The sequence below is a fragment of the Hemitrygon akajei genome, chromosome 2 (assembly GCF_048418815.1).
Source record: "Hemitrygon akajei chromosome 2, sHemAka1.3, whole genome shotgun sequence".
Classification (NCBI taxonomy): Eukaryota; Metazoa; Chordata; class Chondrichthyes; order Myliobatiformes; family Dasyatidae; genus Hemitrygon; species Hemitrygon akajei.
Genome location: NC_133125.1, coordinates 182,062,737 through 182,134,825, shown reverse-complemented (window position 1 = coordinate 182,134,825; position 72,089 = coordinate 182,062,737). Strand labels below are relative to the sequence as shown.

Genomic DNA, 72,089 nt, shown 5'->3' with positions numbered 1-72,089 from the left:
TATAACATAAACTACACCGCTCGGGGTACAGCAGCTGAGGGATATTGCTGAGGATATTACATACACTACACCGCTCGGGGTACAGCAGCTGGGGGATATTGCTGAGGATATAACATACACTACACCGCTCGGGGTACAGCAGCTGAGGGATATTGCTGAGGATATAACATACACTACACCGCTCGGGGTACAGCAGCTGAGGGATATTGCTGAGGATATAACATACACTACACCGGTCAGGGTACAGCAGCTGAGGGATATAACATACACTACACCGCTCGGGGTACAGCAGCTGAGGGATATTGCTGAGGATATAACATACACTACACCGCTCGGGGTACAGCAGCTGAGGGATATAACATACACTACACCGCTCGGGGTACAGCAGCTGAGGGATATAACATACACTACACCGCTCGGGGTACAGCTGCTGAGGAACATTGCTGAGGATATAACATACACTACACCGCTCGGGGTACAGCAGCTGAGGGATAATGCTGAGGATATAACATACACTACACTGCTCGGGGTACAGCAGCTGAGGGACATTGCTGAGGATATAACGTACACTACACCGCTCGGGGTACAGCAGCTGAGGGATATAACATAGACTACACCGCTCGGGGTACAGCAGCAGAGGGATATTGCTGAGGATATAACATACACTACACCGCTCGAGGTACAGCAGCTGAGGGATATAACATACACTACACCGCTCGGGGTACAGCAGCTGAGGGATATTGCTGAGGATATAACATACACTACACCGCTCGGGGTACAGCAGCTGAGGGATATAACATACACTACACCGCTCGGGGTACAGCAGCTGAGGGATATTACTGAGGATATAACATACACTACACCGCTCGGGGTACAGCAGCTGAGGGATATTACTGAGGATATAACATACACTACACCGCTCGGGGTACAGCAGCTGAGGGATATAACATACACTACACCGCTCGGGGTACAGCAGCTGAGTGATATTGCTGAGGATATAACATACACTACACCGCTCGGGGTACAGCAGCTGAGGGATATTGCTGAGGATATAACATACACTACACCGCTCGGGGTACAGCAGCTGAGGGATATTGCTGAGGATATAACATACACTACTCCGCTCGGGGTACAGCAGCTGAGGGATATTGCTGAGGATATAACATACACTACACTGCTCGGGGTACAGCAGCTGAGGGATATTGCTGAGGATATAACATACACTACACTGCTCGGGGTACAGCAGCTGAGGGATATTGCTGAGGATATAACATACACTACACCGCTCGGGGTACAGCAGCTGAGGGATATAACATACACTACACCGCTCGGGGTACAGCAGCTGAGGGATATAACATACACTACACCGCTCGGGGTACAGCAGCTGAGGGATATTGCTGAGGATATAACATACACTACACCGCTCGGGGTACAGCAGCTGAGGGAAATAACATACACTACACCGCTCGGGGTACAGCAGCTGAGGGATAATGCTGAGGATATAACATACACTACACCGCTCGGGGTACAGCAGCTGAGGGATATTGCTGAGGATATAACATACACTACACCGCTCGGGGTACAGCAGCTGAGTGATATTGCTGAGGATATAACATACACTACACCGCTCGGGGTACAGCAGCTGAGGGATATTGCTGAGGATATAACATACACTACACCGCTCGGGGTACAGCAGCTGAGGGATATAACATAAACTACACCGCTCGGGGTACAGCAGCTGAGGGATATTGCTGAGGATATTACATACACTACACCGCTCGGGGTACAGCAGCTGAGGGATATTGCTTAGGATATAACATACACTACACCGCTCGGGGTACAGCAGCTGAGGGATATAACATACACTACACCGCTCGGGGTACAGCAGCTGAGGAACATTGCTGAGGATATAACATACACTACACCGCTCGGGGTACAGCAGCTGAGGGATAATGCTGAGGATATAACATACACTACACTGCTCGGGGTACAGCAGCTGAGGGATATTGCTGAGGATATAACATACACTACACCGCTCGGGGTACAGCAGCTGAGGGATATAACATACACTACACCGCTCGGGGTACAGCAGCTGAGGGATATAACATACACTACACCGCTCGGGGTACAGCAGCTGAGTGATATTGCTGAGGATATAACATACACTACACCGCTCGGGGTACAGCAGCTGAGGGATATTGCTGAGGATATAACATACACTACACCGCTCGGGGTACAGCAGCTGAGGGATATAACATAAACTACACCGCTCGGGGTACAGCAGCTGAGGGATATTGCTGAGGATATTACATACACTACACCGCTCGGGGTACAGCAGCTGGGGGATATTGCTTAGGATATAACATACACTACACCGCTCGGGGTACAGCAGCTGAGGGATATAACATACACTACACCGCTCGGGGTACAGCTGCTGAGGAACATTGCTGAGGATATAACATACACTACACCGCTCGGGGTACAGCAGCTGAGGGATAATGCTAAGGATATAACATACACTACACTGCTCGGGGTACAGCAGCTGAGGGACATTGCTGAGGATATAACGTACACTACACCGCTCGGGGTACAGCAGCTGAGGGATATAACATACACTACACCGCTCGGGGTACAGCAGCTGAGGGACATTGCTGAGGATATAACATACACTACACCGCTCGGGGTACGGCAGCTGAGGGATATTGCTGAGGATATAACATACACTACACCGCTCGAGTTACAGCAGCTGAGGGATATAACATACACTACACCACTCGGGGTACAGCAGCTGAGGGATATTGCTGAGGATATAACATACACTACACCGCTCGGGGTACAGCAGCTGAGGGATATTGCTGAGGGATATAACATACACTACACCGCTAGGGGTACAGCAGCTGAGGGATATTGCTGAGGATATAACATACACTACACCGCTCGGGGTACAGCAGCTGAGGGATATTGCTGAGGATATAACATACACTACACCGCTCGGGGTACAGCAGCTGAGTGATATTGCTGAGGATATAACATACACTACACCGCTCGGGGTACAGCAGCTGAGGGATATAACATACACTACACCGCTCGGGGTACAGCAGCTGAGGGATATTGCTGAGGATATAACATACACTACACCACTCGGGGTACAGCAGCTGAGGGATATTGCTGAGGATATAACATACACTACACCGCTCGGGGTACAGCAGCTGAGGGACATTGCTGAGGATATAACATACACTACACCGCTCGGGGTACAGCAGCTGAGGGATAATGCTGAGGATATAACATACACTACACCGCTCGGGGTACAGCAGCTGAGGGATATAACATACACTACATCGCTCGGGTTACAGCAGCTGAGGGATATAACATACACTACACCGCTCGGGGTACAGCAGCTGAGGGATATAACATACACTACACCGCTCGGGGTACAGCAGCTGAGGGATATTGCTGAGGATATTACATACACTACACCGCTCGGGGTACAGCAGCTGAGGGATATTGCTGAGGATATAACATACACTACACCGCTCGGGGTACAGCAGCTGAGGGATATAACATACACTACACCGCTCGGGGTACAGCAGCTGAGGGACATTGCTGAGGATATAATATACACTACACCGCTCGGGGTACAGCAGCTGAGGGATATTGCTGAGGATATAACATACACTACACCACTCGGGGTACAGCAGCTGAGGGATATTGCTGAGGATATAACATACACTACTCCGCTCGGGGTACAGCAGCTGAGGGATATTGCTGAGGATATAACATACACTACACAGCTCGGGGTACAGCAGCTGAGGGATATTGCTGAGGATATAACATACACTACACCGCTCGGGGAACAGCAGCTGAGGGACATTGCTGAGGATATAACATACACTACACCGCTTGGGGTACAGCAGCTGAGGGATATTGCTGAGGATATAACATACACTACACCACTCGGGGTACAGCAGCTGAGGGATATAACACACACTACACCGCTCGGGGTACAGCAGCTAGGGGATATTGCTGAGGATATAACATACACTACACCGCTCGGGTTACAGCAGCTGAGGGATATAACATACACTACACCGCTCGGGGTACAGCAGCTGAGGGATATTGCTGAGGATATAACATACACTACACCGCTCGGGGTACAGCAGCTGAGGGATATTGCTGAGGATAGAACATACACTACACCGCTCGGGGTACAGCAGCTGAGGGATATTGCTGAGGGATATAACATACACTACACCGCTCGGGGTACAGCAGCTGAGGGATATAACATACACTACACCGCTCGGGGTATAGCAGCTGAGGGATATTGCTGAGGATATAACATACACTACACCGCTCGGGGTACAGCAGCTGAGGGATATTGCTGAGGGATATAACATACACTACACCGCTCGGGGTACAGCAGCTGAGGGATATAACATACACTACACCGCTCGGGGTACAGCAGCTGAGGGATATTGCTGAGGATATAACATACACTACACCGCTCGGGGTACAGCAGCTGAGGGATATTGCTGAGGATATAACATACACTACACCGCTCGGGGTACAGCAGCTGAGGGATATTGCTGAGGATATAACATACACTACACCACTCGGGGTACAGCAGCTGTGGGATATAACATACACTACACCGCTCGGGGTACAGCAGCTGAGGGATATTGCTGAGGATATAACATACACTACACCGCTCGGGGTACAGCAGCTGAGTGATATTGCTGAGGATATAACACCGCTCGGGGTACAGCAGCTGAGGGATATAACATACACTACACCGCTTGGGGTACAGCAGCTGAGGGATATTGCTGAGGATATTACATACACTACACCGGTCGGGGTACAGCAGCTGAGGGATATTGCTGAGGATATAACATACACTACACCGCTCGGGGTACAGCAGCTGAGGGATATTGCTGAGGATATAACATACACTACACCGCTCGGGGTACAGCAGCTGAGGGATATTGCTGAGGATATAACATACACTACACCGCTCAGGGTACAGCAGCTGAGGGATATAACATACACTACACCGCTCGGGGTACAGCAGCTGAGGGATATTGCTGAGGATATAACATACACTACACCGCTCGGGGTACAGCAGCTGAGGGATATAACATACACTACACCGCTCGGGGTACATCAGCTGAGGGATATTGCTGAGGATATAACATACACTACACCGCTCAGGGTACAGCAGCTGAGGGATATAACATACACTACACCGCTCGGGGTACAGCAGCTGAGGGATATTGCTGAGGATATAACATACACTACACCGCTCGGGGTACAGCATCTGAGGGATATAACATACACTACACCGCTCGGGGTACAGCAGCTGAGGGACATTGCTGAGGATATAACATACACTACACCGCTCGGGGTACAGCAGCTGAGGGATATTGCTGAGGATATAACATACACTACACCGCTCGGGGTACAGCAGCTGAGGGATATTGCTGAGGATATAACATGCACTACTCCGCTCGGGGTACAGCAGCTGAGGGATATTGCTGAGGATATAACATACACTACACTGCTCGGGGTACAGCAGCTGAGGGATATTGCTGAGGATATAACATACACTACACTGCTCGGGGTACAGCAGCTGAGGGATATTGCTGAGGATATAACATACACTACACCGCTCGGGGTACAGCAGCTGAGGGATATAACATACACTACACCGCTCGGGGTACAGCAGCTGAGGGATATAACATACACTACACCGCTCGGGGTACAGCAGCTGAGGGATATTGCTGAGGATATAACATACACTACACCGCTCGGGGTACAGCAGCTGAGGGATATAACATACACTACACCGCTCGGGGAACAGCAGCTGAGGGATAATGCTGAGGATATAACATACACTACACCGCTCGGGGTACAGCAGCTGAGGGATATAACATACACTACACCGCTCGGGTTACAGCAGCTGAGGGATATAACATACACTACACCGCTCGGGGTACAGCAGCTGAGTGATATTGCTGAGGATATAACATACACTACACCGCTCGGGGTACAGCAGCTGAGGGATATTGCTGAGGATATAACATACACTACACCGCTCGGGGTACAGCAGCTGAGGGATATAACATAAACTACACCGCTCGGGGTACAGCAGCTGAGGGATATTGCTGAGGATATTACATACACTACACCGCTCGGGGTACAGCAGCTGGGGGATATTGCTGAGGATATAACATACACTACACCGCTCGGGGTACAGCAGCTGAGGGATATTGCTGAGGATATAACATACACTACACCGCTCGGGGTACAGCAGCTGAGGGATATTGCTGAGGATATAACATACACTACACCGCTCAGGGTACAGCAGCTGAGGGATATAACATACACTACACCGCTCGGGGTACAGCAGCTGAGGGATATTGCTGAGGATATAACATACACTACACCGCTCGGGGTACAGCAGCTGAGGGATATAACATACACTACACCGCTCGGGGTACAGCAGCTGAGGGATATAACATACACTACACCGCTCGGGGTACAGCTGCTGAGGAACATTGCTGAGGATATAACATACACTACACCGCTCGGGGTACAGCAGCTGAGGGATAATGCTGAGGATATAACATACACTACACTGCTCGGGGTACAGCAGCTGAGGGACATTGCTGAGGATATAACGTACACTACACCGCTCGGGGTACAGCAGCTGAGGGATATAACATAGACTACACCGCTCGGGGTACAGCAGCAGAGGGATATTGCTGAGGATATAACATACACTACACCGCTCGGGGTACAGCAGCTGAGGGATATAACATACACTACACCGCTCGGGGTACAGCAGCTGAGGGATATTGCTGAGGATATAACATACACTACACCGCTCGGGGTACAGCAGCTGAGGGATATAACATACACTACACCGCTCGGGGTACAGCAGCTGAGGGATATTACTGAGGATATAACATACACTACACCGCTCGGGGTACAGCAGCTGAGGGATATTACTGAGGATATAACATACACTACACCGCTCGGGGTACAGCAGCTGAGGGATATAACATACACTACACCGCTCGGGGTACAGCAGCTGAGTGATATTGCTGAGGATATAACATACACTACACCGCTCGGGGTACAGCAGCTGAGGGATATTGCTGAGGATATAACATACACTACACCGCTCGGGGTACAGCAGCTGAGGGATATTGCTGAGGATATAACATACACTACTCCGCTCGGGGTACAGCAGCTGAGGGATATTGCTGAGGATATAACATACACTACACTGCTCGGGGTACAGCAGCTGAGGGATATTGCTGAGGATATAACATACACTACACTGCTCGGGGTACAGCAGCTGAGGGATATTGCTGAGGATATAACATACACTACACCGCTCGGGGTACAGCAGCTGAGGGATATAACATACACTACACCGCTCGGGGTACAGCAGCTGAGGGATATAACATACACTACACCGCTCGGGGTACAGCAGCTGAGGGATATTGCTGAGGATATAACATACACTACACCGCTCGGGGTACAGCAGCTGAGGGAAATAACATACACTACACCGCTCGGGGTACAGCAGCTGAGGGATAATGCTGAGGATATAACATACACTACACCGCTCGGGGTACAGCAGCTGAGGGATATTGCTGAGGATATAACATACACTACACCGCTCGGGGTACAGCAGCTGAGTGATATTGCTGAGGATATAACATACACTACACCGCTCGGGGTACAGCAGCTGAGGGATATTGCTGAGGATATAACATACACTACACCGCTCGGGGTACAGCAGCTGAGGGATATAACATAAACTACACCGCTCGGGGTACAGCAGCTGAGGGATATTGCTGAGGATATTACATACACTACACCGCTCGGGGTACAGCAGCTGAGGGATATTGCTTAGGATATAACATACACTACACCGCTCGGGGTACAGCAGCTGAGGGATATAACATACACTACACCGCTCGGGGTACAGCAGCTGAGGAACATTGCTGAGGATATAACATACACTACACCGCTCGGGGTACAGCAGCTGAGGGATAATGCTGAGGATATAACATACACTACACTGCTCGGGGTACAGCAGCTGAGGGACATTGCTGAGGATATAACATACACTACACCGCTCGGGGTACAGCAGCTGAGGGATATTGCTGAGGATATAACATACACTACACCGCTCGGGGTACAGCAGCTGAGGGATATAACATACACTACACCGCTCGGGGTACAGCAGCTGAGGGATATAACATACACTACACCGCTCGGGGTACAGCAGCTGAGTGATATTGCTGAGGATATAACATACACTACACCGCTCGGGGTACAGCAGCTGAGGGATATTGCTGAGGATATAACATACACTACACCGCTCGGGGTACAGCAGCTGAGGGATATAACATAAACTACACCGCTCGGGGTACAGCAGCTGAGGGATATTGCTGAGGATATTACATACACTACACCGCTCGGGGTACAGCAGCTGGGGGATATTGCTTAGGATATAACATACACTACACCGCTCGGGGTACAGCAGCTGAGGGATATAACATACACTACACCGCTCGGGGTACAGCTGCTGAGGAACATTGCTGAGGATATAACATACACTACACCGCTCGGGGTACAGCAGCTGAGGGATAATGCTGAGGATATAACATACACTACACTGCTCGGGGTACAGCAGCTGAGGGACATTGCTGAGGATATAACGTACACTACACCGCTCGGGGTACAGCAGCTGAGGGATATAACATACACTACACCGCTCGGGGTACAGCAGCTGAGGGATATTGCTGAGGATATAACATACACTACACCGCTCGGGGTACAGCAGCTGAGGGATATAACATACACTACACCGCTCGGGGTACAGCAGCTGAGGGATATTGCTGAGGATATAACATACACTACACCGCTCGGGGTACAGCAGCTGAGGGATATAACATACACTACACCGCTCGGGGTACAGCAGCTGAGGGATATTACTGAGGATATAACATACACTACACCGCTCGGGGTACAGCAGCTGAGGGATATTACTGAGGATATAACATACACTACACCGCTCGGGGTACAGCAGCTGAGGGATATAACATACACTACACCGCTCGGGGTACAGCAGCTGAGTGATATTGCTGAGGATATAACATACACTACACCGCTCGGGGTACAGCAGCTGAGGGATATTGCTGAGGATATAACATACACTACACCGCTCGGGGTACAGCAGCTGAGGGATATTGCTGAGGATATAACATACACTACACCGCTCGGGGTACAGCAGCTGAGGGATATTGCTGAGGATATAACATACACTACACCGCTCGGGGTACAGCAGCTGAGGGATATTGCTGAGGATATAACATACACTACACCGCTCGGGGTACAGCAGCTGAGGGATATTGCTTAGGATATAACATACACTACACCGCTCGGGGTACAGCAGCTGAGGGATATAACATACACTACACCGCTCGGGGTACAGCAGCTGAGGAACATTGCTGAGGATATAACATACACTACACCGCTCGGGGTACAGCAGCTGAGGGATAATGCTGAGGATATAACATACACTACACTGCTCGGGGTACAGCAGCTGAGGGACATTGCTGAGGATATAACATACACTACACCGCTCGGGGTACAGCAGCTGAGGGATATAACATACACTACACTGCTCGGGGTACAGCAGCTGAGGGATATAACATACACTACACCGCTCGGGGTACAGCAGCTGAGGGATATTGCTGAGGATATAACATACACTACACCGCTCGGGGTACAGCAGCTGAGGGATATAACATACACTACACTGCTCGGGGTACAGCAGCTGAGGGATATTGCTGAGGATATAACATACACTACACCGCTCGGGGTACAGCAGCTGAGGGATATAACATACACTACACCGCTCGGGGTACAGCAGCTGAGGGATATAACATACACTACACCGCTCGGGGTACAGCAGCTGAGTGATATTGCTGAGGATATAACATACACAACACCGCTCGGGGTACAGCAGCTGAGGGATATTGCTGAGGATATAACATACACTACACCGCTCGGGGTACAGCAGCTGAGGGATATAACATAAACTACACCGCCCTGGGGTACAGCAGCTGAGGGATATTGCTGAGGATATTACATACACTACACCGCTCGGGGTACAGCAGCTGGGGGATATTGCTTAGGATATAACATACACTACACCGCTCGGGGTACAGCAGCTGAGGGATATAACATACACTACACCGCTCGGGGTACAGCTGCTGAGGAACATTGCTGAGGATATAACATACACTACACCGCTCGGGGTACAGCAGCTGAGGGATAATGCTGAGGATATAACATACACTACACTGCTCGGGGTACAGCAGCTGAGGGACATTGCTGAGGATATAACGTACACTACACCGCTCGGGGTACAGCAGCTGAGGGATATAACATACACTACACCGCTCGGGGTACAGCAGCTGAGGGATATTGCTGAGGATATAACATACACTACACCGCTCGGGGTACAGCAGCTGAGGGATATAACATACACTACACCGCTCGGGGTACAGCAGCTGAGGGATATTGCTGAGGATATAACATACACTACACCGCTCGGGGTACAGCAGCTGAGGGATATAACATACACTACACCGCTCGGGGTACAGCAGCTGAGGGATATTACTGAGGATATAACATACACTACACCGCTCGGGGTACAGCAGCTGAGGGATTTTACTGAGGATATAACATACACTACACCGCTCGGGGTACAGCAGCTGAGGGATATAACATACACTACACCGCTCGGGGTACAGCAGCTGAGTGATATTGCTGAGGATATAACATACACTACACCGCTCGGGGTACAGCAGCTGAGGGATATTGCTGAGGATATAACATACACTACACCGCTCGGGGTACAGCAGCTGAGGGATATTGCTGAGGATATAACATACACTACACCGCTCGGGGTACAGCAGCTGCGGATATTGCTGAGGATATAACATACACTACACCGCTCGGGGTACAGCAGCTGAGGGATATTGCTGAGGATATAACATACACTACACCGCTCGGGGTCCAGCAGCTGAGTGATATTGCTGAGGATATAACATACACTACACCGCTCGGGGTACAGCAGCTGAGGGATATTGCTGAGGATATAACATACACTACACCGCTCGGGGTATAGCAGCTGAGGGATATTACTGAGGATATAACATACACTACACCGCTCGGGGTACAGCAGCTGAGGGATATAACATACACTACACCGCTCGGGGTACAGCAGCTGAGTGATATTGCTGAGGATATAACATACACTACACCGCTCGGGGTACAGCAGCTGAGTGATATTGCTGTGGATATAACATACACTACACCGCTCGGGGTACAGCAGCTGAGGGATATTGCTGAGGATATAACATACACTACACCACTCGGGGTACAGCTGCTGAGGGAAATTGCTGAGGATATAACATACACTACACCGCTCGGGGTACAGCAGCTGAGGGATATTGCTGAGGATATTACATACACTACACCGCTCGGGGTACAGCAGCTGAGGGATATAACATACACTACACCGCTCGGGGTACAGCTGCTGAGAAACATTGCTGAGGATATAACATACACTACACCGCTCGGGGTACAGCAGCTGAGGGATAATGCTGAGGATATAACATACACTACACTGCTCGGGGTACAGCAGCTGAGGGACATTGCTGAGGATATAACGTACACTACACCGCTCGGGGTACAGCAGCTGAGGGATATAACATACACTACACCGCTCGGGGTACAGCAGCTGAGGGATATTGCTGAGGATATCACATACACTACACCGCTCGGGGTACAGCAGCTGAGGGATATAACATACACTACACCGCTCGGGGTACAGCAGCTGAGGGATATTGCTGAGGATATAACATACACTACACCGCTCGGGGTACAGCAGCTGAGGGATATAACATACACTACACAGCTCGGGGTACAGCAGCTGACGGATATTACTGAGGATATAACATACACTACACCGCTCGGGGTACAGCAGCTGAGGGATATTACTGAGGATATAACATACACTACACCGCTCGGGGTACAGCAGCTGAGGGATATAACATACACTACACCGCTCGGGGTACAGCAGCTGAGTGATATTGCTGAGGATATAACATACACTACACCGCTCGGGGTACAGCAGCTGAGGGATATTGCTGAGGATATAACATACACTACACCGCTCGGGGTACAGCAGCTGAGTGATATTGCTGAGGATATAACATACACTACACCGCTCGGGGTACAGCAGCTGAGGGATATTGCTGAGGATATAACATACACTACACCACTCGGGGTACAGCAGCTGAGGGATATTGCTGAGGATATAACATACACTAAACCACTCGGGGTACAGCAGCTGAGTGATATTGCTGAGGATATAACATACACTACACCGCTCGGGGTATAGCAGCTGAGGGATATTACTGAGGATATAACATACACTACACCGCTCGGGGTACAGCAGCTGAGGGATATAACATACACTACACCGCTCGGGGTACAGCAGCTGAGTGATATTGCTGAGGATATAACATACACTACACCGCTCGGGGTACAGCAGCTGAGTGATATTGCCGTCGATATAACATACACTACACCGCTCGGGGTACAGCAGCTGAGGGATATTGCTGAGGATATAATATACACTACACCACTCGGGGTACAGCAGCTGAGGGATATTGCTGAGGATATAACATACACTACACCGCTCGGGGTACAGCAGCTGAGGGATATTGCTGAGGATATAACATACACTACACCGCTCGGGGTACAGCAGCTGAGGGATATTGCTGAGGATATAACATACACTACACCGCTCGGGGTACTGCAGCTGAGGGATATAACATACACTACACCGCTCGGGGTACAGCAGCTGAGGGATAATGCTGAGGATATAACATACACTACACCGCTCGGGGTACAGCAGCTGAGGGATATAACATACACTACACAGCTCGGGTTACAGCAGCTGAGGGATATAACATACACTACACCGCTCGGGGTACAGCAGCTGAGTGATATTGCTGAGGATATAACATACACTACACCGCTCGGGGTACAGCAGCTGAGGGATATTGCTGAGGATATAACATACACTACACCGCTCGGGGTACAGCAGCTGAGGGATATAACATAAACTACACCGCTCGGGGTACAGCAGCTGAGGGATATTGCTGAGGATATTACATACACTACACCGCTCGGGGTACAGCAGCTGAGGGATATTGCTTAGGATATAACATACACTACACCGCTCGGGGTACAGCAGCTGAGGGATATAACATACACTACACCGCTCGGGGTACAGCAGCTGAGGAACATTGCTGAGGATATAACATACACTACACCGCTCGGGGTACAGCAGCTGAGGGATAATGCTGAGGATATAACATACACTACACTGCTCGGGGTACAGCAGCTGAGGGACATTGCTGAGGATATAACATACACTACACCGCTCGGGGTACTGCAGCTGAGGGATATAACATACACTACACTGCTCGGGGTACAGCAGCTGAGGGATATTGCTGAGGATATAACATACACTACACCGCTCGGGGTACAGCAGCTGAGGGATATAACATACACTACACCGCTCGGGGTACAGCAGCTGAGGGATATAACATACACTACACCGCTCGGGGTACAGCAGCTGAGGGATATTACTGAGGATATAACATACACTACACCGCTCGGGGTGCAGCAGCTGAGGGATATTACTGAGGATATAACATACAGTACACCGCTCGGGGTACAGCAGCTGAGGGATATAACATACACTACACCGCTCGGGGTACAGCAGCTGAGTGATATTGCTGAGGATATAACATACACTACACCGCTCGGGGTACAGCAGCTGAGGGATATTGCTGAGGATATAACATACACTACACCGCTCGGGGTACAGCAGCTGAGGGATATTGCTGAGGATATAACATACACTACACCGCTTGGGGTATAGCAGCTGAGGGATATTACTGAGGATATAACATACACTACACCGCTCGGGGTACAGCAGCTGAGGGATATAACATACACTACACCGCTCGGGGTACAGCAGCTGAGTGCTATTGCTGAGGATATAACATACACTACACCGCTCGGGGTACAGCAGCTGAGTGATATTGCTGTGGATATAACATACACTACACCGCTCAGGGTACAGCTGCTGAGGGATATTGCTGAGGATATAACATACACTACACCACTCGGGGTACAGCAGCTGAGGGATATTGCTGAGGATATAACATACACTACACCGCTCGGGGTACAGCAGCTGAGGGATATTGCTGAGGATATAACATACACTACACCACTCGGGGTACAGCAGCTGAGGGATATTGCTGAGGATATAACATACACTACACCGCTCGGGGTACAGAAGCTGAAGGATATTGCTGAGGATATAACATACACTACACCGCTCGGGGTACAGCAGCTGAGGGATATTGCTGAGGATATAACATACACTACACCGCTCGGGGTACAGCAGCTGAAGGATATTGCTGAGGATATAACATACACTACACCGCTCGGGGTACAGCAGCTGAAGGATATTGCTGAGGATATAACATACACTACACCGCTCGGGGTACAGCAGCTGAGGGATATAACATACACTACACCGCTCGGGGTACAGCAGCTGAGGGATATTGCTGAGGATATAACATACACTACACCGCTCGGGGTACAGCAGCTGAAGGATATTGCTGAGGATATAACATACACTACACCACTCGGGGTAGAGCAGCTGAGGGATATTGCTGAGGATATAACATACACTACACCGCTCGGGGTACAGCAGCTGAAGGATATTGCTGAGGATATAACATACACTACACCGCTCGGGGTACAGCAGCTGAAGGATATTGCTGAGGATATAACATACACTACACCGCTCGGGGTACAGCTGCTGAAGGATATTGCTGAGGATATAACATACACTACACCGCTCGGGGTACAGCAGCTGAGTGATATTGCTGAGGATATAACATACACTACACCGCTCGGGGTACAGCAGCTGAGTGATATTGCTGTCGATATAACATACACTACACCGCTCGGGGTACAGCAGCTGAGGGATATTGCTGAGGATATAATATACACTACACCACTCGGGGTACAGCAGCTGAGGGATATTGCTGAGGATATAACATACACTACACCGCTCGGGGTACAGCAGCTGAGGGATATTGCTGAGGATATAACATACACTACACCGCTCGGGGTACAGCAGCTGAGGGATATTGCTGAGGATATAACATACACTACACCGCTCGGGGTACTGCATCTGAGGGATATAACATACACTACACCGCTCGGGGTACAGCAGCTGAGGGATAATGCTGAGGATATAACATACACTACACCGCTCGGGGTACAGCAGCTGAGGGATATAACATACACTACACAGCTCGGGTTACAGCAGCTGAGGGATATAACATACACTACACCGCTCGGGGTACAGCAGCTGAGTGATATTGCTGAGGATATAACATACACTACACCGCTCGGGGTACAGCAGCTGAGGGATATTGCTGAGGATATAACATACACTACACCGCTCGGGGTACAGCAGCTGAGTGATATTGCTGAGGATATAACATACACTACACCGCTCGGGGTACAGCAGCTGAGTGATATTGCTGTCGATATAACATACACTACACCGCTCGGGGTACAGCAGCTGAGGGATATTGCTGAGGATATAATATACACTACACCACTCGGGGTACAGCAGCTGAGGGATATTGCTGAGGATATAACATACACTACACCGCTCGGGGTACAGCAGCTGAGGGATATTGCTGAGGATATAACATACACTACACCGCTCGGGGTACAGCAGCTGAGGGATATTGCTGAGGATATAACATACACTACACCGCTCGGGGTACTGCATCTGAGGGATATAACATACACTACACCGCTCGGGGTACAGCAGCTGAGGGATAATGCTGAGGATATAACATACACTACACCGCTCGGGGTACAGCAGCTGAGGGATATAACATACACTACACAGCTCGGGTTACAGCAGCTGAGGGATATAACATACACTACACCGCTCGGGGTACAGCAGCTGAGTGATATTGCTGAGGATATAACATACACTACACCGCTCGGGGTACAGCAGCTGAGGGATATTGCTGAGGATATAACATACACTACACCGCTCGGGGTACAGCAGCTGAGGGATATAACATAAACTACACCGCTCGGGGTACAGCAGCTGAGGGATATTGCTGAGGATATTACATACACTACACCGCTCGGGGTACAGCAGCTGAGGGATATTGCTTAGGATATAACATACACTACACCGCTCGGGGTACAGCAGCTGAGGGATATAACATACACTACACCGCTCGGGGTACAGCAGCTGAGGAACATTGCTGAGGATATAACATACACTACACCGCTCGGGGTACAGCAGCTGAGGGATAATGCTGAGGATATAACATACACTACACTGCTCGGGGTACAGCAGCTGAGGGACATTGCTGAGGATATAACATACACTACACCGCTCGGGGTACTGCAGCTGAGGGATATAACATACACTACACTGCTCGGGGTACAGCAGCTGAGGGATATTGCTGAGGATATAACATACACTACACCGCTCGGGGTACAGCAGCTGAGGGATATAACATACACTACACCGCTCGGGGTACAGCAGCTGAGGGATATAACATACACTACACCGCTCGGGGTACAGCAGCTGAGGGATATTACTGAGGATATAACATACACTACACCGCTCGGGGTACAGCAGCTGAGGGATATTACTGAGGATATAACATACAGTACACCGCTCGGGGTACAGCAGCTGAGGGATATAACATACACTACACCGCTCGGGGTACAGCAGCTGAGTGATATTGCTGAGGATATAACATACACTACACCGCTCGGGGTACAGCAGCTGAGGGATATTGCTGAGGATATAACATACACTACACCGCTCGGGGTACAGCAGCTGAGGGATATTGCTGAGGATATAACATACACTACACCGCTCGGGGTACTGCAGCTGAGGGATATAACATACACTACACTGCTCGGGGTACAGCAGCTGAGGGATATTGCTGAGGATATAACATACACTACACCGCTCGGGGTACAGCAGCTGAGGGATATAACATACACTACACCGCTCGGGGTACAGCAGCTGAGGGATATAACATACACTACACCGCTCGGGGTACAGCAGCTGAGGGATATTACTGAGGATATAACATACACTACACCGCTCGGGGTACAGCAGCTGAGGGATATTACTGAGGATATAACATACAGTACACCGCTCGGGGTACAGCAGCTGAGGGATATAACATACACTACACCGCTCGGGGTACAGCAGCTGAGTGATATTGCTGAGGATATAACATACACTACACCGCTCGGGGTACAGCAGCTGAGGGATATAACATACACTACACCGCTCGGGGTACAGCAGCTGAGTGATATTGCTGAGGATATAACATACACTACACCGCTCGGGGTACAGCAGCTGAGTGATATTGCTGAGGATATAACATACACTACACCGCTCGGGGTACAGCAGCTGAGTGATATTGCTGTGGATATAACATACACTACACCGCTCAGGGTACAGCTGCTGAGGGATATTGCTGAGGATATAACATACACTACACCACTCGGGGTACAGCAGCTGAGGGATATTGCTGAGGATATAACATACACTACACCGCTCGGGGTACAGCAGCTGAGGGATATTGCTGAGGATATAACATACACTACACCGCTCGGGGTATAGCAGCTGAGGGATATTACTGAGGATATAACATACACTACACCGCTCGGGGTACAGCAGCTGAGGGATATAACATACACTACACCGCTCGGGGTACAGCAGCTGAGTGCTATTGCTGAGGATATAACATACACTACACCGCTCGGGGTACAGCAGCTGAGTGATATTGCTGTGGATATAACATACACTACACCGCTCAGGGTACAGCTGCTGAGGGATATTGCTGAGGATATAACATACACTACACCACTCGGGGTACAGCAGCTGAGGGATATTGCTGAGGATATAACATACACTACACCGCTCGGGGTACAGCAGCTGAGGGATATTGCTGAGGATATAACATACACTACACCACTCGGGGTACAGCAGCTGAGGGATATTGCTGAGGATATAACATACACTACACCGCTCGGGGTACAGAAGCTGAAGGATATTGCTGAGGATATAACATACACTACACCGCTCGGGGTACAGCAGCTGAGGGATATTGCTGAGGATATAACATACACTACACCGCTCGGGGTACAGCAGCTGAAGGATATTGCTGAGGATATAACATACACTACACCGCTCGGGGTACAGCAGCTGAAGGATATTGCTGAGGATATAACATACACTACACCGCTCGGGGTACAGCAGCTGAGGGATATAACATACACTACACCGCTCGGGGTACAGCAGCTGAGGGATATTGCTGAGGATATAACATACACTACACCGCTCGGGGTACAGCAGCTGAGGGATAATGCTGAGGATATAACATACACTACACTGCTCGGGGTACAGCAGCTGAGGGACATTGCTGAGGATATAACATACACTACACCGCTCGGGGTACTGCAGCTGAGGGATATAACATACACTACACTGCTCGGGGTACAGCAGCTGAGGGATATTGCTGAGGATATAACATACACTACACCGCTCGGGGTACAGCAGCTGAGGGATATAACATACACTACACCGCTCGGGGTACAGCAGCTGAGGGATATAACATACACTACGCCGCTCGGGGTACAGCAGCTGAGGGATATTACTGAGGATATAACATACACTACACCGCTCGGGGTACAGCAGCTGAGGGATATTACTGAGGATATAACATACAGTACACCGCTCGGGGTACAGCAGCTGAGGGATATAACATACACTACACCGCTCGGGGTACAGCAGCTGAGTGATATTGCTGAGGATATAACATACACTACACCGCTCGGGGTACAGCAGCTGAGGGATATTGCTGAGGATATAACATACACTACACCGCTCGGGGTACAGCAGCTGAGGGATATTGCTGAGGATATAACATACACTACACCGCTCGGGGTACTGCAGCTGAGGGATATAACATACACTACACTGCTCGGGGTACAGCAGCTGAGGGATATTGCTGAGGATATAACATACACTACACCGCTCGGGGTACAGCAGCTGAGGGATATAACATACACTACACCGCTCGGGGTACAGCAGCTGAGGGATATAACATACACTACACCGCTCGGGGTACAGCAGCTGAGGGATATTACTGAGGATATAACATACACTACACCGCTCGGGGTACAGCAGCTGAGGGATATTACTGAGGATATAACATACAGTACACCGCTCGGGGTACAGCAGCTGAGGGATATAACATACACTAGACCGCTCGGGGTACAGCAGCTGAGTGATATTGCTGAGGATATAACATACACTACACCGCTCGGGGTACAGCAGCTGAGGGATATAACATACACTACACCGCTCGGGGTACAGCAGCTGAGTGATATTGCTGAGGATATAACATACACTACACCGCTCGGGGTACAGCAGCTGAGTGATATTGCTGAGGATATAACATACACTACACCGCTCGGGGTACAGCAGCTGAGTGATATTGCTGTGGATATAACATACACTACACCGCTCAGGGTACAGCTGCTGAGGGATATTGCTGAGGATATAACATACACTACACCACTCGGGGTACAGCAGCTGAGGGATATTGCTGAGGATATAACATACACTACACCGCTCGGGGTACAGCAGCTGAGGGATATTGCTGAGGATATAACATACACTACACCGCTCGGGGTATAGCAGCTGAGGGATATTACTGAGGATATAACATACACTACACCGCTCGGGGTACAGCAGCTGAGGGATATAACATACACTACACCGCTCGGGGTACAGCAGCTGAGTGCTATTGCTGAGGATATAACATACACTACACCACTCGGGGTACAGCAGCTGAGTGATATTGCTGTGGATATAACATACACTACACCGCTCAGGGTACAGCTGCTGAGGGATATTGCTGAGGATATAACATACACTACACCACTCGGGGTACAGCAGCTGAGGGATATTGCTGAGGATATAACATACACTACACCGCTCGGGGTACAGCAGCTGAGGGATATTGCTGAGGATATAACATACACTACACCACTCGGGGTACAGCAGCTGAGGGATATTGCTGAGGATATAACATACACTACACCGCTCGGGGTACAGAAGCTGAAGGATATTGCTGAGGATATAACATACACTACACCGCTCGGGGTACAGCAGCTGAGGGATATTGCTGAGGATATAACATACACTACACCGCTCGGGGTACAGCAGCTGAAGGATATTGCTGAGGATATAACATACACTACACCGCTCGGGGTACAGCAGCTGAAGGATATAACATACACTACACCGCTCGGGGTACAGCAGCTGAGGGATATAACATACACTACACCGCTCGGGGTACAGCAGCTGAGGGATATTGCTGAGGATATAACATACACTACACCGCTCGGGGTACAGCAGCTGAAGGATATTGCTGAGGATATAACATACACTACACCACTCGGGGTAGAGCAGCTGAGGGATATTGCTGAGGATATAACATACACTACACCGCTCGGGGTACAGCAGCTGAGGGATATTGCTGAGGATATAACATACACTACACCGCTCGGGGTACAGCAGCTGAGGGATATTGCTGAGGATATAACATACACTACACCGCTCGGGGTATAGCAGCTGAGGGATATTACTGAGGATATAACATACACTACACCGCTCGGGGTACAGCAGCTGAGGGATATAACATACACTACACCGCTCGGGGTACAGCAGCTGAGTGCTATTGCTGAGGATATAACATACACTACACCGCTCGGGGTACAGCAGCTGAGTGATATTGCTGTGGATATAACATACACTACACCGCTCAGGGTACAGCTGCTGAGGGATATTGCTGAGGATATAACATAAACTACACCACTCGGGGTACAGCAGCTGAGGGATATTGCTGAGGATATAACATACACTACACCGCTCGGGGTACAGCAGTTGAGGGATATTGCTGAGGATATAACATACACTACACCACTCGGGGTACAGCAGCTGAGGGATATTGCTGAGGATATAACATACACTACACCGCTCGGGGTACAGAAGCTGAAGGATATTGCTGAGGATATAACATACACTACACCGCTCGGGGTACAGCAGCTGAGGGATATTGCTGAGGATATAACATACACTACACCGCTCGGGGTACAGCAGCTGAAGGATATTGCTGAGGATATAACATACACTACACCGCTCGGGGTACAGCAGCTGAAGGATATTGCTGAGGATATAACATACACTACACCGCTCGGGGTACAGCAGCTGAGGGATATAACATACACTACACCGCTCGGGGTACAGCAGCTGAGGGATATTGCTGAGGATATAACATACACTACACCGCTCGGGGTACAGCAGCTGAGGGATAATGCTGAGGATATAACATACACTACACTGCTCGGGGTACAGCAGCTGAGGGACATTGCTGAGGATATAACATACACTACACCGCTCGGGGTACTGCAGCTGAGGGATATAACATACACTACACTGCTCGGGGTACAGCAGCTGAGGGATATTGCTGAGGATATAACATACACTACACCGCTCGGGGTACAGCAGCTGAGGGATATAACATACACTACACCGCTCGGGGTACAGCAGCTGAGGGATATAACATACACTACACCGCTCGGGGTACAGCAGCTGAGGGATATTACTGAGGATATAACATACACTACACCGCTCGGGGTACAGCAGCTGAGGGATATTACTGAGGATATAACATACAGTACACCGCTCGGGGTACAGCAGCTGAGGGATATAACATACACTACACCGCTCGGGGTACAGCAGCTGAGTGATATTGCTGAGGATATAACATACACTACACCGCTCGGGGTACAGCAGCTGAGGGATATTGCTGAGGATATAACATACACTACACCGCTCGGGGTACAGCAGCTGAGGGATATTGCTGAGGATATAACATACACTACACCGCTCGGGGTACTGCAGCTGAGGGATATAACATACACTACACCGCTCGGGGTACTGCAGCTGAGGGATATAACATACACTACACTGCTCGGGGTACAGCAGCTGAGGGATATTGCTGAGGATATAACATACACTACACCGCTCGGGGTACAGCAGCTGAGGGATATAACATACACTACACCGCTCGGGGTACAGCAGCTGAGGGATATAACATACACTACACCGCTCGGGGTACAGCAGCTGAGGGATATTACTGAGGATATAACATACACTACACCGCTCGGGGTACAGCAGCTGAGGGATATTACTGAGGATATAACATACAGTACACCGCTCGGGGTACAGCAGCTGAGGGATATAACATACACTACACCGCTCGGGGTACAGCAGCTGAGTGATATTGCTGAGGATATAACATACACTACACCGCTCGGGGTACAGCAGCTGAGGGATATAACATACACTACACCGCTCGGGGTACAGCAGCTGAGTGATATTGCTGAGGATATAACATACACTACACCGCTCGGGGTACAGCAGCTGAGTGATATTGCTGAGGATATAACATACACTACACCGCTCGGGGTACAGCAGCTGAGTGATATTGCTGTGGATATGACATACACTACACCGCTCAGGGTACAGCTGCTGAGGGATATTGCTGAGGATATAACATACACTACACCACTCGGGGTACAGCAGCTGAGGGATATTGCTGAGGATATAACATACACTACACCGCTCGGGGTACAGCAGCTGAGGGATATTGCTGAGGATATAACATACACTACACCGCTCGGGGTATAGCAGCTGAGGGATATTACTGAGGATATAACATACACTACACCGCTCGGGGTACAGCTGCTGAGGGATATAACATACACTACACCGCTCGGGGTACAGCAGCTGAGTGCTATTGCTGAGGATATAACATACACTACACCGCTCGGGGTACAGCAGCTGAGTGATATTGCTGTGGATATAAAATACACTACACCGCTCAGGGTACAGCTGCTGAGGGATATTGCTGAGGATATAACATACACTACACCACTCGGGGTACAGCAGCTGAGGGATATTGCTGAGGATATAACATACACTACACCGCTCGGGGTACAGCAGCTGAGGGATATTGCTGAGGATATAACATACACTACACCACTCGGGGTACAGCAGCTGAGGGATATTGCTGAGGATATAACATACACTACACCGCTCGGGGTACAGAAGCTGAAGGATATTGCTGAGGATATAACATACACTACACCGCTCGGGGTACAGCAGCTGAGGGATATTGCTGAGGATATAACATACACTACACCGCTCGGGGTACAGCAGCTGAAGGATATTGCTGAGGATATAACATACACTACACCGCTCGGGGTACAGCAGCTGAAGGATATTGCTGAGGATATAACATACACTACACCGCTCGGGGTACAGCAGCTGAGGGATATAACATACACTACACCGCTCGGGGTACAGCAGCTGAGGGATATTGCTGAGGATATAACATACACTACACCGCTCGGGGTACAGCAGCTGAAGGATATTGCTGAGGATATAGCATACACTACACCACTCGGGGTAGAGCAGCTGAGGGATATTGCTGAGGATATAACATACACTACACCGCTCGGGGTACAGCAGCTGAAGGATATTGCTGAGGATATAACATACACTACACCGCTCGGGGTACAGCAGCTGAAGGATATTGCTGAGGATATAACATACACTACACCGCTCGGGGTACAGCTGCTGAAGGATATTGCTGAGGATATAACATACACTACACCGCTCGGGGTACAGCAGCTGAGTGATATTGCTGAGGATATAACATACACTACACCGCTCGGGGTACACAGCTGAGTGATATTGCTGTCGATATAACATACACTACACCGCTCGGGGTACAGCAGCTGAGGGATATTGCTGAGGATATAATATACACTACACCACTCGGGGTACAGCAGCTGAGGGATATTGCTGAGGATATAACATACACTACACCGCTTGGGGTACAGCAGCTGAGGGATATTGCTGAGGATATAACATACACTACACCGCTCGGGGTACAGCAGCTGAGGGATATTGCTGAGGATATAACATACACTACACCGCTCGGGGTACTGCAGCTGAGGGATATAACATACACTACACCGCTCGGGGTACAGCAGCTGAGGGATAATGCTGAGGATATAACATACACTACACCGCTCGGGGTACAGCAGCTGAGGGATATAACATACACTACACAGCTCGGGTTACAGCAGCTGAGGGATATAACATACACTACACCGCTCGGGGTACAGCAGCTGAGTGATATTGCTGAGGATATAACATACACTACACCGCTTGGGGTACAGCAGCTGAGGGATATTGCTGAGGATATAACATACACTACACCGCTCGGGGTACAGCAGCTGAGGGATATAACATAAACTACACCGCTCGGGGTACAGCAGCTGAGGGATATTGCTGAGGATATTACATACACTACACCGCTCGGGGTACAGCAGCTGAGGGATATTGCTTAGGATATAACATACACTACACCGCTCGGGGTACAGCAGCTGAGGGATATTACATACACTACACCGCTCGGGGTACAGCAGCTGAGGAACATTGCTGAGGATATAACATACACTACACCGCTCGGGGTACAGCAGCTGAGGGATAATGCTGAGGATATAACATACACTACACTGCTCGGGGTACAGCAGCTGAGGGACATTGCTGAGGATATAACATACACTACACCGCTCGGGGTACTGCAGCTGAGGGATATAACATACACTACACTGCTCGGGGTACAGCAGCTGAGGGATATTGCTGAGGATATAACATACACTACACCGCTCGGGGTACAGCAGCTGAGGGATATAACATACACTATACCGCTCGGGGTACAGCAGCTGAGTGATATTGCTGAGGATATAACATACACTACACCGCTCGGGGTACACAGCTGAGTGATATTGCTGTCGATATAACATACACTACACCGCTCGGGGTACAGCAGCTGAGGGATATTGCTGAGGATATAATATACACTACACCACTCGGGGTACAGCAGCTGAGGGATATTGCTGAGGATATAACATACACTACACCGCTCGGGGTACAGCAGCTGAGGGATATTGCTGAGGATATAACATACACTACACCGCTCGGGGTACAGCAGCTGAGGGATATTGCTGAGGATATAACATACACTACACCGCTCGGGGTACTGCAGCTGAGGGATATAACATACACTACACCGCTCGGGGTACAGCAGCTGAGGGATAATGCTGAGGATATAACATACACTACACCGCTCGGGGTACAGCAGCTGAGGGATATAACATACACTACACAGCTCGGGTTACAGCAGCTGAGGGATATAACATACACTACACCGCTCGGGGTACAGCAGCTGAGTGATATTGCTGAGGATATAACATACACTACACCGCTTGGGGTACAGCAGCTGAGGGATATTGCTGAGGATATAACATACACTACACCGCTCGGGGTACAGCAGCTGAGGGATATAACATAAACTACACCGCTCGGGGTACAGCAGCTGAGGGATATTGCTGAGGATATTACATACACTACACCGCTCGGGGTACAGCAGCTGAGGGATATTGCTTAGGATATAACATACACTACACCGCTCGGGGTACAGCAGCTGAGGGATATAACATACACTACACCGCTCGGGGTACAGCAGCTGAGGAACATTGCTGAGGATATAACATACACTACACCGCTCGGGGTACAGCAGCTGAGGGATAATGCTGAGGATATAACATACACTACACTGCTCGGGGTACAGCAGCTGAGGGACATTGCTGAGGATATAACATACACTACAACGCTCGGGGTACTGCAGCTGAGGGATATAACATACACTACACTGCTCGGGGTACAGCAGCTGAGGGATATTGCTGAGGATATAACATACACTACACCGCTCGGGGTACAGCAGCTGAGGGATATAACATACACTATACCGCTCGGGGTACAGCAGCTGAGGGATATAACATACACTACACCGCTCGGGGTACAGCAGCTGAGGGATATTACTGAGGATATAACATACACTACACCGCTCGGGGTACAGCAGCTGAGGGATATTACTGAGGATATAACATACAGTACACCGCTCGGGGTACAGCAGCTGAGGGATATAACATACACTACACCGCTCGGGGTACAGCAGCTGAGTGATATTGCTGAGGATATAACATACACTACACCGCTCGGGGTACAACAGCTGAGGGATATTGCTGAGGATATAACATACACTACACCGCTCGGGGTACAGCAGCTGAGGGATATTGCTGAGGATATAACATACACTACACCGCTCGGGGTATAGCAGCTGAGGGATATTACTGAGGATATAACATACACTACACCGCTCGGGGTACAGCAGCTGAGGGATATAACATACACTACACCGCTCGGGGTACAGCAGCTGAGGGATATTGCTGAGGATATAACATACACTACACCGCTCGGGGTACAGCAGCTGAGTGATATTGCTGTGGATATAACATACACTACACCGCTCAGGGTACAGCTGCTGAGGGATATTGCTGAGGATATAACATACACTACACCACTCGGGGTACAGCAGCTGAGGGATATTGCTGAGGATATAACATACACTACACCACTCGGGGTAGAGCAGCTGAGGGATATAACATACACTACACCGCTCGGGGTACAGCAGCTGAGGGATATAACATACACTACACCGCTCGGGGTACAGCAGCTGAGGGATATTACTGAGGATATAACATACACTACACCGCTCGGGGTACAGCAGCTGAGGGATATTACTGAGGATATAACATACAGTACACCGCTCGGGGTACAGCAGCTGAGGGATATAACATACACTACACCGCTCGGGGTACAGAAGCTGAAGGATATTGCTGAGGATATAACATACACTACACCACTCGGGGTACAGCAGCTGAGGGATATTGCTGAGGATATAACATACACTACACCTCTCGGGGTACAGCTGCTGAAGGATATTGCTGAGGATATAACATACACTACACCGCTCGGGGTACAGCAGCTGAGGGATATTGCTGAGGATATAACATACACTACACCGCTCGGGGTACAGCAGCTGAGGGATATAACATACACTACACCGCTCGGGGTACAGCTGCTGAGGGATATTACTGAGGGTATAACATACACTACACCGCTCGGGGTACAGCTGCTGAGGGATATTGTTGAGGATATAACATACACTACACCGCTCGGGGTACAGCAGCTGAGGGATATTGCTGAGGATATAACATACACTACTCCGCTCGGGGTACAGCAGCTGAGGGATATTGCTGAGGATATTACATACACTACACCGCTCGGGGTACAGCAGCTGAGGGATATTGCTGAGGATATTACATACACTACACCGCTCGGTGTACAGCAGCTGAGGGATATTGCTGAGGATATAATATACACTACACCGCTCGGGGTACAGCTGCTGAGGGATATTACTGAGGATATAACATACACTACACCGCTCGGGGTACAGCTGCTGAGGGATATTGCTGAGGATATAACATACACTACACCGCTCGGGGTACAGCAGCTGAGGGATATAACATACACTACACCGCTCGGGGTACAGCTGCTGAGGGATATTACTGAGGATATAACATACACTACACCGCTCGGGGTACAGCAGCTGAGGGATATTGCTGAGGATATAACATACACCTCACCGCTCGGGGTACAGCAGCTGAGGGATATAACATACACTACACCGCTCGGGGTACAGCAGCTGAGGGATATAACATACACTACACCGCTCGGGGTACAACAGCTGAGGGATATTGCTGAGGATATAACATACACTACACCGCTCGGGTACAGCAGCTGAGGGATATTGCTGAGGATTTAACATACACTACACCGCTCGGGGTACAGCTGCTGAGGGATATAACATACACTACACCGCTCGGGGTACAGCAGCTGAGGGATATTGGGAAAGATTTCAGGACATTTATCAGAATCAGAATGAGAATCAGGTTTATTATTACTAGCATGTGACGTAAAATTTGTAAAGTTAGCAGCCGTAGTTCAATGCAATACATAATCCAGCAGAGAGAGAAAAAATAATACATAATAATAAAAAAATCACATAAATCATTTATGTATATTGAATAGATTATTTAAAAATGTGCAAAATCAGAAATACTGTACATTAAAAAAGTGAGGTAGTGTCCAAAGCTCCAATGCCCATTTAGGAATGGGATGACAGATGGGAAGAGGCTGTTCCTGAATCACTGAATGTGTGCCTTCAGGCTTCTGTATCTCTTACCTGATGGTAACAGTGAGAAAATGTTATGGCCTGGGTGCTGGGGGTCTTTAATAATGGATGCTGCCTTTCTGAGACACTGCTCCCTAAAGATGTCCTGGGTACTTTGTAGGCTAGTACCCAAGATGGAGTTGACTAGATTTACAACCTTCTGCAGCTTCTTTTGGTCCTGTGCAGTAACCCCTCCATACCAGACAGTGATGCAGCCTGTCAAAATGCTCTCCACAGTACAACTATAGAAGGTTTTGAGTGTATTTGTTGACATGCCAAATCTCTTCAACTCCTAATAAAGTAGAGCCGCTGTCTTGCCTTCTTTAAGCCTACATTGATATGTTGGGACCAGGTTAGATCCTCAGAGATCTTGACATCTAGGAACTTGAATCTGCTCACTCTCTCCACTTCTGATCCCTCTATGAGGATTGGTATGTTTTCCCTTGTCTTACCCTTCCTGAAGTCCACAATCAACCCTTTCATCTTACTGATGTTGAGTGCCAGGTTGTTGCTCTGGCACCACTCTACTAGTTGGCATATCTCACTCCTGTACACCCTCTTGTCACCATCTGAGATTCTACCAACAATGGATGTATCATCAGCAAATTTATAGATGGTATTTGAGCTGTGCCAAGCAAAACAGTCATGTGTACACAGAGAGTAGAGCAGTGGGCTAAGCACACACCCCTGAGGTGCACCAGTGTTGATCATCAGTGAAGAGGATATGCTATCACCAATCCGCACAGACTCTACGGATCCCTGGGGATGATCCTAGGGAACTGTTCCATGAAGTTAGTTACCAGAAAGCAATACCTGGTCTCAGTAATGCCGAGGAAAGGTGATTGATTATAACGTGCTTGCATCTGAACATACACTCCACTTTGCCAGAAACACTGTGACATGCTGGGGGAACAAATAAGGAGTTAAATAATGTGGTTCTGACTGTTCTGGGTAATAACAACGGGGACCCAATAGATGAGTGTGTATATGATCCCAGAGGAAAGGAGAACACACACTGCATTTGCGTCCTCTCTGTGGATGGTGTCCCGAGGGGTGTATGGATCAACATTAGATCGAGATCATTTCATACCAGAACCACAAACAGATGGATAAGTACATTAGTGTCTCATATCACCAACAAATCTAGAAAGATGTTGGAACTGTTTGATCCCAGTGACCCTACACATACTGAGGCACGAGTACTGAGGAAAATGAATGGAGCATGGGAGAAGGAAGTACAGGAGTTCGATGTTAACTTTGGGAATAATTCAGAGGCAGCTAAAGTGTTTTCACTTCAAGAAAATACACAGGGTATCGTGTGGGGAAATGCAGATCAGGGTAGAAGCCAGCAGAGAGATTGTAAAAGAGAAGTAACACAGTGCTGGATTTCCCCCGTACCCAATTGGGGAAGTTGTTGTTGGGGGCAGGATAATGCTGAAATCTGCTGTTTAGCTGAGGTAATGTGGGTCATTATGCCCGGAACCCCACAGCGGACAGTTCATTTGATCAGAATCCCAACAATAATCAGTGATTGGTGTTACTGAAGGGTCAGAATATGTTGGAATTTTGGTTAATGTGGGGATTTCATGCTTTAGACTTGTTGAATGTTGTTTACCTGTGCATGATGAATAACTTTCAACATTTCTTTGTTTACAGTCTTAGAGTAACACAGTTCCTCAATATTGTTGGATTGTAACTCAATATATTTGGTAATGATTTAACCCTCAGGGAAAGAAGATTTTCAGAAATGTTTTAATCTAGGAATGATTTGCATGTTTTAATTATGTGTAGTGTGGCCACGTGTGAATTCACTTGTGAGGGAGGGAGAGTGAGAGAAAGAGTGAGCAAGTGTGTGTGTGTGTGTGTGTGTGTGTGTGTGTGTGTGTGTGTGTGTGTGTGTGTGTGTGTGTGTGTGTGTGTGTGTGTGTGTGTGTGTGTGTGTGTGTGATGGACAGATGGAGGAGTAGGAGAGGGGAACCAGTCGGGGTGGTGTGTGTGTGTGTGTGTGTGTGTGTGTGTGATGGACAGATGGAGGAGTGGGAGAGAGGAACCAGTCGGGGTGGTGTGTGTGTGTGTGTGTGTGTGTGTGTGTGTGTGTGTGTGTGTGTGTGTGTGTGTGTGTGTGTGTGTGTGTGTGTGTGTGTGTGTGTGTGTGTGTGTGTGTGTGTGTGTGTGTGTGTGTGAGAGAGAGAATGCAAAGGCTGTTTTTGAAGAGGCTGTGCCTCTAAGAGTTTGCATCAATGTGTTAATGTGACAGGGGCACCCACCCAGCAGTTTTTCCCCCTTTCCTCTTTGGTCCTTTGAAAAATGTGTGAAAACTTTTCATGGAGAGGATTAACTGCTGATTTGCAGTTACTGGCAAAGATTCACAGGGATGAACAGTACAAACATGGATTCTGGATATGAGATGCCCATATTTCAGAGGGAAATGGGCATTCAGGAAAACTGTTTACGAGTGGACAGTTAAATCTGGAACTAGAATTTAACATCTTGGAAAGACTGGAATATTTGGGGAGCAATTCTACAAACAAGAGAATATTTGCAGACGCCAGAAATCAAAGCAACACACACAAAATGCTGGAGGAACTCAGCAGGTCAGGCAGCATCTATGGGAAAGAGTACAGTCGATGTTTCGGGCAGAGACCCTACTTCAGGACTGGAAAAAAGAGATGAGAAGTGTCAGAGTAAGAAGGTGAGGGGAGGGGAGGAAGAAATACAAGGTACTGTAGCAGGTGATGGGTGAAACAGGGAGGGGGGAAGGGTGATGTAAAGAGCTGGAAAGTCGATTGGTGAAAGAGATAAAGGGCTGGAGAAGGGAGAATCTGATGAGAGGATGGAAGAAAGAGAATAGGGGAGGAGCCCCAGAGGAAGGTGATGGGGAGGTAAGGGGATCAGATGAGAGAGGGAAATGGGAATGGGGAATGGGGAATGGTGATTGGTGAAGGAGGGAGGGGAGCAGTTACTGTAAGTTTGGGAAATTGATGTTCATGCCATAAGTTTGGTTAGGAAGGTTTTCAAAGCCTGCAGAGGGATCTGGACCAGCTGGAAAAATGGGCCGAAAAATGGCAGATGGAGTTTAATACAGACAAGTGTGAGGTATTGCACTTTGGAAGGACAAACCAAGGTAGAACATACAAGGTAAATGGTAGGACGTTGAGAAGTGCAGTAGAACAGAGGGATCTGGGAATACAGATACAAAATTCCCTAAAAGTGGTGACACAGGTAGATAGGCTCGTAAAGAGAGCTTTTTGTACATTGGCCTTTATAAATCAAAGTATTGAGTATAAGAGTTGGAATGTTGTGGTGAGGTTGTATAAGGCATTGGTGAGGCTGAATTTGGAGTATTGTGTGCAGTTTTGGTCACCAAAATACAGGAAGGATATGAATAAAGTTGAAAGAGTGCAGAGAAGGTTTACAAGGATGTTCCCAGGACTTGAGAAACTGAGTTACAGTGAAGTGGAGATTTGATAGAGGTGTATAAACTAATGATGGGTATAGATAGAGTGAATGCAAGCAGGCTTTTTCCACTGAGGCTAGGGGAGAAAAAAACAGAGGACATGGGTTAAGGGTGAAGGGGGAAAGGTTTAAAGGGAATATTGGGGGGCTTCTTCACGCAGAGAGTGATGGGAGTGTGGAATGAGCTGCCAGATGAAGTTGTAAATGGGGGCTCACTTTCAACATTTAAGAAATTTAGGGGGAGCTGTGGCACTTGTTCCATTTGCAAGGATAAGTGCTGGGAGGGAGCTCAGTGGGGAGGGATGAACGGGTGGAAAGCCCCCACCCATTCTGTGCTCTGTTACGGTATATATTTGCAGAAGAAAAGAGGAAATAATCTGGAGCAATAAAGGTGAAATTGAATAAATATAGAAATAATCATAAAATATTGATTACCGGTTATATTTTGGGCCATTTTGCTGATAAGGAGGTGTTTAGTTGCTATTCTTAGACCAGGAAAACAATAAAATAATTAAAATTCTTGTTTAGACCCTAAGAGCATAAAACATAGGAGCAGAATTAGGCTATTTGGCCATCAAGTCGGCTCTGCCAATTCATCCCGGCTGATCCATTTTGCTCTCAACCCCATTCTCCTGCCTTCTCCCCATAATCTTTTACGCCCTGAGAAATTAAGACCCGATCCATATCTGCTTTAAATACACCCAATGACCTGGCCTCCTGTGGCAACAAACTCCACAGATTCCCCACCCTCTGGCTAAAGGAATTCCTCATCTCCATTCTCAATGTTTGTCTTTTTATTCTGAGTCTGTGCCTTCTGCTCCTAGATTCCCTCTGACTCCTAGATAGGAAACATCCTCTCCACATCCACTCTATCTCTGCCTTATTTACCACAAGTGGAAACATTTTTATTTATGTTTTAACAACTGTATCTATGAAAGTTGCAGCAAGGCAAGGGTTAAGATGAGGTGCTGACAGAACAGTGTGCAGACATTGTACAGTTACTGAGCTGAACATGGTTCCCCAAGCAAAACTCAATCCCTGAGAGCCCAGCTCCTCTTTGCTCAGCTTCTTTGCCACACTGGGACCCAAGGCCACCGGGCATACCAAGACAAGATAAGAATGTAAACGAAGGCACACTAGCAATTGGACAGTGATTTTACTAATTCTAATGCATGATTGGCCTTTAACTCATACATTTTTACTGGATATTAGTACCTGAAATATGTATTATGATTGGAACTTAAATATGCAAGTAATGTGATTCAGAAGTACATTAACTTATTATTGGATCAATATCTGTATAAAACTCGTCAATTTTGAGCTGAAACTTCAGAACAGTTCAATGACCCTGACTGAGCTCTTCTCCTTGTGCAATAAAGTGTGATTGACAAACGAGTGCAAGTTGTAAAATAACTGTCCAATAGCCCGTGTGTGGATGTCCAAATGAATTTGACATGGGATGTGTAATCATACAATCGTTCATTATTGTCTGCTCCTCAATGTGGAAATTACATGCTATTTGTAAATCAATGAGATATTTTGTCATTCTATTTATTTCCTGTTTCACTGTCAGACATGAAGATTTCATTGGAATTGATTTTTCTTTTTGATAAAATAAATGCAATGTTTCACACAGATCCAATCAAAACATTGCACAGTTGTAACAAGACCACCCTACTTTTGTACTCCTTCCTTCTTATGTTAAAGGTAGCATTATGTTTGCTTTTCTAGTTGTTGTATTTGAAAATTCACTTTGTCTTTTGTTTCTGAGGGTGTCTGATCTCCCTCATCCTGAATATTCATTAGCCTCACTCAATTTTAAATTCCAATGTGGCTGTTCTTCGACCATATTCCAATTACTATATGGTCCTCACTCTGTAACCATTCTTTATCCTGTCTTAGGATTCTTTTGTCTTCTTGCAGTTTATTTTCCAACCTAATTCCTTTTATTGTGGTCATTCATACAACTCTAACCAAGACTAACTGGAAACACAAGAGATTCAGCAGTTGCTGGAAATCCAGAGCACACATAGAAAACACTGGAGGAACTCAACAGGTCAGGCAGCATCTCCAGACATAAGCAGTCAATGTTGGGGTGAAATCGTTCTTCAGGACTAATTGTGCCCCTTTACTCATTTTTCATCCAGCAAAACTATAAAATGATGAATTATATCGTTTCCCTGTTTTTGCACAGTAACAAATCTTCTGTCTATGCTAATACATTTTTCTCAATTGGATGAGTTTATGGTGTGTGATTTTTCCTTAATGGGGTCTCCATCACCTCTGGAGATAATGAGAAGAGGCCATGTTCCAGGTGGTGAGGATCCTTAATGATGGGTGTCACCCTCTTGAGACACTGCCGTTGGAAGTTGTCCTCGGTGGTGGGGAGGGCTGTGTCCGTGATGGATCTGATTGAGTCTATAACTCTCTGCAGTCTCTTTCTGCTCATTCCCACTCATTCTTCCCATGCCTTCCCTGACATTCATAAGTTCGTGGCTGGCATTTTACCTTCGTACCACTCTCCTGCACTAATCCCATCATTCTCTTCATATTTAAAATCTTTCTCTTTCTTTTTTGAATGGATTATACTCAATGATTGTCAGAAACGAGCCACGCTCCCGAATAATGGCTTCAAGACAAATTCAAGGAAACAAAGTTTATTAACAGTTCTGCAGAGCTGGGCCCCTTCAGAGAAGGGAAACCTGAACCTTACAGGGCAGCAGGTTTTATCCTTCTTCCTTACCACCCTTCCTCCCTGACTCGGGAGGTACATAGTCTTATCCCATTCCATATTTGGAGTTGTTTTTTTACACGTTTCTGTAACACAATAGTCCATATCTCAGGACTTCAATGATTCCACAAACAGTTAATTTTGTCAAGGCTTCTGCATTCATAATTAGATCACACTTGTTTACAGACTTTAACCCAGACATAACTAAATCACAGTTGTCCCTAGACATAATTAAATCACATTTGTCCTTTGACTTTAACCCGGACCTGTCAGAAATGCACATCTTAATTTTGAATCTTACAATATCTTACAATACCACCCTTTTTCTTTTTAAGATGTGCGTTTCAGCTAGCATTTCTCTCACTCCCAGGGGGCCCACTTTCTTCTTTAATAGCATAAGTTTTAGCTCGTTTGTCCCATGATGGGGTATCGCTACTGCCTGGAGCTGGAATATACTGCGCCTGATCAGTGTTCGTATACAAGGAATCAAACACGGCAAAAGTAAGAGAATCATTAGACCCCCGCCTGCTACTAGGAGAGCGGTGCGCCACCAACTACCTCCCAGTAGCCCGTCTAGCCAACTCATGTTCCCCAGGGATCTCCAGGTTTGTACTGGCACGTGGGCCAGTTTCCGAATTTTGTCGGATATTTTTAACACGGCCTTTCCACTGTCGTCTATCTTAAGGCAACAGTTTGTAAGATTGAACTTCCCACATACCCCGCCTTCAGAGGCCAATAGGTAATCCACAGCCAGCCTGTTCTGGTATATTGCTGTTCGCATCTGACTCTGCTGTTTTGCCAACAGCTCCAATGCCAGTGCTGTTTGATTGGTTATCACTTCCACCACCGCCTGCAGTCTAATAATTCGGTTTAACATGTAGACAGGAGTGCGATACCCCCACGACCCATCCTGGGCCCAGGTCGCTGGCCCATAGTATTCAATGATGCGAGCCGGTGGCCACTCATCACCCCACTCGCCCACCTTTATCTCCCGTGTTTCTCTCCTTAATGAATCAAACAGCTTAATTCCCAGCTTCCGGTCACCCTCCTGAGGCAGGAGGAAGAACTCCGGTCTTATGAGACCCAGGAAGCAAACACCCGCCCAGTCCCACGGTAGTTTGGTATACGCCTGATTACCGCAGATCCAGAATAACCCCTCCAGGGCAGATCCTCCTTTCTTTGCTTCCTTCCATACTTCCCTGACCCTGGGGACCCCTTCGTACGGATTCGTTCCGCTGCACTTCCAGAGTTTAGAGCCGTTTCCTATGGCCTCGCAACTGCCATTCTGTTCTCTGGTTATGTACCATGCTGGCTCCTCTGGCCACCAGGTAACATTACCTTCCCTCTTTGCTAATTTAATGCTTCGACAGGGACTTTCTCCCACCTTTACTTTCCCTTTCCTTTCAACACATACTTGTCCCTCCGGGTAATTGGTCAATTTCCACCTTTGCTTCTTCCGGTCTGGGACATTTGTCCAATTGTGCGCAAGCAATTCCCACACACTCAAGCTCTCACCCCTCCACGGCCACTGTTCACTCATGTGCGGTCCTCCACAGACCCAACAACCACTCACATTTAGGCTCTTGGCAATCCGAGTTGCTAAGTCTATAAAGAGGTTCTCTTTAACATCGGGGAGGACTATATCTCTCTCTATCTCCTGATATATAGACGGGTCCGTGGAGACCACTGCCGCCTTCCTTTGCTCGCGCTCTTCCGCCTCCTTTTTCTTCTCATCCTGTATTATAATCTCCTTTACCTTATCTGCATGTTCCTTAACCAGTGTAGATGGGATGTCCCACTGCCCTCCCTTGTTTATACACAACCACCGGTCTTTCCTGGGACAGCTGAGACTTCTCATGGTCCCCCCCTGTCCCATGTATCCTTTATTATAGACTTGGTAATAAGGTTTACTATTCTCCCAACATGTTTCTCTCTTGCTTAGATTATAGCATCGATCATTCACATGCGAGTGGGACACAAATGATCCTGGGAACACCCTCTGCCCCACTCGTACCACGGTTCTGCACTTGTCACATTTCCCTTCAATTTCCCCGACATATAGAATCAAATATATTACAGTCAATAATGTTACAGTCCACATAGAGTTCATTTTTGCTGCCTTTTCAGCCTCACCACCAACGGTTCTTCACCGGGAACACAGGTCCACTCAGTGTGGCTTTCGGGCTTCACCGGTCCTTTTACCCTGGATGCGTGTGTCCACCCTTTTTCTTTTGTCCGTACAGCCGCCTCTGTTGTTAGCAGGACCTGGAAAGGGCCTTCCCACTGTGGCTGTAACTTCTCCGGCTTCCAGGTCCTTACCAGAACCCAATCTCCAGGCACGATCTGATGTAAAGCAAAGTCGAGCGGCGGAGTCTGGGCCAAGAGACCCTTTTTCCGCAGTTCTGCAAAGGAGCGGGACAGTGCCAGTAAATAGTCCCTTACAAAGATATCACCCCCTTGTAGCGTGGGGTACCCTTCTACCTTATTCCAATACGGGAGTCCGAACAACATCTCATATGGGGATATTCCTATGTCCTTGCGGGGCGCTGTTCGTATTCTTAAAAGGGCAATAGGGAGACACTTAGTCCATGGTAGTTTGGTTTCTAACATCAACTTGGTCAGTTGTGCCTCTAGGGTGCTGTTCATTCGTTCTACTCTTCCCGAACTCTGGGGATGCCACGGGGTATGGTACTTCCATTCGATATCAAGTGCATCGCAAATTAACTGGTGCGTATCTCCTTCTTGGTACGTGGTAGTGACATTCCTGTTATTCCAGCTATCCTTTCTGGGGTAATGCATCGCTGTCCTTTACTGACCCTGTGTCCCAGATACCTTACTTCCTTTTCTACAAATTGTAACTTTTTCTTTGAGACCCGTAGCCCCTGCTTCCCCAGGAAGTTCAGTAGTCTGATGGTGTCTTCCTGCACCCCTTCCTGTGTTGGCCCGGATAGTAATAGATCGTCCACATACTGTAGCAGTTGGCTCTCTGGAGCACATTGGAATTCTGCTAGTACTTGCTCCAAGACCTGCCCAAATAGGTTAGGTGATTCGGTGAACCCCTGTGGCAGGACCGTCCACCGGAGTTGTCTTTTCCGCCCCGTCGTAGGATTTTCCCATTCGAACGCAAACATGTCACGACTGCTCTCTTCTAGCGGGCAACTCCAGAAGGCATCTTTTAGATCTATTACACTGAACCATTTATGGTCAGGGGAGATCTTACTCATCAGTGTGTAAGGGTTGGGCGCTACCGGGTATCGGGTTTGGACTACTGCATTTAGGCCCCGCAGGTCTTGTACCATCAGATAAGTCCCATCTGGCTTTCGCACCGGGAGTATTGGGGTATTATACGGTGACATACATTCCTCCAGTAGTCCGTCAGCGATCAGTCCTTCAATCATCGGCTGCAGCCCTTTTCTTCCTTCCATTGAAATAGGGTACTGTTTTCTCCGTACTGGCGAACTGTTAGGTAATAGTGAGATTTGCAAGGGGGGACGTTCAAACCCCCCCGGTTCCCTTCCTGGTACCATACCTCCGGGCTTATTTTCCTATCGTCTTCTTCCCTGAGGGCAAACAGCTGTACCATTATCTTCCCGTTCCTGGGCACAGTCCCGATGCCTAGCCTGACTTGCAGATCCCGCCCGAGCAGGTTGAATCTCGCAGAGGGTAACAAAAGTAGGTCCTGTCCCATTACCCTATCCTCATGTTCAATTTTCACGTTTTCTATAACAGGTACTTGTATTATTTTGCCTCCAATACCGGATACTCCCATTACCTTTGTTCCAGTTCGGGCGCCGGGAGGTATCTGGATTACGCTAGATCTTTCGGCACCCGAATCTACCATAAAAGTTGTATCTGACCCTTGGGGACCTACTTTTAAATTTACCAGGGGTTCCTGCCGATAATTCATCCCCAAGGGGTGGAACCCCCGACCTCCCTAGTCTTCATCTTCCATCATGGCATACGAGCGCACTTCCTGTCGGTATCTGGGGCACTCGCGCCTGAAGTGTCCCTCTTCGTTGCAGTGAAAACATCTTAAAGCCTTCCTTAGCCCTCCTCCTTGCTCCTGGCTACTACCTCGATCCAACCATGGTCCCTGTCTCTCTCTCTCTACTATCTGCGGTTACTTGTCGCACTGTCTGGACCATTATCCTTGCCGTCTTCTGCTTCTCTTCATCCCTTCTTACAAACACTGTCTGTGCCTCCCTAAGTAGTTCACTTAAGGGTTTAGTATTCCAATCTTCTAGTTTTTCCAGTTTTTTTTTTCTGGCCATGCTTTCGATACAAATTCAACACGAATCAGCTGTTGGCCAACCTCCGTCTCAGGGTCTTCGATTTGCGGAGCGGTAGGGGGCACATATGGGGCGGCAGGTGGTCGAGCACCTCCCATGTATTCTTTTTCTGTCCCCCTTCATTTATCGTTTTCAATTTATAACTATTTGTCGTTGGTAACCAGCATAGGGCATAATCACTTTCTTCGGGTTTAACGTTAGGTTTTGAATTCACGTACAGATTAAGGGCTTGTTGTACCCAATCCTTGCTAGACCCGAACTTAGGCCATCACACAGCCGACCCTTGGATCGGCTGGCGGGACCAGAATTCACAGTACTGTATCATTTTTTCTTTGACTTCCCTTTTCGCCTCCCATAATCCCAATTTTCTAACATCCGTCCCAACGGACTATCAGGGGGTACCCCAGGGTATTTTTCATCATTGGCGCCTGGATTTCCTTTACCCTTTTTTCTCTTAGACCCCTTATTCCCCATCTCGAGGACTTGCCCGGTTCCAATCCACCCGCAGGCACCCCGTAATTCCACAATTCTCGTGCACTACGTCTCTGCAGGAATTTAATTTGAATGTGACCCACCTAGCTCGGTCACTCCTGTCCAATTCCGGAACCTGTATTACCGCGATCGCCCAGGAATTCACCTGCAGGGACCCCGCAGTTCCACGATTCTCGTGTACTACGTCTCTACAGGAGAAATCACCTGCAGGAACCCCGCAGTTCCACGATTCTCGTGCACTACGTCTCTACAGGAGAAATCACCTGCAGGAACCCCGCAGTTCCACGATTCTCGTGCACTACGTCTCTACAGGAGAAATCACCTGCAGGAACCCCGCAGTTCCACGATTCTCGTGCACTACGTCTCTACAGGAGAAATCACCTGCAGGAACCCCGCAGTTCCACGATTCTCGTGCACTACGTCTCTACAGGAGAAATCACCTGCAGGAACCCCGCAGTTCCACGATTCTCGTGCACTACGTCTCTACAGGAATTTAATTTCTTACCTGGGTCCTGTGCACAGAAATTACTCGATCGCTCACTGTCTCAACTGCCTCGACAACCCCTCTTTGTTTCCTTGAGTCCGCCGGATATCACTCGCTCAAGCCGCGCGGGGCGACGAGCAAGGAATCAGGGACTGCCGAACTCGGCAGGGTGCACCTTCTCCGATGTCCTTCCTTGCCCCCCTCACGGCTGGAGTGTGGATCCCGGACGAGCGCCCCAAGTTGTCAGAAACAAGCCACGCTCCCGAATAATGGCTTCAAGACAAATTCAAGGAAACAAATTTTATTAACAGTTCTGCAGAGCTGGGCCCCTTCAGAGAAGGGAAACCTGAACCTTACAGGGCAGCAGGTTTTATCCTTCTTCCTTACCACCACTCCTCCCTGACTCGGGAGGTACATAGTCTTATCCCATTCCATATTTGGAGTTGTTTTTTTACACGTTTCTGTAACACAATAGTCCATATCTCAGGACTTCAATGATTCCACAAACAGTTAATTTTGTCAAGGCTTCTGCATTCATAATTAGATCACACTTGTTTACAGACTTTAACCCAGACATAATTAAATCACATTTGTCCTTTGACTTTAACCCGGACCTGTCAGAAATGTACATCTTAATTTTGAATCTTACAATATCTTACAATGATGAAGCCCGTGTGTGAAGAAACTTGTCATTTCTGTACTGAGTGGCCAACCCCTTATTTTGAGGCTGTGGACACCCTTGAAAACGTAATCCTATTTTTAGCAAATTTAGTAAATCTTATTTGGATTATATTTTGTTGTTTAAAACTCTGGCAAGTACAGACCCATTCTGGTTAACCTCTCCCCGTTCAACAAGCTTGAAAGAACTTTCAAAAGAATGCACTCCAAAACTCAAGCCAACTCCACAACTGATTTTTAAAACTTAAAAATAAATTTTCATAATACAACATATATACAAAAAGATTTGTTGCAAAAAGAGTATTGTAATTTATTTTTAACTTCTTAGTATCATCTATTCAATGTATTCAGTAGTTTTAACTTCTCTTAAACACATCACAACTGATGTGGCCCTCTAAGGTGATGGTCAATGTTCGAGGGGCTTCCCCACCCAACTCTGCCCCTCCACATGTGGTGACAGAAGGAGCTTAGACTGTGATCTTTCCCCACAGAGCCTTTGCATTGTCTGCACTGAGCCTCAGCACAAACTCCCACAGCCTGTAATGTGTCAGTCAGGAGCATTCCCACACGGAAGCATTGCTGAGGATCCCTACCACCCATCCCACAATCTCTTTGACCCACTACTGTCTGGAAGGAGGTGCAAAAGCATTAGGACTAGGACTGCCCGACTGGGTAACATCTGACGCTGAAGGCTAATTTCTTTGAAGTTACTGACAGAGAACGCCATTTCCACAAAGACAGTTTTTGTTTCACCGTCCCAGTCTGCTCCAGCCATTTTGTTACATGCTTCAGCAACTCCAAACAAGATGTCCGGCTCCTTCAGGTCATCAGACCTGATGGTGATTGTGACATTAGATCGGTCCAGTGACCTCGCTCTGACCAATGATGGTGATTCAGATGGTCATAGATGCCGATGGGTTTGTGAACTGACCATGGGTCTGAGCACAATACAGTGACATCATGCATGTTGAATGAGCTTTTGACCTGGGTACCTCCATCGCCTGACAACACCACCTCTCTTTTCCCTTCGTTCTTCCTGACGGTTTGCCAAAGGTTTCTACACAGCACACAAGCAGGGGAGAGTGAGCACCCGTGCCTGACACCAGAATCGATCGGGAAGCTCTCTGTTTCCCACCGATTGATTTGGACTGTACTACAGATGTCTGTGTGGAGCAGTCTGATACAAATCCTGACTACCCCAAACCCGTTTTGGGGAGCATTTCTATTATGATCCACCCTGCGTGGTGAAGTCCTGAGTGATGGGCATTCAGAGTTTTTGATCAGGATTTCTCCCCTTCTATTGTAAACACCTGGGCTATCCTCCAGTTCATCTGGATATGCAGGATGAAGCGAGTCCGACAGGTCGCCGTGCACAATTCCCCAGAGAAAATTGCACCAAATGTTCCCTTCATCCCGATGACCGCCTTTGTGCGTGGCTGCATCTAGTTGTGCGTGGATCTGAAGCACGTGGACACCGAGTGTCAATGTGCCGAGTTTCAACCCGTCACTGGTGATGTGGCCGATGGGTTTGCCCTGTTCTCCGGACACATACCCACGCGAGACAGACATCCGGTGCTGCTAGGAGATCAATTTGGTGAAGGACTCCCTTAGACGTGTCTGAAACCGGTTGATCTTCCAGCAACAGCAAGAGGCGGAGAGTGAAGAAGTAAAGGCATCTCAGAGAGAAGCCATTTTATTTAACTGATCGGGGAGAAGAGGCTAGACTGCGCAGGCGTGTAACGTAGCGCGCCAAAGGTTAAAAAAAAGACCACCATATACAGCGGCCATCGTCGTAGCAGCCAATGTCGGAGTGGACTGAGTCAGAGTGGGACGGCTTTGGCTCAACAGGCTTCAGCGTGAACAGGCAGAGACGAGGGTGGGTTCCGGTAAGTTTTGTTTTGTTTGTTTAGAGTAGAGAGAATGCCAGGCAGGATGTTGGAATGCTCCTCTTGCAGGATGTGGGAAGTCAGGGAGACCTCTGGTGTCCCTGACAATGACACCTGCTAGAAGTGCATCCAGCTGCAGCTCCTAACAAACCGAGTTAGGGAACTGGAGCAGGAGCTGGATGACCTCCGGATCATTCGGGAGAATGAAGAGTTTATAGATAGTAGCTACAGGGAGGCAGTTACACCAAAGGAGCAGCACACAGATAATTTCCCCTTCTCCTTCGTCAGGCGAGGGAAGGGGAAAGGGCAGGCAGAGCAGGGCTCCCTGTGGCCATTCCCCTCAACAACAAGTATACCGATTTGGATGCTGTTGGGGGGGGGGGGGGGTGGATTACCTGGGACAAGCTGCGGCAGCCGGATCTCTGGCACTGAGTCTGGTTCTGCAGTACAGAAGGGAGGGGGGAAGAAGAGGAGAGCGGTAGTGATCGGGGACTCGATAGTCAGGGGTACAGACAGGAGATTCTGTGGTCGTGACAGAGACTCCCGGATGGTTTGTTTTCTCCCGGGTGCCAGGGTCGGGGATGTCTCTGATCGTGTGCACAGCATTCTGAAGTGGGAGGGTGATCAGCCAGATGTCACGGTACACATCAGTATCAATGACATCGGAAGAAAGAGTGAGGAGGTCCTGAAGAGTGAGTATAGAGAGCTTGGTAGGAAGTTAAATAGCAGGGCCTTGAGGGTGGTAATCTCAGGATTGCTATCTGTGCACGTGCCAGTGAGGGTAAGAATAGGATGCTCTGGAGGATGAACACGTGGCTGAGGAACTGGTGTAGGGGGCAGAGTTTCAGATTTCAGGATCATTGGGACCTCTTCTGGGGCAGATGGGACCAGTACAAGAGAGATGGGTTACACCTGACCTACAGGGGGACCAATATCCATGCACGGACGTTTGTTAGTGCTGTTGGGGGGGGGTGGTTTAAACTAGATTTGCAGGGGGATGGGAACCAGAGTGCCAGAGCAGATAGTGGAGTGGGGCTGAAAATAAATGATGTTAAAGTTTCATGCAAAGTCACAAATAGAAGGGTTGTGTGTGGTGGTAATAATCTTCTGAGGTGTGTCTATTTCAATGCGAGGAGTATTGTGAGGAAGGCTGATGAGCTGAGGGTGTGGATTGGCATGTGGAATGATGACATTGTAGCCATTAGTGAAACTTGGCTACAGGAGGGGCAGGACTGGCAGCTTAATGTTCCAGGGTTCCGATGTTTCAGACGTGATAGAGGCAGAGGAATGAAGGGTGGGGGTGGCATTGCTAGTCAGGGAAAATGTTACAGCAGTGCTCAGGCAGGACAGATTAGAGGGCTTGTCTACCGAGGCCATATGGGTGGAGCTAAGAAACAGAAAAGGTATGACCACATTAATGGGGTTGTATTATAGACCACCCAATAGTCAGCGAGAATTGGAGGAGCAAATCTGCAGATAGATAGCAGACAACTGCAGGAAACATAAAGTTGTGATTGTAGGGAATTTTAATTTTCCACGTATTCATTGGGACTCCCATACTGTTAAAGGTCTAACACGAGGAAATCTGCAGATGCTGGAAATTCAAACAACAACGCACACAAAATGCTGGTGGAACACAGCAGGCCAGGCAGCATCTATAGGGAGAAGCACTGTCGACGTTTCAGGCCGAGACCTGACGAATAGATGCTGCCTGGCCTGCTGTGTTCCACCAGCATTTTGTGTGTGTTGCTGTTAAAGGTCTAGATGGGTTAAAGTTTGTAAAATGTGTTCAGGAAAGTTTTCTAAATCAATATATAGAGGTACCGACTAGAGAGGATGCAATATTAGATCTATTAGGAAACGAGTTAGGACAGGTGACGGAAGTGTGTGTAGGAGAACACTTTGGTTCCAGTGATCATAATACCATTAGTTTCAACTTGATCATGGATAAAGATAGATCTGGTCCTCGGGTTGAGGTTCTAAACTGGAAAAAGGACAATTTTAAAGAAATGAGGAAGGATCTGAAAAGCATGGATTGGGACAGGTTGTTCTCTGGCAAGGATATTGTTGATAAGTGGGAGGCCTTCAAAAGAGAAATTTTGAGAGTGCAGAGTTTGTATGTTCCTGTCAGGATTAAAAGCAAAGTGAATAAGGATAAGGAACCTTGGTTCTCTCGGGATATTGGAACTCTGATAAAGAAGACGAGAGAGATGTATGACATGTATAGGAAACAAGGAGCAAATAAGGTACTTGAGGAGTATAAAAAGTGCAAAAAAATAGTTAACAAAGAAATCAGGAGAGCTAAAAGAAAACATGAGGTAGCTTTGGCAGTCAAAGTAAAGGATAATCCAAAGAGCTTCTACAGGTATATTAAGAGCAAAAGGATAGTAAGGGATAAAATTGGTCCTCTTGAAGATCAGAGTGGTTGGCTATGTATGGAACCAAAGGAAATGGGGGAGATCTTAAATAGGTTTTTTTCATCTGTATTTACTAAGGAAACTGGCATGGAGTCAATGGAAATAAGGCAAACAGGTAGTGAGGTCATGGAACCTATGCAGATTGAAGAGGAGGAGGTGCTTGCTATCTTGAGGATAATCCCCAGGACCTGACAGGGTATTCTCTCAGACCTTGAAAGAGACTAGTGTTGAAATTGCAGGTGCCCTGGCAGATATATTTAAAATGTCGGTGTCTACAGGTGAGGATTGGAGGATAGCTCATGTTCTGTTGTTTGAAAAAGGCTCTAAAAGTAATCCGGGAAATTATAGGCCGGCAAGTTTGACATCGGTAGTAGGGAAATTATTGGAAGGAGTACTAAGAGAAAGGATCTACAAGTATTTAGATAGACAGGGACTTAGTAGGGAGAGTTAACATGGCTTTGTGCGTGGTAGGTCATGTTTCACCAATCTATTAGAGTTTTTCGAGGAGGTTACCAGGAAAGTGGATGAAGGGAAGGCAGTGGATGTTGTCTACATGGATTTCAGTAAGACCTTTGACAAGGTCCCGCATGGGAGGTTAGTTAGGAAGATTCAGTTGCTAGGTATACATGGTGAGGTAGCAAATTGGATTAGACATTGGCTCAATGGGAGAAGTCAGAGAGTGGTAGTGGAGGATTGCTTCTCTGAGTGGAGGCCTGTGACTAGTGGTGTGCCACAGGTATCAGTGCTGGGTCCATTGTTATTGGTCATCTCAATCAATGATCTGGATGATAATGTGGTGAATTGGATCAGCAAATTTGCTGATGGTACAAAAATTTGAGGTGTAGTGGACAGTGAGGAAGGTTTTCAAAGCCTGCAGAGGGATCTGGACCAGCTGAAAAAATAGGCTGAAAAATGACAGATGGAGTTTAATACAGACAAGTGTGAGGTATTGCACTTTGGAAGGAAAAACCAAGGTAGAACATACAAGGTAAATGGTAGGACACTGAGAAGTGCAGTAGAACAGAGGGATCTGGGAATAGATACAAAATTCCCTAAAAGTGGCGTCACGGGTAGATAGGGTAGTAAAGAGTGCTTTTGGTACATTGGCCTTTATAAATCAAAGTATTGAGTATAAAAGTTGGAATCTAATGGTGAGGTTGTATAAGACATTGGTGAGACTGAATTTGGAGTATTGTGTGCAGTCTTGGTCACCGAATTACAGGAAGGATATTAATAAGGTTGAAAGAGTGCAGAGAAGGTTTACAAGGATGTTGCTGGGACTTGAGAAACTGAGTTACAGAGAAAGGTTGAATAGGTTAGGACTTTATTCCCTGGAGCGTAGAAGAATGAGGGGTGATTTGATAGAGGTATATAAAATTATGATGGGTGTAGATAGAGTGAATGCAAGCAGGCTTTTTCCACTGAGGCTAGGGGAGAAAAAAAAACAGAGTACATGGGTTAAGAGTGAAAGGGGAAAAGTTTAAAGGGAACATGGGGGGGGCTTCTTCACACAGAGAGTGGTGGGAGTGTGGAATGAGCTGCCAGATGAAGTGGTAAATGTGGGCTCACTTTTAACATTTAAGAAAAACTTGGACAGGTACATGGATGAGAGGGGTTTGGAGGGATACGGGCCGGGTGCAGGTCAGTGAGACTAGGCTGAAAAATGGTTCGGCACAGCCAAGAAGGGCCGAAAGGCCTGTTTCTGTGCTGTAATGTTCTATGGTTCACAGTGAGGCGCCTGTAAGGGATGTGCCGGCACACTCAGGCTGTATGAGGATGTGCCGGGGATACACTGAAGCTCAGTGCAGCCAGTGTAAAGACTCGGTGGGGAAGGACCACAGTCTGGGATCCTTCTGCTCCAGGAAGGGGAGGGCCTGAATCGGCTCGGGTCATAGTGAGTCATCCGAGGAAACACGGACAGCAGTTTTTTCAACAGAGTTAACACTGCAGAATATATTAACCATATGATGAATAGGATGTAAATTTTTTAAAATCTTTTTGTGTCTATTTTATTATGAACAAAGATCATTTATGAAATTAAAAAAATTCCTAAAACAAATTTTACTTGTCCGTGCAAACTCTGGCTCCTCCTCCTTCTCGATCACAAGGCAAGAAATTGTAACTGAAACGAGCGAAGCAGGAACTTAAAATCATTAACGGACAGTTTAACAGTTGTCGTGTTCAGCTTTTATTTAATCAATTGTTATGAGTTCGTGTGCGGACCCTCCTCTGCTCCCTGTCCGCCAGCGAACGGGGTCAGTATCCCGGAGCAGGTCCGGCACTGATCGGTCGGGAAGAGGCGTGGATCGGATGAGCGTCGGGCCCAAGAATCGTCAACCCCGGGTTGAGAAGTTTATGTCGCTTCTCAGTCTCCGGATATTTTCACTCGTTCACCTTTTCTCGCTTCTGCTCCAGCTTGGTGTGGTCGGTGCCGAAGGTAAGGGAATGACTTCAGATGTGAATCCGAGAGCCACAGTCTCCATTTCCGCGCTTGGAGACTGTGCTGTCACCACAACAGATTGCTGACTGAACAAGCTTTTTCTTTTGGGGAACCGCAGCTTTGCAAGCTGAAGTCTGTTGTCCGAGGCATAAGTATACAGAGTATAAATAAATGACACGGCCATTCGCTTTTTTAACAGCACAGTACATTACAAACATGACAAAGATCATTTGTTCACCTGACTGAAATGAGACACAATTTACATGAACAAATAAACACAACACACCGGTGCCAGCTGAGAGAGAGAAGGAGGTAGTGTTCGGGGTTTTCAGTTCAATTCCAGACCCTGACTGTAATGGTAAATTGGAGGGACATGTAAAACTTTTCTTTTGCATGTCATACAGAACTCCCGCGACATCAGTACATTGAGGTGGTACAAAGGAATATGTACAACAACGGAATGAGGTATGAAGTGTTACAGTTCTCCAGAAAGCTCAGTGCAAGCAGACTGTGAGGTGAAAGGGCATGATGAGGTCAATTGTGAGGTCAAGTCCCCATGTTATCACTAGGGAACCATTCCAGGATCTCGGAGGAAATCTAATCGCCATAAATATTGACAGGTGTTAGGGATTTGCTGTAAACACAAAAGCGCCCTAATGAAGAGTGTCAGCCCGAAATGTTGACTGTTTATTCATTTCCACAGAGACTGCCTGACTTGCTGAGTTCCTCCAGTGTTTTGTGTGTGTTGCTAGGAATTTGCTGTTGGTGTGCTGGCGTGACATGCAATTAAATATTTAATAACGATAAAGAATTATATAAAATAAATTTAGAAGTTAAGGTATAAATACGGAAGGAAATGTGTATAAATACACAAATACCAGCATCTATTCACAATGTATTATACACTGGAATTTAGAAGGATGAGAGGGGATCTGATTGAAACATACAAGATTATTAAGGGATTGGACACGCTAGAGGCAGGGCTCCCTGTGGCCATTCCCCTCAACAACAAGTATACCGATTTGGATGCTGTTGGGGGGGGGGGGGTGGATTACCTGGGACAAGCTGCGGCAGCCGGATCTCTGGCACTGAGTCTGGTTCTGCAGTACAGAAGGGAGGGGGGAAGAAGAGGAGAGCGGTAGTGATCGGGGACTCGATAGTCAGGGGTACAGACAGGAGATTCTGTGGTCGTGACAGAGACTCCCGGATGGTTTGTTTTCTCCCGGGTGCCAGGGTCGGGGATGTCTCTGATCGTGTGCACAGCATTCTGAAGTGGGAGGGTGAACAGCCAGATGTCATGGTACACATCGGTACCAATGACGTCGGAAGAAAGAGTGAGGAGGTCCTGAAGAGTGAGTATAGAGAGCTTGGTAGGAAGTTAAATAGCAGGGCCTTGAGGGTGGTAATCTCAGGATTGCTATCTGTGCACGTGCCAGTGAGGGTAAGAATAGGATGCTCTGGAGGATGAACACGTGGCTGAGGAACTGGTGTAGGGGGCAGAGTTTCAGATTTCAGGATCATTGGGACCTCTTCTGGGGCAGATGGGACCAGTACAAGAGAGATGGGTTACACCTGACCTACAGGGGGACCAATATCCATGCACGGACGTTTGTTAGTGCTGTTGGGGGGGGGTGGTTTAAACTAGATTTGCAGGGGGATGGGAACCAGAGTGCCAGAGCAGATAGTGGAGTGGGGCTGAAAATAAATGATGTTAAAGTTTCATGCAAAGTCACAAATAGAAGGGTTGTGTGTGGTGGTAATAATCTTCTGAGGTGTGTCTATTTCAATGCGAGGAGTATTGTGAGGAAGGCTGATGAGCTGAGGGTGTGGATTGGCATGTGGAATGATGACATTGTAGCCATTAGTGAAACTTGGCTACAGGAGGGGCAGGACTGGCAGCTTAATGTTCCAGGGTTCCGATGTTTCAGACGTGATAGAGGCAGAGGAATGAAGGGTGGGGGTGGCATTGCTAGTCAGGGAAAATGTTACAGCAGTGCTCAGGCAGGACAGATTAGAGGGCTTGTCTACCGAGGCCATATGGGTGGAGCTAAGAAACAGAAAAGGTATGACCACATTAATGGGGTTGTATTATAGACCACCCAATAGTCAGCGAGAATTGGAGGAGCAAATCTGCAGATAGATAGCAGACAACTGCAGGAAACATAAAGTTGTGATTGTAGGGAATTTTAATTTTCCACGTATTCATTGGGACTCCCATACTGTTAAAGGTCTAACACGAGGAAATCTGCAGATGCTGGAAATTCAAACAACAACGCACACAAAATGCTGGTGGAACACAGCAGGCCAGGCAGCATCTATAGGGAGAAGCACTGTCGACGTTTCAGGCCGAGACCTGACGAATAGATGCTGCCTGGCCTGCTGTGTTCCACCAGCATTTTGTGTGTGTTGCTGTTAAAGGTCTAGATGGGTTAAAGTTTGTAAAATGTGTTCAGGAAAGTTTTCTAAATCAATATATAGAGGTACCGACTAGAGAGGATGCAATATTAGATCTATTAGGAAACGAGTTAGGACAGGTGACGGAAGTGTGTGTAGGAGAACACTTTGGTTCCAGTGATCATAATACCATTAGTTTCAACTTGATCATGGATAAAGATAGATCTGGTCCTCGGGTTGAGGTTCTAAACTGGAAAAAGGACAATTTTAAAGAAATGAGGAAGGATCTGAAAAGCATGGATTGGGACAGGTTGTTCTCTGGCAAGGATATTGTTGATAAGTGGGAGGCCTTCAAAAGAGAAATTTTGAGAGTGCAGAGTTTGTATGTTCCTGTCAGGATTAAAAGCAAAGTGAATAAGGATAAGGAACCTTGGTTCTCTCGGGATATTGGAACTCTGATAAAGAAGACGAGAGAGATGTATGACATGTATAGGAAACAAGGAGCAAATAAGGTACTTGAGGAGTATAAAAAGTGCAAAAAAATAGTTAACAAAGAAATCAGGAGAGCTAAAAGAAAACATGAGGTAGCTTTGGCAGTCAAAGTAAAGGATAATCCAAAGAGCTTCTACAGGTATATTAAGAGCAAAAGGATAGTAAGGGATAAAATTGGTCCTCTTGAAGATCAGAGTGGTTGGCTATGTATGGAACCAAAGGAAATGGGGGAGATCTTAAATAGGTTTTTTTCATCTGTATTTACTAAGGAAACTGGCATGGAGTCAATGGAAATAAGGCAAACAGGTAGTGAGGTCATGGAACCTATGCAGATTGAAGAGGAGGAGGTGCTTGCTATCTTGAGGATAATCCCCAGGACCTGACAGGGTATTCTCTCAGACCTTGAAAGAGACTAGTGTTGAAATTGCAGGTGCCCTGGCAGATATATTTAAAATGTCGGTGTCTACAGGTGAGGATTGGAGGATAGCTCATGTTCTGTTGTTTGAAAAAGGCTCTAAAAGTAATCCGGGAAATTATAGGCCGGCAAGTTTGACATCGGTAGTAGGGAAATTATTGGAAGGAGTACTAAGAGAAAGGATCTACAAGTATTTAGATAGACAGGGACTTAGTAGGGAGAGTTAACATGGCTTTGTGCGTGGTAGGTCATGTTTCACCAATCTATTAGAGTTTTTCGAGGAGGTTACCAGGAAAGTGGATGAAGGGAAGGCAGTGGATGTTGTCTACATGGATTTCAGTAAGACCTTTGACAAGGTCCCGCATGGGAGGTTAGTTAGGAAGATTCAGTTGCTAGGTATACATGGTGAGGTAGCAAATTGGATTAGACATTGGCTCAATGGGAGAAGTCAGAGAGTGGTAGTGGAGGATTGCTTCTCTGAGTGGAGGCCTGTGACTAGTGGTGTGCCACAGGTATCAGTGCTGGGTCCATTGTTATTGGTCATCTCAATCAATGATCTGGATGATAATGTGGTGAATTGGATCAGCAAATTTGCTGATGGTACAAAAATTTGAGGTGTAGTGGACAGTGAGGAAGGTTTTCAAAGCCTGCAGAGGGATCTGGACCAGCTGAAAAAATAGGCTGAAAAATGACAGATGGAGTTTAATACAGACAAGTGTGAGGTATTGCACTTTGGAAGGAAAAACCAAGGTAGAACATACAAGGTAAATGGTAGGACACTGAGAAGTGCAGTAGAACAGAGGGATCTGGGAATAGATACAAAATTCCCTAAAAGTGGCGTCACGGGTAGATAGGGTAGTAAAGAGTGCTTTTGGTACATTGGCCTTTATAAATCAAAGTATTGAGTATAAAAGTTGGAATCTAATGGTGAGGTTGTATAAGACATTGGTGAGACTGAATTTGGAGTATTGTGTGCAGTCTTGGTCACCGAATTACAGGAAGGATATTAATAAGGTTGAAAGAGTGCAGAGAAGGTTTACAAGGATGTTGCTGGGACTTGAGAAACTGAGTTACAGAGAAAGGTTGAATAGGTTAGGACTTTATTCCCTGGAGCGTAGAAGAATGAGGGGTGATTTGATAGAGGTATATAAAATTATGATGGGTGTAGATAGAGTGAATGCAAGCAGGCTTTTTCCACTGAGGCTAGGGGAGAAAAAAAAACAGAGTACATGGGTTAAGAGTGAAAGGGGAAAAGTTTAAAGGGAACATGGGGGGGGCTTCTTCACACAGAGAGTGGTGGGAGTGTGGAATGAGCTGCCAGATGAAGTGGTAAATGTGGGCTCACTTTTAACATTTAAGAAAAACTTGGACAGGTACATGGATGAGAGGGGTTTGGAGGGATACGGGCCGGGTGCAGGTCAGTGAGACTAGGCTGAAAAATGGTTCGGCACAGCCAAGAAGGGCCGAAAGGCCTGTTTCTGTGCTGTAATGTTCTATGGTTCACAGTGAGGCGCCTGTAAGGGATGTGCCGGCACACTCAGGCTGTATGAGGATGTGCCGGGGATACACTGAAGCTCAGTGCAGCCAGTGTAAAGACTCGGTGGGGAAGGACCACAGTCTGGGATCCTTCTGCTCCAGGAAGGGGAGGGCCTGAATCGGCTCGGGTCATAGTGAGTCATCCGAGGAAACACGGACAGCAGTTTTTTCAACAGAGTTAACACTGCAGAATATATTAACCATATGATGAATAGGATGTAAATTTTTTAAAATCTTTTTGTGTCTATTTTATTATGAACAAAGATCATTTATGAAATTAAAAAAATTCCTAAAACAAATTTTACTTGTCCGTGCAAACTCTGGCTCCTCCTCCTTCTCGATCACAAGGCAAGAAATTGTAACTGAAACGAGCGAAGCAGGAACTTAAAATCATTAACGGACAGTTTAACAGTTGTCGTGTTCAGCTTTTATTTAATCAATTGTTATGAGTTCGTGTGCGGACCCTCCTCTGCTCCCTGTCCGCCAGCGAACGGGGTCAGTATCCCGGAGCAGGTCCGGCACTGATCGGTCGGGAAGAGGCGTGGATCGGATGAGCGTCGGGCCCAAGAATCGTCAACCCCGGGTTGAGAAGTTTATGTCGCTTCTCAGTCTCCGGATATTTTCACTCGTTCACCTTTTCTCGCTTCTGCTCCAGCTTGGTGTGGTCGGTGCCGAAGGTAAGGGAATGACTTCAGATGTGAATCCGAGAGCCACAGTCTCCATTTCCGCGCTTGGAGACTGTGCTGTCACCACAACAGATTGCTGACTGAACAAGCTTTTTCTTTTGGGGAACCGCAGCTTTGCAAGCTGAAGTCTGTTGTCCGAGGCATAAGTATACAGAGTATAAATAAATGACACGGCCATTCGCTTTTTTAACAGCACAGTACATTACAAACATGACAAAGATCATTTGTTCACCTGACTGAAATGAGACACAATTTACATGAACAAATAAACACAACACACCGGTGCCAGCTGAGAGAGAGAAGGAGGTAGTGTTCGGGGTTTTCAGTTCAATTCCAGACCCTGACTGTAATGGTAAATTGGAGGGACATGTAAAACTTTTCTTTTGCATGTCATACAGAACTCCCGCGACATCAGTACATTGAGGTGGTACAAAGGAATATGTACAACAACGGAATGAGGTATGAAGTGTTACAGTTCTCCAGAAAGCTCAGTGCAAGCAGACTGTGAGGTGAAAGGGCATGATGAGGTCAATTGTGAGGTCAAGTCCCCATGTTATCACTAGGGAACCATTCCAGGATCTCGGAGGAAATCTAATCGCCATAAATATTGACAGGTGTTAGGGATTTGCTGTAAACACAAAAGCGCCCTAATGAAGAGTGTCAGCCCGAAATGTTGACTGTTTATTCATTTCCACAGAGACTGCCTGACTTGCTGAGTTCCTCCAGTGTTTTGTGTGTGTTGCTAGGAATTTGCTGTTGGTGTGCTGGCGTGACATGCAATTAAATATTTAATAACGATAAAGAATTATATAAAATAAATTTAGAAGTTAAGGTATAAATACGGAAGGAAATGTGTATAAATACACAAATACCAGCATCTATTCACAATGTATTATACACTGGAATTTAGAAGGATGAGAGGGGATCTGATTGAAACATACAAGATTATTAAGGGATTGGACACGCTAGAGGCAGGGCTCCCTGTGGCCATTCCCCTCAACAACAAGTATACCGATTTGGATGCTGTTGGGGGGGGGGGGGGTGGATTACCTGGGACAAGCTGCGGCAGCCGGATCTCTGGCACTGAGTCTGGTTCTGCAGTACAGAAGGGAGGGGGGAAGAAGAGGAGAGCGGTAGTGATCGGGGACTCGATAGTCAGGGGTACAGACAGGAGATTCTGTGGTCGTGACAGAGACTCCCGGATGGTTTGTTTTCTCCCGGGTGCCAGGGTCGGGGATGTCTCTGATCGTGTGCACAGCATTCTGAAGTGGGAGGGTGAACAGCCAGATGTCATGGTACACATCGGTACCAATGACGTCGGAAGAAAGAGTGAGGAGGTCCTGAAGAGTGAGTATAGAGAGCTTGGTAGGAAGTTAAATAGCAGGGCCTTGAGGGTGGTAATCTCAGGATTGCTATCTGTGCACGTGCCAGTGAGGGTAAGAATAGGATGCTCTGGAGGATGAACACGTGGCTGAGGAACTGGTGTAGGGGGCAGAGTTTCAGATTTCAGGATCATTGGGACCTCTTCTGGGGCAGATGGGACCAGTACAAGAGAGATGGGTTACACCTGACCTACAGGGGGACCAATATCCATGCACGGACGTTTGTTAGTGCTGTTGGGGGGGGGTGGTTTAAACTAGATTTGCAGGGGGATGGGAACCAGAGTGCCAGAGCAGATAGTGGAGTGGGGCTGAAAATAAATGATGTTAAAGTTTCATGCAAAGTCACAAATAGAAGGGTTGTGTGTGGTGGTAATAATCTTCTGAGGTGTGTCTATTTCAATGCGAGGAGTATTGTGAGGAAGGCTGATGAGCTGAGGGTGTGGATTGGCATGTGGAATGATGACATTGTAGCCATTAGTGAAACTTGGCTACAGGAGGGGCAGGACTGGCAGCTTAATGTTCCAGGGTTCCGATGTTTCAGACGTGATAGAGGCAGAGGAATGAAGGGTGGGGGTGGCATTGCTAGTCAGGGAAAATGTTACAGCAGTGCTCAGGCAGGACAGATTAGAGGGCTTGTCTACCGAGGCCATATGGGTGGAGCTAAGAAACAGAAAAGGTATGACCACATTAATGGGGTTGTATTATAGACCACCCAATAGTCAGCGAGAATTGGAGGAGCAAATCTGCAGATAGATAGCAGACAACTGCAGGAAACATAAAGTTGTGATTGTAGGGAATTTTAATTTTCCACGTATTCATTGGGACTCCCATACTGTTAAAGGTCTAACACGAGGAAATCTGCAGATGCTGGAAATTCAAACAACAACGCACACAAAATGCTGGTGGAACACAGCAGGCCAGGCAGCATCTATAGGGAGAAGCACTGTCGACGTTTCAGGCCGAGACCTGACGAATAGATGCTGCCTGGCCTGCTGTGTTCCACCAGCATTTTGTGTGTGTTGCTGTTAAAGGTCTAGATGGGTTAAAGTTTGTAAAATGTGTTCAGGAAAGTTTTCTAAATCAATATATAGAGGTACCGACTAGAGAGGATGCAATATTAGATCTATTAGGAAACGAGTTAGGACAGGTGACGGAAGTGTGTGTAGGAGAACACTTTGGTTCCAGTGATCATAATACCATTAGTTTCAACTTGATCATGGATAAAGATAGATCTGGTCCTCGGGTTGAGGTTCTAAACTGGAAAAAGGACAATTTTAAAGAAATGAGGAAGGATCTGAAAAGCATGGATTGGGACAGGTTGTTCTCTGGCAAGGATATTGTTGATAAGTGGGAGGCCTTCAAAAGAGAAATTTTGAGAGTGCAGAGTTTGTATGTTCCTGTCAGGATTAAAAGCAAAGTGAATAAGGATAAGGAACCTTGGTTCTCTCGGGATATTGGAACTCTGATAAAGAAGACGAGAGAGATGTATGACATGTATAGGAAACAAGGAGCAAATAAGGTACTTGAGGAGTATAAAAAGTGCAAAAAAATAGTTAACAAAGAAATCAGGAGAGCTAAAAGAAAACATGAGGTAGCTTTGGCAGTCAAAGTAAAGGATAATCCAAAGAGCTTCTACAGGTATATTAAGAGCAAAAGGATAGTAAGGGATAAAATTGGTCCTCTTGAAGATCAGAGTGGTTGGCTATGTATGGAACCAAAGGAAATGGGGGAGATCTTAAATAGGTTTTTTTCATCTGTATTTACTAAGGAAACTGGCATGGAGTCAATGGAAATAAGGCAAACAGGTAGTGAGGTCATGGAACCTATGCAGATTGAAGAGGAGGAGGTGCTTGCTATCTTGAGGATAATCCCCAGGACCTGACAGGGTATTCTCTCAGACCTTGAAAGAGACTAGTGTTGAAATTGCAGGTGCCCTGGCAGATATATTTAAAATGTCGGTGTCTACAGGTGAGGATTGGAGGATAGCTCATGTTCTGTTGTTTGAAAAAGGCTCTAAAAGTAATCCGGGAAATTATAGGCCGGCAAGTTTGACATCGGTAGTAGGGAAATTATTGGAAGGAGTACTAAGAGAAAGGATCTACAAGTATTTAGATAGACAGGGACTTAGTAGGGAGAGTTAACATGGCTTTGTGCGTGGTAGGTCATGTTTCACCAATCTATTAGAGTTTTTCGAGGAGGTTACCAGGAAAGTGGATGAAGGGAAGGCAGTGGATGTTGTCTACATGGATTTCAGTAAGACCTTTGACAAGGTCCCGCATGGGAGGTTAGTTAGGAAGATTCAGTTGCTAGGTATACATGGTGAGGTAGCAAATTGGATTAGACATTGGCTCAATGGGAGAAGTCAGAGAGTGGTAGTGGAGGATTGCTTCTCTGAGTGGAGGCCTGTGACTAGTGGTGTGCCACAGGTATCAGTGCTGGGTCCATTGTTATTGGTCATCTCAATCAATGATCTGGATGATAATGTGGTGAATTGGATCAGCAAATTTGCTGATGGTACAAAAATTTGAGGTGTAGTGGACAGTGAGGAAGGTTTTCAAAGCCTGCAGAGGGATCTGGACCAGCTGAAAAAATAGGCTGAAAAATGACAGATGGAGTTTAATACAGACAAGTGTGAGGTATTGCACTTTGGAAGGAAAAACCAAGGTAGAACATACAAGGTAAATGGTAGGACACTGAGAAGTGCAGTAGAACAGAGGGATCTGGGAATAGATACAAAATTCCCTAAAAGTGGCGTCACGGGTAGATAGGGTAGTAAAGAGTGCTTTTGGTACATTGGCCTTTATAAATCAAAGTATTGAGTATAAAAGTTGGAATCTAATGGTGAGGTTGTATAAGACATTGGTGAGACTGAATTTGGAGTATTGTGTGCAGTCTTGGTCACCGAATTACAGGAAGGATATTAATAAGGTTGAAAGAGTGCAGAGAAGGTTTACAAGGATGTTGCTGGGACTTGAGAAACTGAGTTACAGAGAAAGGTTGAATAGGTTAGGACTTTATTCCCTGGAGCGTAGAAGAATGAGGGGTGATTTGATAGAGGTATATAAAATTATGATGGGTGTAGATAGAGTGAATGCAAGCAGGCTTTTTCCACTGAGGCTAGGGGAGAAAAAAAAACAGAGTACATGGGTTAAGAGTGAAAGGGGAAAAGTTTAAAGGGAACATGGGGGGGGCTTCTTCACACAGAGAGTGGTGGGAGTGTGGAATGAGCTGCCAGATGAAGTGGTAAATGTGGGCTCACTTTTAACATTTAAGAAAAACTTGGACAGGTACATGGATGAGAGGGGTTTGGAGGGATACGGGCCGGGTGCAGGTCAGTGAGACTAGGCTGAAAAATGGTTCGGCACAGCCAAGAAGGGCCGAAAGGCCTGTTTCTGTGCTGTAATGTTCTATGGTTCACAGTGAGGCGCCTGTAAGGGATGTGCCGGCACACTCAGGCTGTATGAGGATGTGCCGGGGATACACTGAAGCTCAGTGCAGCCAGTGTAAAGACTCGGTGGGGAAGGACCACAGTCTGGGATCCTTCTGCTCCAGGAAGGGGAGGGCCTGAATCGGCTCGGGTCATAGTGAGTCATCCGAGGAAACACGGACAGCAGTTTTTTCAACAGAGTTAACACTGCAGAATATATTAACCATATGATGAATAGGATGTAAATTTTTTAAAATCTTTTTGTGTCTATTTTATTATGAACAAAGATCATTTATGAAATTAAAAAAATTCCTAAAACAAATTTTACTTGTCCGTGCAAACTCTGGCTCCTCCTCCTTCTCGATCACAAGGCAAGAAATTGTAACTGAAACGAGCGAAGCAGGAACTTAAAATCATTAACGGACAGTTTAACAGTTGTCGTGTTCAGCTTTTATTTAATCAATTGTTATGAGTTCGTGTGCGGACCCTCCTCTGCTCCCTGTCCGCCAGCGAACGGGGTCAGTATCCCGGAGCAGGTCCGGCACTGATCGGTCGGGAAGAGGCGTGGATCGGATGAGCGTCGGGCCCAAGAATCGTCAACCCCGGGTTGAGAAGTTTATGTCGCTTCTCAGTCTCCGGATATTTTCACTCGTTCACCTTTTCTCGCTTCTGCTCCAGCTTGGTGTGGTCGGTGCCGAAGGTAAGGGAATGACTTCAGATGTGAATCCGAGAGCCACAGTCTCCATTTCCGCGCTTGGAGACTGTGCTGTCACCACAACAGATTGCTGACTGAACAAGCTTTTTCTTTTGGGGAACCGCAGCTTTGCAAGCTGAAGTCTGTTGTCCGAGGCATAAGTATACAGAGTATAAATAAATGACACGGCCATTCGCTTTTTTAACAGCACAGTACATTACAAACATGACAAAGATCATTTGTTCACCTGACTGAAATGAGACACAATTTACATGAACAAATAAACACAACACACCGGTGCCAGCTGAGAGAGAGAAGGAGGTAGTGTTCGGGGTTTTCAGTTCAATTCCAGACCCTGACTGTAATGGTAAATTGGAGGGACATGTAAAACTTTTCTTTTGCATGTCATACAGAACTCCCGCGACATCAGTACATTGAGGTGGTACAAAGGAATATGTACAACAACGGAATGAGGTATGAAGTGTTACAGTTCTCCAGAAAGCTCAGTGCAAGCAGACTGTGAGGTGAAAGGGCATGATGAGGTCAATTGTGAGGTCAAGTCCCCATGTTATCACTAGGGAACCATTCCAGGATCTCGGAGGAAATCTAATCGCCATAAATATTGACAGGTGTTAGGGATTTGCTGTAAACACAAAAGCGCCCTAATGAAGAGTGTCAGCCCGAAATGTTGACTGTTTATTCATTTCCACAGAGACTGCCTGACTTGCTGAGTTCCTCCAGTGTTTTGTGTGTGTTGCTAGGAATTTGCTGTTGGTGTGCTGGCGTGACATGCAATTAAATATTTAATAACGATAAAGAATTATATAAAATAAATTTAGAAGTTAAGGTATAAATACGGAAGGAAATGTGTATAAATACACAAATACCAGCATCTATTCACAATGTATTATACACTGGAATTTAGAAGGATGAGAGGGGATCTGATTGAAACATACAAGATTATTAAGGGATTGGACACGCTAGAGGCAGGGCTCCCTGTGGCCATTCCCCTCAACAACAAGTATACCGATTTGGATGCTGTTGGGGGGGGGGGGGTGGATTACCTGGGACAAGCTGCGGCAGCCGGATCTCTGGCACTGAGTCTGGTTCTGCAGTACAGAAGGGAGGGGGGAAGAAGAGGAGAGCGGTAGTGATCGGGGACTCGATAGTCAGGGGTACAGACAGGAGATTCTGTGGTCGTGACAGAGACTCCCGGATGGTTTGTTTTCTCCCGGGTGCCAGGGTCGGGGATGTCTCTGATCGTGTGCACAGCATTCTGAAGTGGGAGGGTGAACAGCCAGATGTCATGGTACACATCGGTACCAATGACGTCGGAAGAAAGAGTGAGGAGGTCCTGAAGAGTGAGTATAGAGAGCTTGGTAGGAAGTTAAATAGCAGGGCCTTGAGGGTGGTAATCTCAGGATTGCTATCTGTGCACGTGCCAGTGAGGGTAAGAATAGGATGCTCTGGAGGATGAACACGTGGCTGAGGAACTGGTGTAGGGGGCAGAGTTTCAGATTTCAGGATCATTGGGACCTCTTCTGGGGCAGATGGGACCAGTACAAGAGAGATGGGTTACACCTGACCTACAGGGGGACCAATATCCATGCACGGACGTTTGTTAGTGCTGTTGGGGGGGGGTGGTTTAAACTAGATTTGCAGGGGGATGGGAACCAGAGTGCCAGAGCAGATAGTGGAGTGGGGCTGAAAATAAATGATGTTAAAGTTTCATGCAAAGTCACAAATAGAAGGGTTGTGTGTGGTGGTAATAATCTTCTGAGGTGTGTCTATTTCAATGCGAGGAGTATTGTGAGGAAGGCTGATGAGCTGAGGGTGTGGATTGGCATGTGGAATGATGACATTGTAGCCATTAGTGAAACTTGGCTACAGGAGGGGCAGGACTGGCAGCTTAATGTTCCAGGGTTCCGATGTTTCAGACGTGATAGAGGCAGAGGAATGAAGGGTGGGGGTGGCATTGCTAGTCAGGGAAAATGTTACAGCAGTGCTCAGGCAGGACAGATTAGAGGGCTTGTCTACCGAGGCCATATGGGTGGAGCTAAGAAACAGAAAAGGTATGACCACATTAATGGGGTTGTATTATAGACCACCCAATAGTCAGCGAGAATTGGAGGAGCAAATCTGCAGATAGATAGCAGACAACTGCAGGAAACATAAAGTTGTGATTGTAGGGAATTTTAATTTTCCACGTATTCATTGGGACTCCCATACTGTTAAAGGTCTAACACGAGGAAATCTGCAGATGCTGGAAATTCAAACAACAACGCACACAAAATGCTGGTGGAACACAGCAGGCCAGGCAGCATCTATAGGGAGAAGCACTGTCGACGTTTCAGGCCGAGACCTGACGAATAGATGCTGCCTGGCCTGCTGTGTTCCACCAGCATTTTGTGTGTGTTGCTGTTAAAGGTCTAGATGGGTTAAAGTTTGTAAAATGTGTTCAGGAAAGTTTTCTAAATCAATATATAGAGGTACCGACTAGAGAGGATGCAATATTAGATCTATTAGGAAACGAGTTAGGACAGGTGACGGAAGTGTGTGTAGGAGAACACTTTGGTTCCAGTGATCATAATACCATTAGTTTCAACTTGATCATGGATAAAGATAGATCTGGTCCTCGGGTTGAGGTTCTAAACTGGAAAAAGGACAATTTTAAAGAAATGAGGAAGGATCTGAAAAGCATGGATTGGGACAGGTTGTTCTCTGGCAAGGATATTGTTGATAAGTGGGAGGCCTTCAAAAGAGAAATTTTGAGAGTGCAGAGTTTGTATGTTCCTGTCAGGATTAAAAGCAAAGTGAATAAGGATAAGGAACCTTGGTTCTCTCGGGATATTGGAACTCTGATAAAGAAGACGAGAGAGATGTATGACATGTATAGGAAACAAGGAGCAAATAAGGTACTTGAGGAGTATAAAAAGTGCAAAAAAATAGTTAACAAAGAAATCAGGAGAGCTAAAAGAAAACATGAGGTAGCTTTGGCAGTCAAAGTAAAGGATAATCCAAAGAGCTTCTACAGGTATATTAAGAGCAAAAGGATAGTAAGGGATAAAATTGGTCCTCTTGAAGATCAGAGTGGTTGGCTATGTATGGAACCAAAGGAAATGGGGGAGATCTTAAATAGGTTTTTTTCATCTGTATTTACTAAGGAAACTGGCATGGAGTCAATGGAAATAAGGCAAACAGGTAGTGAGGTCATGGAACCTATGCAGATTGAAGAGGAGGAGGTGCTTGCTATCTTGAGGATAATCCCCAGGACCTGACAGGGTATTCTCTCAGACCTTGAAAGAGACTAGTGTTGAAATTGCAGGTGCCCTGGCAGATATATTTAAAATGTCGGTGTCTACAGGTGAGGATTGGAGGATAGCTCATGTTCTGTTGTTTGAAAAAGGCTCTAAAAGTAATCCGGGAAATTATAGGCCGGCAAGTTTGACATCGGTAGTAGGGAAATTATTGGAAGGAGTACTAAGAGAAAGGATCTACAAGTATTTAGATAGACAGGGACTTAGTAGGGAGAGTTAACATGGCTTTGTGCGTGGTAGGTCATGTTTCACCAATCTATTAGAGTTTTTCGAGGAGGTTACCAGGAAAGTGGATGAAGGGAAGGCAGTGGATGTTGTCTACATGGATTTCAGTAAGACCTTTGACAAGGTCCCGCATGGGAGGTTAGTTAGGAAGATTCAGTTGCTAGGTATACATGGTGAGGTAGCAAATTGGATTAGACATTGGCTCAATGGGAGAAGTCAGAGAGTGGTAGTGGAGGATTGCTTCTCTGAGTGGAGGCCTGTGACTAGTGGTGTGCCACAGGTATCAGTGCTGGGTCCATTGTTATTGGTCATCTCAATCAATGATCTGGATGATAATGTGGTGAATTGGATCAGCAAATTTGCTGATGGTACAAAAATTTGAGGTGTAGTGGACAGTGAGGAAGGTTTTCAAAGCCTGCAGAGGGATCTGGACCAGCTGAAAAAATAGGCTGAAAAATGACAGATGGAGTTTAATACAGACAAGTGTGAGGTATTGCACTTTGGAAGGAAAAACCAAGGTAGAACATACAAGGTAAATGGTAGGACACTGAGAAGTGCAGTAGAACAGAGGGATCTGGGAATAGATACAAAATTCCCTAAAAGTGGCGTCACGGGTAGATAGGGTAGTAAAGAGTGCTTTTGGTACATTGGCCTTTATAAATCAAAGTATTGAGTATAAAAGTTGGAATCTAATGGTGAGGTTGTATAAGACATTGGTGAGACTGAATTTGGAGTATTGTGTGCAGTCTTGGTCACCGAATTACAGGAAGGATATTAATAAGGTTGAAAGAGTGCAGAGAAGGTTTACAAGGATGTTGCTGGGACTTGAGAAACTGAGTTACAGAGAAAGGTTGAATAGGTTAGGACTTTATTCCCTGGAGCGTAGAAGAATGAGGGGTGATTTGATAGAGGTATATAAAATTATGATGGGTGTAGATAGAGTGAATGCAAGCAGGCTTTTTCCACTGAGGCTAGGGGAGAAAAAAAAACAGAGTACATGGGTTAAGAGTGAAAGGGGAAAAGTTTAAAGGGAACATGGGGGGGGCTTCTTCACACAGAGAGTGGTGGGAGTGTGGAATGAGCTGCCAGATGAAGTGGTAAATGTGGGCTCACTTTTAACATTTAAGAAAAACTTGGACAGGTACATGGATGAGAGGGGTTTGGAGGGATACGGGCCGGGTGCAGGTCAGTGAGACTAGGCTGAAAAATGGTTCGGCACAGCCAAGAAGGGCCGAAAGGCCTGTTTCTGTGCTGTAATGTTCTATGGTTCACAGTGAGGCGCCTGTAAGGGATGTGCCGGCACACTCAGGCTGTATGAGGATGTGCCGGGGATACACTGAAGCTCAGTGCAGCCAGTGTAAAGACTCGGTGGGGAAGGACCACAGTCTGGGATCCTTCTGCTCCAGGAAGGGGAGGGCCTGAATCGGCTCGGGTCATAGTGAGTCATCCGAGGAAACACGGACAGCAGTTTTTTCAACAGAGTTAACACTGCAGAATATATTAACCATATGATGAATAGGATGTAAATTTTTTAAAATCTTTTTGTGTCTATTTTATTATGAACAAAGATCATTTATGAAATTAAAAAAATTCCTAAAACAAATTTTACTTGTCCGTGCAAACTCTGGCTCCTCCTCCTTCTCGATCACAAGGCAAGAAATTGTAACTGAAACGAGCGAAGCAGGAACTTAAAATCATTAACGGACAGTTTAACAGTTGTCGTGTTCAGCTTTTATTTAATCAATTGTTATGAGTTCGTGTGCGGACCCTCCTCTGCTCCCTGTCCGCCAGCGAACGGGGTCAGTATCCCGGAGCAGGTCCGGCACTGATCGGTCGGGAAGAGGCGTGGATCGGATGAGCGTCGGGCCCAAGAATCGTCAACCCCGGGTTGAGAAGTTTATGTCGCTTCTCAGTCTCCGGATATTTTCACTCGTTCACCTTTTCTCGCTTCTGCTCCAGCTTGGTGTGGTCGGTGCCGAAGGTAAGGGAATGACTTCAGATGTGAATCCGAGAGCCACAGTCTCCATTTCCGCGCTTGGAGACTGTGCTGTCACCACAACAGATTGCTGACTGAACAAGCTTTTTCTTTTGGGGAACCGCAGCTTTGCAAGCTGAAGTCTGTTGTCCGAGGCATAAGTATACAGAGTATAAATAAATGACACGGCCATTCGCTTTTTTAACAGCACAGTACATTACAAACATGACAAAGATCATTTGTTCACCTGACTGAAATGAGACACAATTTACATGAACAAATAAACACAACACACCGGTGCCAGCTGAGAGAGAGAAGGAGGTAGTGTTCGGGGTTTTCAGTTCAATTCCAGACCCTGACTGTAATGGTAAATTGGAGGGACATGTAAAACTTTTCTTTTGCATGTCATACAGAACTCCCGCGACATCAGTACATTGAGGTGGTACAAAGGAATATGTACAACAACGGAATGAGGTATGAAGTGTTACAGTTCTCCAGAAAGCTCAGTGCAAGCAGACTGTGAGGTGAAAGGGCATGATGAGGTCAATTGTGAGGTCAAGTCCCCATGTTATCACTAGGGAACCATTCCAGGATCTCGGAGGAAATCTAATCGCCATAAATATTGACAGGTGTTAGGGATTTGCTGTAAACACAAAAGCGCCCTAATGAAGAGTGTCAGCCCGAAATGTTGACTGTTTATTCATTTCCACAGAGACTGCCTGACTTGCTGAGTTCCTCCAGTGTTTTGTGTGTGTTGCTAGGAATTTGCTGTTGGTGTGCTGGCGTGACATGCAATTAAATATTTAATAACGATAAAGAATTATATAAAATAAATTTAGAAGTTAAGGTATAAATACGGAAGGAAATGTGTATAAATACACAAATACCAGCATCTATTCACAATGTATTATACACTGGAATTTAGAAGGATGAGAGGGGATCTGATTGAAACATACAAGATTATTAAGGGATTGGACACGCTAGAGGCAGGAAACATGTTCCCGATGTTGGGGGAGTCCAGAACCAGAGGCCACAGTTCAAGAATAAGGGGTAGGCCATTTAAAACCGAGTTCAGGAAAAACTTTTTCACCCAGAGAGTTGTGGATCTGTGGAATGTTCTGCCTCAGAAGGCAGTTGAGGCCAGTTCTCTGGATGCTTTCAAGATGCTTTCAAGAAAGATTTAGGTAGAGCTCTTAAAGATAGCGGAGTCGAGGGATATGGGGGGAAGGCAGGAATGGGATACTGATTGTGGATGATCAGCCATGATCACATTGAATGGTGGTGCTGGCTCAAAGGGCCAAATGGCCTACTCCTGCACCTATTGTCTATTGTCTATATTGTAAACAGCATTCAAAAACATAGTTCAAAGTATTTACAGTGCAGTGTTGAGGTAATGGATGGTGGTGCGGCTAACTCAAATGATTAATCCGATTAACTACCTGGGGAAGAAACTTAAATTGGTGTGAAGTTTTTGTTCCAGTCATCTCAAACCAGTGGGTAAATTGAATTGACTTTATTACTTACATCCTTCGTATACATGAGGAGTAAAAATCTTTACGTTGCATCTCCATCTAAGTGTGCAATTTATAGTCATTTATAAGAAACAGTATGTACAACAGGACAGTCCATATAACATAGAAATACAACTGTATCAGCATGAATTAATCAGACTGATATCCCGGAGGAAGAAGCTGTCCCGGAGCCTGTTGTTCCTGGCTTTAATGCTGTGGTGCCGTTTCCTGGATGGTAGCAGCTGGAACAGTTTGTGTTTGGGGTGATTCGGGTCTCCAATGATCCTTCAGGCCCTTTTTACACACCTTTCACTGTAAGTGTCCTGAATACTGGGATGTTCACATCTACAGATGCACTGGGCTGTCCACACCACTCTCTGCAGAGTCCTGCGATTGAGGGAAGTACAGTTCCCACACCAGGCAGTGATGCAGCCAGTCAGGATGCTCTCAGTTGTGCCCCTATAGAAATTTAGACATTGAGGGATATTGTACATTGATGTACAAAAATATAGACATGGAGGGAGAGGTTGTTTTCTTGACACCACTGTGTCAGGGTGATGACTTCTTCTCTGTAGGCTGCCTCATTATTATTTGAGATTAGGCCAATCAGTGTGGTATTGTCAGCAAATTTAATTAGCAGATTGGAGCTGTGGGTGGTGACACAGTCATGGGTATACAGGGAGTAAAGGAGGGGGCTTAGTACACAGCCCTGAGGGCTCCTATGTTGAGTGTCAGAGGGGCAGAGGTGAGGCAGCCCACTCTTACCACCTTCTGGTGATCCGACAGGAAGTCCAGGATCCAGCTACACGAGAAAGGGTGAAGGCCGAGGTCTCTGAGCTTCTTGTTGAGCCTGGAGGGAATTATGGTGTTGAACGCTGAACTGTAGTCCAGGAACAGCGATCTCACGTGTAATGCCCAGGCTATCGCTTGTGTATGTCTCGGGGAAAATCCGTCCACCCGCCAAACCGGGTCTCCCGTTTGTGTGGATGCTGTAAAATACACACTGATACAAACTCGCACTCACAATATCAGACAGCACACCATGTACGTTTACAGAGTACACTTTATAAATCTTACTAGAACTAGGTAATTAATGAGGGTGGAAGTTTTTCTTGAGCCCGGTGGGATGTGCTTTCAGGCTTTTGTATCTACTGCCCAATGGGAGAGGGGAGAGGGGTATCTGTTATCCAGAGTACCCAGAGTATCTGGGGTAGGTGAGTCTTTGGTTTTGCTGGCTGCTTTCCAGAGGGAGTGAGGAGCGTAAACAAAGTTCAGAAACTGTTGTTGAACATTGAGGTGTCGGTCTCTGGGCTCCTGTACCTCCTCCCTGATGAGGGCTTGTCTGGGACTGTCGGTGTCCTTGACGATGGAATTCCCAGAAGTTTCATTTTGATTTTTATGTACAGTACTGTGCAGAAGCCTCAGGCATATTTATATCACTAGAATGCCTTTGACTTTTGGACAGTCCTGGAGTGATATGTATTGCATTGTACTACTGACGAAAACAAAAACTAATTTTGTGGCGTTTGTGAGTGATGATAAACCTAATTCTGATATGGGTCTCTTTTGCTGACTGAGAGTGGGATGGGGGCAGGGAGAGGGAAGGGAGTGGAAGCCCCTGAGAGATATTCTGTAACAATCAGTGAACCAATTGTTTGGAATGAAATGCCCTTGCCTGGTGTCTGAGGGCTGGGTGCGTATGTAACTGTGCCATCCCTGCCCCTGGCAGGCTTTCTCTGCCACCTGTTCCATTCCCTTCCTGCGGTGCTCTAACCTCGCCATTCCCAACATCCTTTAATGCCACCAGATTTAAAAACTCACTCTTTGCTCCTCGTTGACAAATGCAGTACTGTGCAAAACTCCGAGGCACCCTAGAATAGATATGTGTCTGAGACTTTTACACAGCACTGTCATTGTGTGTGTGTGTGTGTGTGTGTGTGTGTGGGGGGGGGGGGTGGTTTGTATGTGTGTGTGTGTGTGTGTGTGTGCGTGCGTGTTCAATTCAATTCTATTCAATTTTGTATGAAAGATGTCCAGTCAAACTCTGACAATCAGACACACTCGGGACATTGGTGCTGGACTGTCAGAATCAGAATCAGGTTTAATATCACCAGTATATGTGGTGAAATTTGTTGTTTTGTGACAGCAGTTCATTGCAGTACAGAGTGATAAATCTGATGGTGGAGGGGAAGACTACCAGACCTTCAGGACAATCGGGTGTGATTCAGTGTTAATGCCCCAACAGACATTTTGGTTGAGACATTTCACAGTATTATAAATTCTCCACAGAATCTGGTAAGTGTCAGGGGAGAGTGAAACCTGGAGAGCCTCGGGGATAGTGTGGGAATTGTTACCAGGTGAACCAGATCCCAAACCACTGGAATATCTGAATGGTTAATTGTGAATGATTGGATTTTTATTTTACCTTTAGTGCCCATTAGGACAGAGACTGCACAACAGTATGTGTGTCCTCTTCTGATTAGTCCTGACATGCAGTGGGGAATGGGTTCAGTGACTCAGGTCTTGGTCCATGGAACCTCCAGACCCTGGAAACTCTGCCCTTGGATCAGTAGGAGGCTTCACCTCCTGTTCAGTAACTGGATGTTGTCTGTCACTGGCCTTTTTCAGCTGCCATTCCCACCTCTGTGTTCAAAGCACAAGGTAAGGAATTGAGACAAAGAATTAATGGATTCCAAAAGAATTTAGAGAATAAAGTTCAATGCTCAAAGGACTTTTATTATCAAAGTATTTGTGCAGAATACAACCCTGAGATGCATCTTCCCACAGCCAACCAGGAAACAAAGAAACACCATGGAACCCATTCAGAGAAAACATCAAACACCCAATCGGCAAAAAACGAGTGAACAACACACAGAACATTAAACATCCAACCACAGAGCCCAGTAACAGTCCAGAAATGTTCCGTTTAGTTCAGTTCAGTTCAATTCAGTGCAGTGTTGTTCGTTGACTGCAGACAGCAGAGCTGCTCCGATCAAAATGGGAAAAAATAGCAATGAAATGAGAGCAACCAGAAACAGAAACCCACATAACATGAACTGCAGATTCTAAACAAGTCCAGCCCACAAACTGTGCAGATCAAACCTTGTCCAGGGTCAAAGACTCCGGCACCTTCCTCCAGCAGCAGTGAGTGAGAGGGAGAGGAAGGCCGGTCAAACGTTCTGAACACCTGCTTGCCTTTTGCTCTCGTCTTCGTTGATTTCAATCTTAGTAGATGCTTTCATCTTGGCCTCAGGCTGCACACTCCACTCCAAACCTCATCAAACTCCCACAGAGACTGCAGAGTGCCAGATCACACAATCGGCTCAAAAACTCACCGTCAAAATGTAAATCACAGGTTCCAATCCCATGCAGTTTAGTAGAATTATATTTGAAAGGAGAAGGAGTAAAAGAATTAGTTTTGTGAACCATCTGAAGGACATTGCCGTTGGTCACGTTGTTTGCTAACGACATCTTCTATGGTCGATCCAATGACGAGAAACATAAAAAGGCAAGAAAAAATAGCAAACCTGAGGATTGGGGGTGGTTTTAGCAACTGAGGGGGAAAATTCAATGGGAAGGGAGAAATAGCACAAGATTAAGCTTGCAGGTTACATAAACTGAGTGTAAAAGCTGCTATAAACGTGTGAAGAGAAAAGGATGAGAGAAGGTCAATGTACATCCTTGTGGGCAGAAACAGGGAAATGAAAAGTGAAGAACAAAGAAATGGTCCAATTAGATTTATTTTCGGTTCTGCCATTACAATGAAAGATACAAACATCTCCCTGGTAATGATGGTGAACGAAAGGAATGGTGAGGGATGATACAAATACACTTGACTCCTGTGAATTGCCCCCAGTGTGTAGCTGAGTGCTGGGATTTGGGAGAGTTGATGGGACGTTGAGATGAACAATCAATGAGATGAGTGTGGAATTGGTGTAAATGGATGGTGGGTTGTTGGTGGAGACTTGGTGGTCTGAAGGACAATTCTGTGTCTCTCTCTGACAACGACTAACTGTGATCACATTGTGAACTCCGAATGCAGGACATGAATTTGCAGGAAGTGCAAGTTAGTCACTGCTTCACCTGGAAAGACAGTTTGGTTACGTGGGTGGTGGGAAGGCGAGAGGTTAAAGGACAGGTGTTACATTTGAAAACTGCAGATGCTGAAAATCTGAAAGATAAACAGGAAATTCCAGAAAAGATCCAACAGTTCAGGCAGTATCTGAGGAAAGAGAAACAGTCATTGTTTTCTGTTTGCAAACCATCATCAGTAACTGTTCAGTGTTTCCAGCATTTTCTGTGTTCCATTTTGGCATTGCATCTCCTGTGGTTGTGTGGGGAAGTACCCCAGGATATGGAAGTGTTGATTGGGGTGGAAGAGTGGACTAGGGAAACCTGAAAACCTGGAAGGAGATGGGACGGGAGTATGGTTCTGCTGAAATCCTGGCATCAATTGTGAAGGATAAACTCATAAAGGCTGATGGAGGAGAAGGTGAGGACCGGGGGAACTTTGCTAATGCTCTGTCCAGGAGGAGAACAGGGAGAAAACAGATGTGTGTGATTCAGTCAAGGGCCTTACCTGTTGAGGGGAAGCCACTGTTTGGGAAGAAGGAAGACCTTTCTGAGGCAACTGCAGAATGATCATCACTACAGCAAATGCAGTGACTTGTGTTACAGCCAGTGTGAGGTCACGTGGTGTAATTTCCCGCCAGTGTGAGGTCACATGATGTAATTTTCCAGCCAGTGTGAGGTCACGTGATGACATGTTATCAATAGCTATAAAACTTGAAAGCCTGCTGTGATGCAGGAGTTTTCGTATTGAGACCTCGTTTAAGTCGTCAGTTACCCTGTTATGCTGTGTATTTGGTTTCATGACACAGTTTTGTTTTAAAGTGGAGATTTACTTTCTATCTTAAGTCTCAAAGGTTATTGCCGGCAGTTTCACAAAACATTGACAGTTTTGGTTTGATCTACCTTTGCAATTCCGTTGGAGAGTGAATAATTTAATGAAGTACGGGAACCCAAAGGATCGAGTAAAGTTGGTGTCATTGGTGGTTTAATACAGGATCAACCTTATTGGATCTCCGTTCAAGGAAGTAGTAACCTGCATCCCAGATAACCCCTGCCTTGTAAGAGCAGAAAGGGTTGGGGCAGTGTTATTTGCCAAGGAAAAGGTCAGTTACTTTAAGCCAATTTAATTTCCTTCATTGTGAGTCTTTTGGGCAAGGCATATTTCGGCTGGGATCAGCAGTAACGTCACGTCGTTGAGGAATTCGTTACTTCAGGAAAGTCTCTCCTAATTGACTGTATAAATAATCTGGACTTTCACATTTACCACTTTAAGAACTGTGTTCGCATTTATTGCTTTAAGACCTGTTGGAGTTGCCGTATAGCAGTTAACTTCTGGTTAAGTTAGTCGTTTGTTTATTTTTAATTTTTATTGAGCAGAGTTTAATAAATTGTTTACTTGTTTATAAAATACCTGTCTCAATTCTATATTCATTGTTGCCAAAGATGTACCGTGACAATTGGGCACTCATCTGGGATATGTTCCGTTTTTGAGTTTCAGTGCTTGTTTAGTTATCGATCTGATTTGGAAAAGGGCAATACCCGATTCATTTGTTTGATTGGTTGTGGGTGGTATTTGGCAGCAATGAATATTGATGACTTTCTGGCATCGCTAGACCTGGAATTATTAGTGAAGGCGAAAAAGAGTGATGTATCTGAGATTGCTAGTAGGTTTGACCTTAAAGGTATTTCGAAGGCTACGACAAAGCCTGTAATTCAGAGAAAAATCGTGTCACACTATGTAGATTCGGGTGTTTCTGATGAAGTGATAAGTTTCCAATAAGTAAACTAGAGATTCAGTTACAAATCAAACAAATGAAGTTAGAACAATGTAAAGCTGACTTGGAACTAAGTTGGTTAGAAGCTGCAAATAATCAGAGGGAATTTGAAGAAAGAGAAGCTGAGAGAAAGAGGAAGTTCGAGCTAGTGATGGAGAAATTAAGGTCCGAGAATCAGTCCTCTGGTCCTAGGAAACAGTTTGTTGCTAGCTGAGAAATTCTATTAGCTCCTCCATTTAATGAAACAGAAGTGGATAAATATTTTCAACATTTTGAAACTTGCTCTGATTTCAGAGTGGCCGACAGAGAAATGGCCAGTGATGTTACAGAGTGTAATTAAAGGCAAGGCACAACAAGTTTATACAGCTTTAACTGCTAAGCAAGCTCTTGATTATGATATTGTGAAGCAGCATATACTGAAAGTGTATGAACTGGCTCCAGAAGCTTATAGAGAAAGCTTCAGAAATTTGAAGAAATCAGTGGGAAAAAACTTACGTGGAATTTGCCTACAATAAAGCTGTGTGTTTTGAGAGATGGGTTTCCTCTAAAAATGTGAGTGGGGACTATAATAAATTGAAAGAGTTGATTTTAATGGAAGAATTTAAAAGGAGCATCCCTGTTGAATTAAGGACATACTTAAATGAGAGGGACACTGCTACATCAGGGTAGAACTTTTAAAAGGAAAAATAGCACAGAGTGAAGGTAAACTAGAAATTAAATCAGAAGTTAGTGAGAAATGTAAGGAGGAAGGAAAACGTGAAGGAAAGACAGTTTGGTCCCATTT

The 72,089-nt window shown here is 46.6% G+C and overlaps 1 protein-coding gene across 1 annotated transcript; it reads right to left on the bottom strand.

Annotated features, from left to right (window-relative positions):
* Positions 1-34,773: 34,773 nt before the first annotated feature.
* On the bottom strand, positions 34,774-40,232 carry LOC140719026 (endogenous retrovirus group 3 member 1 Env polyprotein-like). Its single transcript, XM_073033368.1, has 2 exons — positions 40,006-40,232; positions 34,774-37,121 (listed from the first exon to the last, which is right to left on the bottom strand). Exon 2 carries the CDS (start codon positions 36,827-36,829, stop codon positions 35,027-35,029), a length of 1,803 nt encoding a protein of 600 aa, XP_072889469.1. The 5' UTR covers positions 36,830-37,121; positions 40,006-40,232; the 3' UTR covers positions 34,774-35,026.
* Positions 40,233-72,089: the final 31,857 nt, after the last annotated feature.

Coding starts and splice junctions, on each gene's coding strand:
- LOC140719026 (XM_073033368.1), bottom strand. CDS start 36,829: ATGAACTCTATGTGGACTGTAACATTATTGACTGTAATATATTTGATT.